Raw genomic sequence first — 71,834 nt, forward strand, 5'->3', positions numbered from 1 at the left:
ACTGCAGACTGCAGACTGACTACATAAGTAGAAACTGTAACTAATTAACAAGCTAGTAGTTTATAATTCTGTTACTTATTAAAGTGCACCATCTTAAAAGTGTATATTGTTCACTTGTTTAAAGTTGTATAAACTTGTATTCAAATTCAAAATAATAAATGTTATGGAATAGATTATTAAATATTACCTGTAATACTCAACATGTTAATAATAATTGGAATAATTGTTGATTTTGGGCAAAGTCATTCTGATGTAGTATTTTTACAGAAGGTTGTCTGTGCCTGTGGTCAGCTGTGGGAATCTCACCTGCCTTGGCTGCATTTGTACTATTTGAAGTATATTAATTTTAGAATCCGAGTATGAAAATCAAATGTGATATGAATGGTAAGTGGTAAGTGGTCTGTAGTTGTAGAGCATTTTATCTGGTCCAGAGAACCCCAAAGTGCTTTATTCAATCATTCACCCATTGACGCACACATTCACACACTGATGGTGAAAAGCTAAACAGCTGCCCTGAGGCAGACTGAGGGAAGCAAGGCAGCCAAACATTCAGCACCACCAGACTTCTGACCACCACCAGCAGGCAAGTCTGGGGAACTGTCCTTCTCTGTTGTCCTTCAACAGGACTAAGTCGATGAAATGAGAAAGACTGGATTCTGCAGACATACGTTTTTCCTGTACGTTTCAAAGAAAGTATCCAGTATTAGCACCGAATATGTGCTCCAGTTTTAGCCAAACTGATCATAAGTGTAAGAAGCTAAAAAGGTTTTTTCATTCATCACTACTCCAGCTTTTACATACACGTCAGGTAAATGTAAATACTGTTAGAAATTGTTTCAAATACAGATTTGATTTTTAATAATCGGGGAGAAGAACTTCTTAGAATATTGTTTTTCTTCAGATTTTAATGTTAAATCATCTGGGAGAGTGTTTTCTTTATAATGTTTCCATTTCTGATTCCAATATCTCATGAGTTACACACTCACTAGATTTCACTCCCACCTTTAGGCAAATCTTAATTTCTCGGGTTTTGTGCACCATTAAATTGTACCTTTTCAGGAAGAGTCCGCTAACACCTTCTGACAGACAAGAAGGAGGTAGAGATAAAGCAGCAGCAGGGATGTGACACCAGTCGATACCAGTGAGGAGCAGCAGTAAAGATGCAGATGAGCAGTAAGAACTCTCTAGACTGGTGGGAAAATGGCAGGATGAAAGCACTAGCAGGGGGTGTGATAAGAGAAAGGTGTGAGATGAGATAGTTAGGAGGAACGTTGTCAGGTGTACTCACCCGACCAGCTCGAGAGCTTTGCAGCATGAATAAGAAATGGAGTCTGCTCTCGTGGATCATGTTAAGATATTAATGAATGTTATCAGCCAAGATGGTATTTGGTGTGGTAGAATATTTCTCTGGGCGCAGGCTGTCCTTATTCATACCCCTTAATTATTTTCTCGTTTTTCAGGTTGCAAACACAAAGCACAACAAAAACTAAAACTGAATGCAACTTTGAACTCTTCCGCCCCACAGAGAATGAAAAGACATGGAGAAAAAAAAATTATAAAAGAAGCAAAGACTACAGGAACATATTCATGTCTTAGAATTACCCAGTCAAAGTCCAGATGTAAATTCCAGACAATGATAATAATAAAAAAACTGGGGTTAGAGATGAGTTTTAGCAAAGATAGCTGAGAAATACACCAAGCATGCAGGGAGCAGTGGCTGTATAGCTCAGGGCCTAAAATGCATGCCACACTTTTCAGATTTTATGGTGAAATAATAAAATGTGTATATTTTAGGGACGCAACGTATTTGGTAAGGCAACACATTTAAGTATTCATTTGAGTGTAAATGCACACACCAATTCTGGAATGCTGTGCATTCAGTTCCACTCTTGCATATCTAATTTGTCATAAATGTGTGTTCCTGGAGAGGCTGTCTGGTTAAATAAAGGGTTAACCATGAAAGAAGTGAGCTGAAGCTGCCAAATGTCCGATGCTTGAAACTACTATCATGAAAGACCTCTGAGCCCTCGCTGCCGGCAAACTCTGTGTGCTCTGGTGACCGGGCTATCGCTCGACTAGCTTCACGGCTGCAAACCACCCTTTAGTCACCGACAACATGCTCCATACTGTTTTTTTCTGGGTCAAGGAAGTCCCTTGGGCAAAGAAGGTGTGTTATGTGAGCGTACTCTTAACTCTCACTGCCTCTCACGTTTTTGTGTGTTCTATTTTGTTGTTGTTGTTGTTTTACTATTTTCCTGTTTACCTTGTTATAGCAATTATCTCAGCACAAAATTGGATTCCTGCCAGCATGTGCGGCAAAGAAAAAGTTTTCCTAAAAAAGGTTGCTGAAGTAAATCCAGTGGCTCAGTCAAATTTCAGAATTCTCCTTTCGTTTCCCTAAACATTCAGGAAAGCATGCTGCTTCCTGACAGAGCACATTACCAGTGACGGCCACAAGTGTATGTTAGAATTTTATGTTTATATTTGTTGCATGAGTCTGTCTTTTGCGAGTTTATGTGTCTCCGGGCCATGAATGCAAGACCCCTTCTATAAACCCCATTTCCAGACCGCCTCTATTAACCGCAGTCTTTTCTCCCAACGCTGTTGGGTTCCTTTCCGTCACACTGCAGACATCTCAGCTGTCCTGCTCCTTCACTGTCAAGGTGCTAACAAACCATGAAAGGTGTCCATACAGAGGTCCTCTGATCAGACTTTGGCTTGCACATGAAAGCTGTCATACATGCACGCTTGCAGCTTGTCTGGCCCTGGAGGGTTGTGCGTGACGGTAGGGGTACACGACTCTGCGAGGGGAAAGCTGATGGTGGGCCAACAGCTCAATGCGCTCAGGTTCCCAGCCACTCACTCTCCCTGTGTGCAGCTGTGAGCAATAATTTGGCTCCAGCTAGTACGGTGCTGATCCAGACCTGTGAATCTGATACCAATTAGTGGAGGCCTAATCATGTGCCTCCAGGTTCTGGCTTTTGTTAAGAAACAAAATAAAGATATGGCGGGGGGAGTGATGGGAAAGTGCCAAAAGATGTGCAGAACAGCAGAGTTTTTGTTGTTGTTGTTGTTGTTGTTTTTTAAAAGTGGTTTAGCATTGTAAAACTTATTTTTTCTTTTTCTTTTTTTTTTTTATAGAGGATATTTGTAATGAGATAGAACTGTGAAAATCAGAAATTTGGGACGCTCCAGGGCTAGCCACGCGTTAGCATAATTAAGCACTACCAGAATCCCAAGGGTAGGTGGTAGCAGACAAAGGGAATTACATTCAGTTGGGCACAAACTAACAGCCCCTCACTCGCATACAGATGCATCATTGTCATTGTTCTCCTCTCGCAGGTGGAGGATTGGCATTTAACCAGTCAGCACTGCCCCACTGAGCTCCCAGCAGATTTGCAGTTCATCAGAGGGTCATATCTCTCTTACTCCGCTTCTCTGTTCATTCATTACACTGTTCATCATAACAGCTTCTGTCAATCTGAGGTAGAACACTGCCCCCTAGAGGAACTCACTTGCCACTTAAGAGAAACCCCCAGTCAGTTTTGCGAGTCTTTCAGCTAATTTTGATCCAATAACCGCTCTGTGAACCCGGAGTCATTCAGGGTTCACAGTATGTGAGTTAACAGCTAAGCTTCTTTGTATTCTCACATAATAAAGCTTAGAAATGCCTGATACTCTTAATGATTTCAGAGTGTTTGCTTGTTGGCTCCAAGCGTTTTACAATGATGATGATGCCAACGGACATCGTTTACACGCTTCCTGCTGATGGTTTGAACAAAATTATGTACACCTCAGAGAAGCAAGTGGCCACTCTGAATAATTTGATTGTTGTAGACTTTTATAATTTATTCACATTTTGACTTTCAGTTTTCTGATTCAAAAGAAGTATATTTGGTTTTAGATATAGCAGAGTCTAAACAGACAAAACAGAGTCTAAATTTAAAAAAGGCTCTAAGTTACAAAAGGATGATAATAATATTACCACTAACATTATACTATATATATATAACTTTAGTTTTATTGCATTTTTTACAGTTAAATCAAGTTTTAAATCATTATTTTATAGTAATATAAAATAACACAATTTTATAGTATTATAATAAGGTTACAAAAAACTGCAAGACAGTTACATTTGGGTCGCCCTCTGAAAAACATAAAAGACGGAACTGATGTTGATTTAAAATCTTAATTGGGGCTGCTATGTTTCTGTAATTTGTACCTTGTATTACACTTTGAAGTTCATTAATTTAATCTCATCTTGGCTACAACCAAAAGTCAGGTGCAATTTCATCACAACTGATTGTTTATTTTTCCTGATGTGTTAGTAGATATTTCTTTCTTTTTTTCCTCCTTTGGCCTTACTTAACAGGAAAGTTTTCTTCCAGGATGCATTTTTCTTGTTTTCAGCAAAACAAAAATAAAATTTAAGATTTAAGATAACATTTAAGAATAAAATAAAAATGTATAACTGCAATTAAATTTTTTTATATTTAACATAAAAATATATACAGTCAGATTTCACAGAAATGAACAGTGCTTGTTTTACAATATCGTAAAAAGAAATCGTTCATTTTTGTTCTTTCTGCACTGAGGCACAGCAAGAAAACAGCGTGGCCTATTTGTCAGAGTTTATCATTGTTTTCTAACTCCTGACATACACACATGACCACAAGCAACATGAACTTGATGATGGGGAACGGAGGGTTGTGGGGGCGGTGCAGATGTTGATGAGCGTGCTTGGTGCTCACAAAGACATACGACGCAGTCGAAAGGCACTGAGCTATTTACAGATAGACAGGGAAAAATGGGCCACTGCCTCCCGGCAACCTCTGTGGCAGCATTTTCACATAACAACTGGTCAGCTTTCGTGTACGTTCTTATCTTAATGAGGTCCAATCCTTTGTTTACCCTACAGTGAAATCCCAAATAGGACTTTTTTTAATAGCCCCCACAATCCCTTACCCCCAGGTTCTTATTGTAATGGCGCTTGTGCAGCATCAAAACAAAACAAGCCACCTTCTTCCACTGAACATCTGAGACATGACACATTAGTCTTAAAGTTGAAATAGGACTGGAAATCTCATTGACAATATATTTTATTTTCTGTAAATGCTAATCAAAGAAGTGATTGTGGATATTCCCTATGGCTTTACCGCTCAGCCATCTTTGTTAAGAATAATTACAATGATTTAGAACCCCATCAGCCCATCTCTCTTTCTTGTGATGTTTTGCATGTGGACAACTTCCTCAGATGTTATGTCTGTAAGTGATCTGGGCTTGTTGAAGTCAGAGACAACGGAGTTTAAAATCAAAAACCCAATGAACAGGGTACAGAATTGAAAAGGTCAGGAAAAGGTTATGGATGCTCCGCTGACTTTAGAGCATGTTTGATGGCCCTAGGACTTCCTAGGTAGGCACATACAGATGCATATCTCAGTATAGTCGTGCAATACAGACATAGCAAACCTTATCTTGCTTTGTAGTTTAAGCCACCAATTCTACCTTAACCCTGTTGTCCACTGATCCGAGTCATTTCTTTGTCTTTGGTCTAAATGCTGGCGGCCTTTTCCAAAGAGAGGTCAAACATCTAAAGTTAAAAATGAAAGGGTGAAGAGTTCGTTCCTTGACTGTGTATCCTTCTGGTCTGTGTTAACATTAACACTTAGTGAAGTTCTTGGCAGCGCTACACAAAACAGCAAGATGAGACCTCTTTCAAGCATGGTCTGTGAGGCAGTGCTTATATCTTCATGGAACAAGAGGTGTGCATGAACCTGCAGCTGTGTCAGGATCTAACTGCTCTTTACATGGACAAAACTCTCAGGGTGGAGCCACTTGGTGGTATCGGTGGTAAACTCAAGTTTTGAAAACTTATCACAGAAATAATATATTAAAATACGAAACAAAATGTTAACAGTGAACCACTACTTGAGTTTTGATTTTTCTTGCCTTAAAACACTTTTGCATAACTAAAAGGCAGCATACAGTCCTTGGTAAGGTAAAACTCTGAAATCTTATATGATATTATTAAAATGCACATTTTAATAATAACATCTATGCTCTCACAAATTTAAAGAACATGTTTAGCAAAATTTTGAACAGAAAATGTTTTTAAAAAATATGAAAACTAATTTGTTATAAATAGACAGTGTTTTATAATTTTATTTAATTATTTTTTTGCTAACTTTGATTTATTCTGTGTTAACAATATTTGGCCACAGACATTTAGATCATCAAAATATTAATCTGGCATTTTCTATTTGTGAATTTTAATATTTTTTTAGCATTTCATAACAAGACAATGACATATAATGACTGTGATTTTTGATTTACCTACATATTTTTTGAAGAAAGCACCAGAGAAATTGTACTTTAATTATGCTACCATAGATTAAATAATATTTGCTATAAAAAATCTAAAAATGTATTTTGACATATTTTCTCTTTTCTTTTTTATGTCTTCAGATAATGTTAATACTGACACTAATGAATTAGTTATTTGGCCTTCTTAAATTGTTTCTATGATAGTTAATAAAATACATTCATATATTAAATATATTAAAAAGATATTTAAACGAATGTTGCACAAACCAAAGTTACATATATATTATTTAAATTTTGTTTTAAAAATATAAATGTCTACTAGAATACTTTTTTTGTCATTTTTATATATTTTCTTTTTTTGGAGACTGAGTACTGTATTTAAGTTTCTCATCAGTTTCCTTCTAGACTGAAAGTAAGAGCAAGAAGACCTAAAAGCCTCTCTACCAGCATCAATTTAGTCTGTCCTCTGGGACAGATAACCAGAGAAACTCCTGGGGCCATAAAAAGTTGTTTCAACCAAGGATTTTAACGATATAATATCCCTGTAATCTGCCTACAGGCCTAAAAGGACCCAATAAATGTCTACCTACAAAGTTAGGATACGGGGATACATGAGAACCGCAGGCAAAACCAAGACTTAATGCTTAACAGTGTGTGATTATCATAACAGGAACCTGCAGATTGGAATGCAGATACTGTAAGATTAACCACACTACATTAAATAGGAAAGCAAATAGAAGCACTTTGATAAATAAAAACCAGACTTGGTAGTGCATATCAAGTGTACATACAATGCAATACAAACATTTTAATTGGATCAATATGGCACTATAGATAACTGCCCATTGCTGTTTGTTAGCATATATGCATTAAGTGTTGAAGTGTTTGGCTAATGGGTGAAACTAATGCTAATTTACAGGTACAATTAAATATTTCTTATTAAAAAAACTATGTACATTTAAAAAAGCATAACAGTAACAAACCAAGCTCATATTTAGGCTTTAATGTTTCAAGCCATTGAAAGACAAAATGTTTGCTTGGTTGCTTTGAGATTTGCTTCTTTTCTTTTCTTTAATTTCTTCTTTTTCTTTACTTGGTTTGGTTCTGAAAATGACCCTCCCGCTTTATTTTATTGATGTCAAGGAAATTTTAAGTGAAAAACATTTATAATTATAGAAGTGCAAAGAAGCTGTTAATAAGAACCTTGTTTTATGTTTATCAATGCTGAGCCTGTAAAAGCTGCAGTTTCTGGACAATTATTGGCGTTGCAGGTAAAAATGCATAAAAAGCCGTTGAATAAATAAATCTTTTATTCCACCAGTACAATATCAAACTGAAAATTATTTTTAAAAATAAACGTTTATTTTGAGTACATTTATTTATTTGTCTAAGAAAAATACAATAAAATAAAATAAAAGTGTAAATAATAATAAAATTATTTAAATAAACATGAGGTCAGTAACCAGATATAAAATGATTATTAAAGATCTTAGAGACTTAAAAAATGATTGGCACTACATCCATCTATCTATTCATCCATTCATTTTTACACCAGCCTTTTCTAGCAGGCTTGAAGCTGGTCCCCATCTCTAGTGGTCATTGGGAGAGAGGTAGTATATGCACCCAGAACATACCCTATGAATAAAATGTTAGGTTGCTATACTCATATAAGATGCCCAGAATGACTAGAATTTTTTAAGTAATGCTCCATGTTTTTGTGGAACAAAGGCCTATTTCTTTAGGTCTGTCTTCAAAATGGAAAAGACAAGAGAACAGCATAAACATGACTGATCAAATAGTCAAGAGAACACAACTGCTTGCCTTTCCTTGCACATTTCACATCTTTTTTTTTTTCTTTTTTTTTTCTTTTTTTTTCTTTTGTTTTTGGTGAGGCCAACTTCTAGACATGATACACGACAGTAGTACAAAATAATTTAAAAAAATAAATAGAACTTGTAATGCTAAATTGTTGTGGACTAAGTGTAGGCAACCTAAACAGAACAGTAAAATAGTTTTTAGACTTTCGAAGTCTTTGCTTTATTTCACCCCATATTAATGTATTCAAGCACAGAAATAGATTCTTTCAAGCATAAAATACATTACAAGGGTAGGTAAAAACATGGTTAGAAACTTCAACAAAGAGACAAGATTTGGATGAGTAAGGACAATCTTCACAGAGATGCGGTGCATGAGTCACTGATAAGGGCCAAACAGTGGAATAGGACTTGTGAAAAACAAAAGCAAAACACAATCTCCACTAGAGCAGCAGTGCTGCGCTTGGAAAGTAAACAAGAACTCAAAGATAAAAACACCAAAAAGGGGATGCACGAGGAAAATTATTCACTCTCGCCTAATCCCTTCTTGTTTGTGTTTCTGACTATTGCAATAAGTTCCAGAGACAACATTTAATTTAAAACTTGGGGGAGAAAACAAATATAACTTATAGAGCATAAAACTATAATTAAAGACAGAGTTAAAAAGACAGTGGAATTGAAATGACCACAAATTATGGATGAATTGGTATGAGGTTCGCAACATTTGCCCATGGTTATTATTTTCCTTTAATTCCTCTTTGTTAAAAAGGAAAAGGCCACCGAGGTGGATTGATATGGTGTGTAAATGTGGAAAACTCCATGACTGCCACATTTTTCATTAGATGAGACTTTAGACTATTAGTGAATTCAGTATTTACCTTAAACCGATTCTACCTTAATGAGTCAAACATTTTGCATACAGATCACACAGCCCAACATGTCACAGAGGCAGTGCAAAGCAAGAAAAAGTCGCAGGTGAAAGCTGTGAATGGGCATTTAGTGAAAACGTTGGAGGAAGGGAGAAGAGTAAAAAGGCAAGAAGAACCAGGGAGTCCCCTGGCTAGGTCAGAAGTTCAGAGATAGAGTTTGTCACCTGCTCAGATTGGCACACCATCCTCCTCGTGAGCAGCATGACCAAAGCTTAAGCTCCACCGCCCCCAATTCGGTCTCCCTTTTATCCCGCTCTAATTGGATTTAATGAGCAATTTAACAACATAACTTGCTCAGTCAAACCAAACAGCTACTCTCCTTAATTCCAGGTCACTCCCTTTGTAATGCAAGCCGGCTCCAGGATCCTCCTTCCTCACTGGTCAAACTTAGTGGTGCCGACTCCTGCCAAACACATTCCTTCTCTGCTCCGTCACCTGGCTGTCTCTTTCTGTTAAAGTCCTGCACCTCCTGCAAACGGCATGCTCAGTCGCTCTGTCCAAAATGTTCTCCAGCAACAAAGGCTGTCGTATTTGCTAAACAATAAGCTTGAGAGTTTGTTGTTGTTTTCGGGGTGTGAATCACACCTGCAGGTCGGGAGGAGTCTGACCTCTTCTCTCTTTAGCACATTTCTACTTGCTCTGTCTTGAACAGTAAAGTCCAATATTCAGATCTTTCTAAATGTAAACTAAAGATTAGAGGTGATTGTACCTTTGCATTATTTTATCACCACATGTTAATGTATTCAAGCATAGTAACATTTTATTGAATGTTTTGCTTTTCCTCATAAGAGCAGCGTTTTAAAGCTGCTTTTAGAAACTTATTTTTAATCAGCAGCTTTGAGTTCATCTCTGGTTTTATATAATTTTTAAAAAGATTTTTCTGAATTTAACACATTGCTTTCTTTCTTTGAATATATTGTACTTTTATTAAATTCATTTTTTATGTAGATTTAATTCCTTCTTTCGATTTCTCCCTTTGGGGGTTTATTGTTCCACAAAGTATTCACTGCAGATTATTCTTGTTAAAAAATCTCAAATATGTAGCCATTTTAAAAATATTTTCATCTTCTTGTTTATGAAAATTAGTATGGTGTATCTCAATAAAGTAGAATATTAATAAAAAGTTTATTTTATTAAGTTAATTTCACAAAATTATTATATACAATAATTATGCACAGAGTGATACTTTATTTCTGTTAATAATTATGATTTTTTTGATTTTGAATATGACAAACACACTTCATCAAAGTACATTCCAATTTAGTGAGAGGTACCTGTATACTATATAAGTATCAATATAATGAAAAAAACTTAGTTAAATGAAGGGCTGGTGCATTTTAAGGAAGGCCATACTGGTCTCCAAATAATTAAAAAAGAAGCTTCTCAACTAATAGGCTGCTTAGTTTTAGATTTAAAGAATAAAAAGCAGACGCCAGGGGTTATGATTTATTATTATTAATTCAATTAGGTTCTAAAAATCCAAAAATGTACTCTTTCCATTGCCTATCATTGCTTCAATCCAAAAATAAGTTGTATACCAAAGTAAAGCCCACTTCATAAGCTAAATGGATAAATTTATACTCAGATTGTGGACCATTTAAGGTATGTTTTTAATCTAACTGTTTAAAAATAAGATATAAATGGAAAACCTATCCAATTCATATTATATTTTGAGAACTGGAACAATAACTCCTCAAACCAAGATGAGGTGTGTATTTTAAGCAAGTGGAAGTATGGAGAAAAGCAATGCTGGGAATTATTTGGTGTGCTAGACTCCTTAGTCACAGATTGATCCAGGCATTCTGTACATTTGCAGTGTACAGAATTTTCTCTAGCGAGACAGATAATTGAAAAATTTCTACTTGATATTTAAATTAAATCATACACATAGAAATAGCCTGTTTCAGATATTTTTTAGGCAAATTTTTCCAGAGACTATGGAGCTCCAAGAAGCGCAGAAAAATGTAGTATGATGTGCTGCACAACAGTGACTAAACAGGAAATGTTGCATCAGGTCAATCCTCATATTTAATACCCTAACGTGTTGCAAACGATCATTTCATGAACTGATGCCTTGTTAAAGTCAAAACAAGAAGTCTTTTTGACTTGGGGGGAGGGTGGTGAAATGGAATGGTGAAAAGTGATTAGTCCGTGAATTTATGCTTCTTCTCCCGTGCCCAATTCCATTTTGTTTTCATCTCCTTTTATTTTTTTTTTATTTTTCCCTCCCTGCTTCAAATTCTTACCCCCCTCCTCTTCCCAGGTTTGCCCGATTTCCACTCGGTTCAGCAGCAGGGCACTGGGTCATGGCACTGACTTGATTTTCACACTGCTCCCTCAACAGAGCGCCACATCAAGTTAATCAGGGTTAACAATTGCAGCAGGGGCTTGCTGAGCAGGGCTCCCATCGGCTTAGCGTGGCCTGACTCGGGCGATGCAGATGGGCTGGTAATCTCCCTTCTGGGCGCAAAGGGGATGCATGAGGCCTGTGGAAGCTGGTTCATGGCACCTTGTGAGGGCAACCAGCAGTCTGAATGCAATCAGAGCAATGGAAAACACTCAGACTTTATTATTGCCTTAAACTGCGAGACAGAATTCACACAGATTTTAAAATAGTATTTTTTTTTAAGACTAAAATTGTCTTTGGGATATTTTAAAACATTCTGGCATTTAATTACTTCAATATGAATCTGGTCTCATCCAGAACATAACAGTGTTAAGGGGACATTTCAATGCTATTTGAGCCTTAGGATGAAAATAAATATCTGTTTATAAATGTATAACTCTTGGAGAAGTAAATAAGGACTTAAGTATCCTGCATTAAATTTTGATTCTTGAGAACACAAATTGCAATCACTGGCATCTTTCTCCCGTTTGTAAAAACAGATTAAGAAAATGTTTCAGTTTGCTATTTTACCCAGACTTCAATTAAGAAACAAATGTCTATTTCAATCTGAGTTTAAAGATGTAAAGAGGCCAATCTACAGGAGAGGTATAAACTGTGGTTTTACATTGCACTTCATAGAAAATGAACATTTTTGTTATAAATTGCTGCATTTCTAAACCAAAATCATTAGATTTTTATCCTTTAGAAAATAAAAGACACAGGACAATTCTTATCCAAACCTGGAAAAGCATAAAAGCAAATTCCATAATACTTTTGAAGAATACATAGGAACCCTGGTTATATCAACATAAGATAAAACTTTTAACAACTAAATATCAAGGGATGTTAAAGAAATAATATATCCACTTATGCTTATGTTCCAGAAATGTCATTATTCTAAGAAACTTGAAGCTGTTAAAAAACCCTCAAAAACTCTTTCAATTAATCCTTTACACAGAATCCTTAATATCCAAGTCATACATATTAGATCTAATGTAGTTTCTCTTCTACATCCGCTTACAAATTAGCTTCATAGAAATATTAATTAATGATGCCAGATTTTACTGTGTAAATCAAACAGGGGATTTTGAAACCTGGAGAAAAGATTAAATCTCATGTGTGACACAAAAAGAAGAGGAGATAAACCTAGAACCAGCTCCAAAACTCTGAAATTGGATAGCACACAAATATTCATAATCTCCACTTCTTTGTGAGTGGCTCCTCTTTAATCGTCCACACAGTTCATAATGTCACAGGTCAAAAAGACCACAGATTTACAAAATCCAAGTGTTTTAAGTGACAATTTTAAAATAAAAGGCAGCCAGAAGTTTTGCTTCAGTGAGGAGAACAGTTGAAGTTTGACACATTTTAGAAAATAAAACACCCTTGTGGAGCATAACCCTGTGTACAGGCAGAGTAGACTCATTTATTCAGTCAGCAGAGGTATTACACAACCATGAATCCCCAATAAAACCAATGATGAAGAAAAACTCTTCCTGTCATGTTGCCCAGGGTAACAGATGGGGTTCATTCTTTTTGTCCTCTTACTTGTTCACTCTTTTACATAAACCAAACACAGTAAGCATCTCGATGTGACCTTTTAAAAAGAAGAAACTGGGTCATGGTATAACTAAGGCATGAGCTTGACTTGTATTGTCCTGTTTCCTTTGGCAAACCTTCTGCTGCAGTGGATCCTTTTATGTCTGTGTTGCCACAACTGCAGCACTCAGATTCATCCATTTTTTTTTTACATAACCATCTTGCTTTTGAAATGTCGCACCTTCCAAGAGACATGTATTATTAAACAGGACTTCAAGTGCTACCACTGTGGGACTTTCACGCGCTGGTGTTGGTGCCATCATTTTGATTTGACCACACGAGGGACGGTCTGTGCGAAAACATTAGGAATCCCCAGCACCAGAGCAAAACTAAATGTTTTATGCCTATGGTGGCAATTCAAATATTTTTAGAGGAGATTGTTTCAAAGATTCACTGTATAGAAGTTACTTTAAAAGCATCACTGCCCCCATCAGGCTTTTTCTGACCAATATCAATTTTCAGTTTTGTTTAAGGTCTGACTTGCAGACTCTCCTATTTTAGAAACAAAGAAAAGAGAAATGAATGATCTTAATTAGATTGATTGATGCATTTATCCATCAAATCTGATGTCCCCAACCTTTATCAAGTTTTCATTTAATGAAAAAAAGTATATCATGTCACATGAATGATTTATGTAGTTTCATTTACTTTTAAATGTTTTGGGAAATTTTATTATTGTTTAATAAGTTACATTATTTAAATTAGGCACTTTCAATTAAGTTCTTAGCACCTTTTTGGATTTAATCATAAACAATGCAATTTTAAGTTTTGGTTTTATAGATAAAGCATAGTCTTTCTAGGTCAGGTTACTAGATTTTGAATGTTTTTAACATTGGTTACATCTGTCAGTGGTCTTTCGTCATTCATGCTCTGTCATTTACATTATGCTCTCTGCACCTTTTAATTGCCCCATGGAGACCAATAAAGTGATTAAACTAAACTTAATTTCTATTGTGAATACATTTTCTACCTTCTACATTTGATACCCTCAACTAATAACTATTTAATCACTTTTATTTTATTAGTTTGGCATTTTTTGTATTAATCTTGGTGACTGGATTCTTGTTTTTGGTTAAAGTTTTTGGCAAAGCAGTGATTTTTACTTTTTACATTTAGTAATAGAGCAATACATTTCTGTTTTTATTTAAGCCTGAACACTTCTGTCTACATTTACTTTGAGGAAATTAGAATTACTTTAAGAATATTGTGTGATGTGCCAAGTTGTTCAGAAACTAGTTTTCATCTTTAAAGAACCATGAAGCTGCCAATATCTAGATTGTATTATTTCTCTTAAGAAGCCTGGCAACTATATGAATTTTTTAAATGGCTTCCCTGAAGTGATGCCCTCACACAAAATTTTAATGTATATGCATCTCATTTCTGATTCTGTGATAAAATAATGAATAAATGGAAATGTGATTTTTACAGTCTTGGGCGACTTTATTATTGTATCTCAGACGAATATTGGAGTAGTCTTATGTATCTCACTGAACATAAAAACCACATGATTTCGGATTGTTGTGTGCACGCATGACTAAATGTTGAAACTAATTTTGCTCAATATCTAAAGCAAAATAAAAAAAACATTTTGAATAAAACATCCAATTCGGTGCAAGCATTTTTTGTAATGCGACTATTTTCATTCCTTTAGCCGGCTTTCCTCTTGGTTATACAGATTTTTTCCAGATGGAAATGTTCTTCAAAATTAATTTAATAAGAGCTTATAGGTCATGTCAGAGATTTTGTTGGCATCCACAAAAAAACACTACTTGTACAAAGTAAGCCTTAATGCTTCAAAGAAATTCCAGTCTTGGGCACGCTCTCCAGACTACACCAACCCAGTTTTAGGAGGTCAATCATCGTTCGAGCCTGGGGAGTTGGAAAAAAATAAAAATGACAACAACAAACACTGAAGTCCCACTAAACTCAGTCTGCCCTCGCTGCCCCGTCTAGTCGAGGTAAAACAGAGTTCACCAAAAGTTCACGCGCCCATTATTGTGGAATTTGTTACCATAGGATTGTGATTGGAGAGGAAAGAGGAGGAGCCTGCTTGCCAAATTTACCCAGAAAAATTGTTATGACACACGACGTGTTCTGCACTTTCGAGCCTGATATGGGGGGTCAATCGTCGGTCAGAGTGTCGCTCCAGGCCAACTGTGTTTTGGGATTCTGTGTGTATGTGACGACCACAGGGTCTTAGTTAAGTTTAAAAAAAAAAAAACGGAAAACCCTAAAATATCTCTGTTACTGGCCCTGTGTCGTAACATCTCTGTACTTGCCCCGCCCAACGTGGAAACGGGTTCAACCAGAGTTCACAGTGACGAGCTACGCCTCTTTGCCACCACGTCACTAGGGACACAATGTTTTATCATAAGCACAGCACACTTAATCCTGTTTTCTGTTAGCGACGTCACAGCGACCCCTGATGGGTCCAAAACCACAGTCTTCAAAACTTCCAGCATCCTCTACAAGGTACACTTCTCAAAGGTTGTGGTCCATTTACGCTTAAAGAAAATTAATTTCTTCATTGGTTAACTTTTTTTTTCCCCATAATTTAACAACATTTTCACCCCCTTAAAAATTATATTTGTGTCTAGTCATTGTGCACCAAAGTGCAATGTCCCTACAAACAATTCACCAGAAATTACCAATATTTGCGCTTTAATAGCCCTTTAAAAAAAAAATAATTAATTGAAATATTACTTAAACATTGAGGACTTTTAAATTTTGAAAAAATAAAATGCATGCAAAAACTCAAAATCAAGTCTATTGAAATTATTAATTTTTGGGATATGTAGGAAAACTATCAATTGCATTAATATTTATTTCCAAAAATCTATTTTATGAAAAGCATAAATAGATAATGGGGTTACCAAGTTATAATTTTAGGTTTGCGAAACCATGTATTGCTTAGTTTATTACATTTATTTTAAATTTTGATTAAAATAAATGTATACATGAATAGGTCACTTTTTAAAATTCTAATGGTCAAATTGTACTTTTTTTTTATTGCTAGACAATTTGATATAAGATAATATAAAAGCAAAAATTTATGTTAACTGGAAATGTAAGCACATTCTGGGCAACCTAAAGTAAACCAATAATGGCAACTAAAGTTCCTTTTTTTTTTTCGCCCCTCTAAACAATTTTTAAAATCAACACTTTAAGGTCACTTCAATTCATCACCAGTCATAATTTTATGACTTCGGGTTTTTAAAAATGTGTGGTCCATACACTACAGGTGTTATAAGGTTTTTTGTTTTTAAAAAAAAAAATAACCTTTCTAGAAATTACCTGGAATTCTGTCAAACATATTTTTCGTAAAGCAATTTTTTCTTCGATGAAATCAGTAATCAAAAAAGTAAATAAAATCCATAAATATAAAAGACAAAAATAAAACTAAGTTATTTACCCAAGAAAACACTGTTCTTGGGTAAATTAAATGGTGAATAAAAGACACATTTTTTGATACATGAACACACACAAAAAAAAAAAACCCAAAGAACCATATGTTAACTGGTCAAGTAGACCATAATAAATTCTAATTTAAAAAAAATAAATAAATAAAAATATAGCGTCCCTATAATATTTCGTCCTTTTTGTGCATGCAAAACCCAATGAAATCTTTATTTCATCTGCAGTACTGTCTAGGAAAACGACAATTAGATTTTATACATGTTCCGACAGCGTCAGTAGAGCTCATGTCCTATACATGAGCAATTAACAAGACACACTTCCCTGGCTGCGGCCTCCCTGCATGTGGGTTTCAGTATTAATGAGGATGAAGAACAGAATAAAGACTAAGGGCGCCCACTCGTGTTAAAAGCAAGCACTACATTAAACACGTGGAAGAAGAATGTGTACTTAAAGTGTAAAAGTTTTATTCAGAACATTCTAATCAGGAGGGGAGAAAAAAAAAAAAAAAAAAAAAAAAGAATTACAGACATGTAATATTGGTGACAAAAAAAATAACACTTTTCCAATAATGGCAGAGAGTATAAATCAACCATACACAAAGTATACTCCAAATTTGACATCAACTGTGGTTCGAAGACAAAAATAAAAAACAGGAGTATTTAAATTTAGTACATACAATTTGTTAGTATTGCTTCCTGTGTATTTACCCACCAGAACAAGTGTCTAAAAATGATGCACATTGCACAGGTTAGTGTTTAATTTATTTCAGCCAGTAAGATACTAATTGGAAAACTATTTATAATTTAATAAAATGTACAAAAATAAACATTTAATCAAGTAGTTACAATTATACCTCTTCAAACGGACAGCCACTAAAATCCAGGTTTCAGTTGGTGAGCTGCTTTTTTAACAAGATGTTGTCACCTTGTGAACTGGTCCCAACCCAGAGGAAAGATGCTGGACAAGATACTTGTACCATGTTCTGATATGAAAATGGGGGGAAAAAAAAAAATAAAAAATGAAAAAAATCTGTGGAAGCAATGTTTCCATAGTGTTTAGTATACGAAGGCTGTACAGGTAACAAGAATAAATTCCTTCAAGTTAAAATACTACAATTGCAGTTTCTGCCATAAACTACTTTATTTTATTAATTTAATAAATATGCTTTTTTTTTCTTAAACTTCAAACTGTTTGTTTAATTTTTAAAAATACAGAACAGAATTTTAAAATAACTAGAAAATACTCATCCAAGTCTGCACTGAATTTGAAATTACACTGAATTTTCTTAGCAAATAAAGTGCTTTTAAAAAATTTATTAAAACAAAGATTCACAATATAATTTTAACTTAAATTCCTGAGAAAACAAAAAGTTTTCAAACCAGTGTCACAAGCAGCCCTTTATTCATTGGATAAAACTATTTAGATCAGTGTCTGTGGAAAATATCTCCTGTACAATTACTTTGATTTATTCCAATCTTTTTATTTGTTTTACACATGCAAGAACAATAATTTTGATTTAAAGAACTTTTAATAAGAGTCACCACTTTGTGTACAATAGTTTCTCCTTTTTGAGAAATGAGCAACAGAAACTTAAAGTTACTTTACCTTGCAAATGCTGCAACAGTTTCAGGTACTGCAACTGGGCTCCGAATCTTCCATGGGCGCCGGACCTTCCGCGGTCGCCGAATCTTCCATGGGCGCTGGACTTTCCGCGTGCTCCGAACCTTCCGCGTGCTCCGAACCTTCAGCTGGCTCCACCAGCCGGTTATATGAGAAAGCCAGCATAATCTGTAGAAAGTGCAAATAAATAATCTGGAGTAATTAAAAAGGCTAAATGAAAATGTTGCACATTACTGCAAGCAGAAAAAAAAAAAAAAAAAAAAATGCTTTTTTGTGGTATTCTTTAATAGTTCAGATCAAACTATATTCATACCAGACTAAGATAACCAGACTGAACACATAGACAAGTTCTTACTGGCCCTATTAGAAGTACTAATTTACTATTCACCAATGTAAGAGCTAGTTTTGTGTAATTTATTCTTAAATGCAAAATAGACTGACAATTATAAAATCCACCAACACAAAACCAGACACACATAATGCTACTTAAAATAAGATCTTCATTTGGGGTGTAAAAAGCTGCAGGTTTTTAATGATGAAGAATAAAAACATTCAGTTAAATTAGATGGAGCGTGCAAATAAAATTTTCACGTTTGTCTTTGTCTGTAGTTATTATGGAACAAAGTTTAAAACACATAAGCTGGATATATTTTCAATGCTTTATGTTCAGAACTTAGGACAATTTTATAATTTTTCACCTACCGTAAGCAAGATCAGAAGTGCCACCATTACGCCCACCATTATGTACATGTTTTCAGTCAGACCGCCTCCCCACAGAGGCCCCAGGATGGTGGCTAGACCCCCAACTGAGCGACGCACTCCCTGACTGAAACCTGTAGAGATGGTGACAAACACTTCAGCAAAAAGGGAGTTAAACGTATTCATCTTTTACTGATGAACATGATTGAGCTTCTGGGGAGCAGCCAGGTAAATAGGAAGGAGACATAAATCCAAAGAGAAACAGGTATTTATGCATCCATTAGATGGCGGTGTTACTCGCCTTGGGTTCTCTCTGATGTGACTTTGGAGAAGAGGGAAACCTGGGCCACAGCTACAAAGGGTAAACCCAGGGCCTGCAGAAAAACCCCAATGATGAACTCGGTCAGCTGCCATGCAAAACTACCTACAGAAAAAAGAAAAAGAGTAGGATCAAAATTAGTGACAGAATTTCTGATAATGGTATTGAAGTGTTTAACAAACTAAATTCTGGACTTTATTTGAAGCATCATCCAGTATACATACAAGTACAACAAGCTGAAACTGACCAAACGGATTAGCGAAAAAGATGAGGCACCAGATGCAGGAGATGTTGCAAAAGGTCAAACCAATGGCGAAGACCACCCGCTCTGTGACGTGCCGGCTTAGCCAGTGCACGAGCAGGAAGCCGGCTATCACCACCACACCTCCGAGGCAGTACATCACACTGTTTTCCAGCTCTTTAAAGTCGAAATATTTCTGGGTTAATGGTGTCACCATAGTCTGGAGAGAAGTAAAAAAAAAAAAAATTGTTTCAGGAAAATTTGCAAGTATAAGGTATTAATCTCAGTGTTTTCATTTGATTCCTATGAGTTAATCTTTAATCAAATTAAAATATGTAAATCAAAGTTTACAATGCTGTATACCAAGATGTGTTTTTATGAATTTACACCACCACATAATTATATCATCCAAAACATACATTAGTAGTAATTCCTTCACTCAAAATTAAAACTCTTACGTTATGCAGATTAATTATATTCTGAAAGGTTTTAACTGGTTATGGTTGTTAATTATTGCTTATATTAATGTTATTCCCAAATGAGCTATAAAAAGGTCATTCTTAGATAAATTTGATTTTAACAGCGAGTTTTTTCCATATTTCTTGATAGAGTTGATTGGAAGGAAAACTGTGGTTGAAAAACGTGCACAAACAGCAGTGACAAGAGCAGCCATGAGCAAACTGAGGCAAAACCAAATAAAGCGTTTTGAGATTTAAAATATTTGAAATGCAGATGAGTCAGGTCATCAAGAGCTCCTTTTAACATATACTAGACAAAGTACAACTCTCACATTCCTCGTTTTAAGCCACTTCAGAATCACAGATGACACCAGGAAATCTTACATAGGTGTAAAGAAAAATAACTTGGCCATTGCTGTGATCCAAAGTGAACTTGTACTCAAAGAATAAGAACTTGTTTTAGTACTAAAGTTACTCGTTGTATACGAGTAAGTATACCTCCAGCGCAGTCTGATTGAAAAGGGTGATGAACTGGGCAGCCAACAGCACAACCACTTCTTCTCTCAGGAACTCTGATGCAAAGACAACAGAGCAAAGTTACAGGAAAACCAAATTTCAAGAACTTGGATATGCCTTTCTTCAAAAGCTACAACAAATATCAATACACAATGACCTACAAAGTGGTCAAGATCACTATAGAAATTCCAAACTTTAAATCTGCAGCCATATATTGTTAAATAATGTTAATACTTATCCCTAGAAAGCAAGCAAACATATTTTGATACTTTACAGCAAATAAATTTAAGATTTTTATTGAACACATAATAACCACATAAAATATTTCAGTCAATTAAATACATACTCCATCAGTTACCTTTGCATGTGCTGGAATCACTGAGAGAACTGTGAAGATCATCAGTTGGCGTTGCCACAGGAGATTCAAGCGGTGAATTACTGTGACTGGGCGAGTTGCTTGATTCATCTGATTTGTGACTTTTGCACTGGCTGGATGTCGTCACAGAGCCGTAGGAGCCCACAAGCTCCTGGGAGGTCATTAGTGGCATGACCTCCTCCTCGACGACTTCGTCGTTGTTGTCTTCGCTAAGGCCATGAACGTTCTCTTCTTCATGGCGTTTTGAACTGCTATCGGTCTGCCTTCTTTCCGTAGGTGGCAAGTCCCAGTACATGAAGATCACAGTCAGTTGAAGTAGAATCCACAACAGACACATAAACAGCTGGAATGAGCAGAAAAGAGGATTTTTAGTTCGTAGTCAGGCATCTGTGAGCTTGTGATCAGTTTACACTATAATTTAGATTTTTTGTATCCTTACCCCTGGTGCAGTATATTTGTTGACAATAAAAGGACCAATGTGGAAGTCACAGAGTCTCAGAAAGATGTTGAATGCAGGACCTAAGTAGAAGCAAGGTAAAACTTTCATTTTGACAGATTCTGGGTAAGTGGAATCAGATGCAACACTGTCCTTGATGCGATTTAAACATTTTTTAAAAATTACAATAAAATTATTTTTATTAATATAATAATAGCAGAACACAGAAGCACAAACCAATTAGAAGGCCAGCCTGTCTACAAGCCATGACAGCAGCAAATACAGTGGCCCGGTCCTCCGAAGCAGTGCTTCTGGTCAGGAAGCCAAAAATTGATGAGCCAGCACCTGTACCAATACCTAATGAAAAATTTAGAGAAAAAATTCTCATGCTTTTGTGATTTGGTATGAGCTACAAATAAAAACACAAAATGTGCAATTTGATTTTAGGGGAAGTGGTCACATTACTAAGAACATTTCAGTTTTACCTCTAAGAAAATCTAGAATCAAACCTGCGCAACTTGGCATATTACTATCTTACATTAAATTTGTAAAACATAAAACACATACTCTGAAAATGAACAAGCCATTGAATAAAGCTTGTCCAAGTCCAACCCTTTAACTGCCATGAGGACGCCAGTGTCCCCACTGACCTGCATGTGACAATATTTGGGGCGACAGTTAAAAGGTTAAAAAGTTTATTAGGGATCAATGGTAAAGTAAGGGTCTAAAAATCCACACAAATATGCAATTTTTCTGGAGCCTATGCAAAGCTTCATTAGTAAAAAAATAACCAAAACAAAGCCAGCATTATAGAGGCTTATAAAGTTAGGAATAACAGAGAAATTCCACCCAACACTAATTTTAGCATGATGCATGGATGCATTCCATATAGCAAAACTTGACTGTCTTTTGTGTGGTCTTCAGTAATACAGAAGTTGACTTTGTGATGTACTCTGGATCACTAATTCCAGTTGCACTCGAGCATAAGGTCAGACGTTGATGGCTGGACATTCTTCTTCAGCTTTTCTACTACAGAGAAAAGTTTATGGTCCCCTCAATGATGGCAAATTGTCAAGATCTTAAATCACAGGTGTCAAACTCCAATCCTCAAGGGCCGGTGTCCTGCAGTTTTTAGATTTACCACAGGTACAAAATGGCTTAGTTACCTCCTCCTTTTGTAGATCAGTTCTCCAGAGCCTTGCTAATGACCTAATTATTCTATTCAGGTGTGGCGCAGTAGAGGCACATTTAAAAGTTGCAGGACAGCAGCCCTTAAGGACTGGAGTTTGACACCCGTCTTAAACCATCACAAAAATTTCAATTTTGTGATAAATTGCCTGTATACGTGTATGGCGATTTATCAGGTTTAGAGGACCCCAAAGCAATTAATTCACCCATTCATAGACATGCTGATGGTGGTAAGCCACATTATAGCACCAACTGCCCTGGGGCAATCCAACAGAAGATTACCATCAGCAGGCAAGAAGGGTAAAGCGTCTTTCCTAAAGACACAATGAATGTTGATGAAATGGAGGCTCATACCTCCTACCATCGTGTCCACAATCACCCCACAGTTAATGCATGATTTAACAAGGGCTATAACTTACAAAGGGCCAGGATAAACTGAAGGTTTCATTAGTTCTGTTTGCCAGATAAATTAAATCCCGAAAACTGCATTTTGTATTTACTTAGGTCATCACTTAACCAAAGACTTGAGGAAAAAAAATAAAAAATGAGGGGGAAAATACCTTTTCTTTTTCACCCATCTACATGCTACTAAGGCCAATAAACATAATGAGGCTGGTGGCAATGTTTACAAATTATGTCTGTTATCTCATCTACAACCAGTGCTATAAATTTTCAAAAGTTAATAATGTGTTGGGTTACATCATCGTAAATTATAAAACTGATTCATAGCAGTGCTATTATTTAATAGGCATCATTGTGAAGGATGACTTACCAGCTAGCAGTCTACTTGACAGTAAAACCCACTTGGAGTAGCCCATGAAGTACATAAAATTACCTGCAAAAGAAGCGTTAGCAAATCATGTATGAAGTAGTTTTTCTACAGAAGTATTGGAGACAACTGAAGATAATATTTGTAGGCAAGAACAGAGAGTATGATATGGGGAATTGAAGACTTACCAATTATCTCAAAAATGTTGCAAAGCAAAATGATTGTCTTTGTTGTCCGTGTCCGGTCAGACCAGTATCCAAACAGCGGTCCAGACAAGAGCCCACTCAGGCTGAAGGCTGACAGGGCCAAACCCAGGAAATAAGTGGGTGCCTCTAAAGTCTGCAGATACCTCCATATTGTGGGTAATATAACAGCTGAAAACGGATAAGAAAACAGGTTTTTATATGTAAATATATACATTTCAATTTTACTGCCTGCTGTGAAAAGGCAAAGCATTTCATTTGAGCATCACAAAATTAAGTATTGCTGATTTTCAAAATATAACATTATAGCTTTGTTAGTTTGAAAGTGTTCTTTATATTTGTAAAGTTAAACATACAAATTTAAATACTTATCTTGATAATCTTAAAGAAATCATTAAACAGGCTTTACAGATACCTGCAGATCAACTTTCCCTTAAAACAATCATGTCTTGTGTTAAAACTATCAGTTCTGCTTTACTGAAAATCTACAGAAAAAAAGAGGTGGGAATAAAATAACTGTATGGTTGATGTCATTATGTTGTACCGTTAAATCTTATCAATTTATATTCCATTGCGGGAACTGCAGTCAAACTTGCCCAAAAGAAGGGGTTCCTGTTAAATGCAATCTAAACTCAATGGCAAAGTCAGGTGACGCTCAATAAATCATGCTGAGAAACAATGTGATTACTCAATCTCTCTTGAAATCTGGGTAAGGCCTGTTTTGTCACTTGGAGAAAGATAACTCTGCGAGTTCCCCAACACAGTCATCGTCATGGACATGAATATTTGCCAATACCAAAATCAGGATGTCATTGATTTTGCTAAACTCTTTGATTGCAAAACAGCTCTCATCATAAGACTACAAATGATTTTCTTGGGCATCCTAAAAACAGCCAATAGCTTAAAAAATATAAATAGACCTTAAATATTCTGTTAAATCTCATTTAGCAATTTAAACAATGACCAGATACTTCGACTACTAATAATAATAAATAAATAAAAAACTTAAATGAATGAATTTTTTAATTATTTGTAAAAATGTTCTAAAAAGTAGTATCTTGTTGACTCAAATTTTGACATTTCCATGAAGTAATCAAGTCATCTGGATCAACTACATCCTAGCTAAGGAACTGAAGAACACCTCTATATTCACCTCTAGCTTTTGTACATCCCTTATTATATATGAACCAAGGACTTTGAAATTGCTTATTCACTTTAAAAGAGTTTCAAGTTTCACAAGGACTAGACTAAAGTCCAGTTGTGTTTTATTGAAACTTGTAACACCTTCATACTGATTTCATAACAAAAGGCTAGTACCATCTGGTACAAAATATTTAATAGTGACAAATTTTGTAATACAGATTTATATAAAGCTCTTTTACCAATGGTTAGATACAAGAAAATGTATTAAATATTTTTTTAGCCACAGAATTTGGGCATCTTTCTGTCTTTGACCCAAAGAGTGTGTAACAGCTAAAGACAAACTGGGCCATGCAGTAAGACAAGATAGGAAGGGCTAGAAGAAGCTAGAAGCGCCTGACTGAAAAAGCAAGACGTCAAAGTGTTGCAATGGCCCAGGCAAAGTCCAGAGCTCAAACTTTTGTTTTAAGGCCTTTGTGTTGTTTTTTTTCCTGCTTTTGTGCCATGTTCCCACAAATCTTCCAGTTCAAAATTCTGTACTTTTCCAGAGTGAAGATTCTAGAGCTTTCTGGGATGTTTTGTAAATAAACCATACATTCAAGTATAAAACATTTTCTTCAAATATTACAGAAAAAAAAACAAAAAGGTGAAGTTTCCTGATAAAAAAAAACAGGATCATCTTGGGGCGATGTCATCTGGATATTTAGGGGCATTTTTACTTAATTCAACACTATTGAAAGTACTTTTAAACTAATCTCTGTTTGAAAGAGAATTTAAACTTGATCAGTTTGTGATGTCTTGTACATTATTTCGTTTAAAAATATAAATAGGGGGTAGCATAAATAGGGAGTTGCATTTTTTAAGCCATTGCTGTGATTTAAATTCACAATCTAGGAGAGTATGTAGCATAAAAATCATATAAATAACAATAATATATTTTTTGTTCATTTATTGGTTGAGATAAAAGCTGTTAGTAAAATTAAACATATACCCAAGATGTGATATGGCAACCGAAGATAGAGCATGGCATTTAAACTGACTGTATGATCAAATCCACTTCCTTACCTTTCAAACCAGCAGTCAACTAGCGTCTTTGCAGACTCTTTTAGAAGACAAGACTAAATGTATTAATTTTCAGACACTACTGTCATTGTCCGTCTAATACAGCGCGTCAGTGAGCAGTTCAACATCTTACCATATTCCACACCGCTAAATAGAAAAATGAGTCCAATGGTGGCGAACGTCAGTTTCTTTTTACGTTGATAGTCCATTGTGGTTGACTTAATCTTCTTTCACAGATTTCTCAAGACATCATCGTCTCTACATGAAGTTCTGCTGAAATAATCCTGTGTGCCGGGTGCTTCCAATTAGTGCCGACGGAGATGAGATCCTAAAGACAGGAGAAAGAAAACCACTAAGAGCGCACTATGTTTTGCTTTTCAGAGCAGCTAATAAGCATAATGCGACTTGTCAAAATTTTGTAAAGTCTCAGAACAGATTCTGCTTACCGCAACCAATCCCTACGCCACTAAACACGTATAAATCTGCCTTTTATGAGATTACATCACTTCCGGTCGCACAAAAATGAATGACGTCCCAAATTGTAACCTGAATCTTCAGTCCTGTTTTCATAAATAAGCATTCAAATGCATTTCGAATGCATTTGAATGGAGTCTCTGAAAGTAACCATTGAAAAACCTGACAAATGATAAAATTCACCAATATGAAAGTGTGTTAAATAGATAAAAATGTTTTAGGTGTCAAAGTCCAGTCCTGGAGGGCCACTGTCCTGTAACTTTTAGATGTGCCTCTGCTGCACCACACCTGAATAGAATAATTAGGTCATTAGCAAGGCTCTGGAGAAGGAGGGGGTAATTAAGCCATTTAATTCCAGTGTTTTGTATCCGTGCACTGCGACAGACTGGCGACCTGTCCAGGGTGAACCCCGCCTCTCGCCCGGGACGCAGCTGGAGATAGGCACCAGCAACCCTCCCGACCCCATTAGGGAAGAAGGGTGTTCAGATAATGGATGGATGGATGTATCCGTGCACATCTAAAAACTGCAGGACACTGGCTCTTGAGGACTAGAGTTTGACACCCCTGTTTTATCCTCTTTGTAATCTAATTAATTTTGTCATCACATACAGCTCATCAGTCAGTGCACTATTTTTGTTTCAAAAACTGTACAGCAATTAACAGAAACAAAATACTATGGGATTTTTTAAGGTGGCTGGTATTAGTGCTTCCAGTGCCTACCAAAAGTATTCCTGCTTGAACTTTTTCACATTTTATTTCACATATTTCTTTTGCATAATATTGTGGTTTTATATGACAATATTATGCAACATTAATTAATTTGACCATTGTAAATTAACACAATGGAATGGAATGAAAATAAATGTTCTTCAAATAACAGTTATTTCACACAGTCTGAAAAGTGTGGTGTGCAAATGAATTCTGCCCCATTTAGTCTGATGCCCCCCAAAAACATAAAGTGCAACCAGCATGCTTCCAGAAGCAACCTAATTAGTAAATAAATTCAGATTGTCTATAATTTGTATTTTGTTGTTCTGTGTGGGTCTAAAATGTCTCAGGGAGTGGTTGTGCACAAACACCTTCATAAACACAGCAAAGAGGAGTGAGATAAAATGGTAAAGATGGAGAGATCTAAATATGGGCATCCACAGATATAAAAACCCTGTTAGAGACTTGAGGTGACTTTAAAATATCCCCAAAACAAGTGTTTTAGGAAGGGTGTATCCACACTACAATCTGTATCGAGATTGTAGTAGCCAATGTGAGACCCCCCAAAACCAACTGCAGCTAAAATTACAGCCAAAAAGGGTTCTTCTAATTAGGTTCTGGGGAACTAAATATACTCTCCACACTTTTCAAAATTGTACACGTGACAAAAAAAAGAGGAAAATTACATATCATTTTGTTGTTTAAAATTATTAACTGCTTTGTGTGGTTCTCAATTGAAAATAGATTTACTATAGTGAAACTCAGAAAGTGAAAATAAGCAAAGGGATATGAATACTTTTGTAAAGAAATATGTTGGACTTATTTGAACACGTTAAAAGCATTAACATTTATGTGAGATGCTAGTGTGAATTGGGGAATCTAATGTTTTGATTTACCAATTTCCATCTGAAAAACTAAAATATTTCTCATTTATAAAATGAGCATATATTGTACATGTTGTGCATGCAGGCGTTTTACTGCATCAGAAAATTCCATGTTAATTAAACGTTTACTGGCATTTATCAGGAATGTGAGTCACTGGTAACTTTTCTCTATCCTGTGACATTCATTACAACAGGCTTACACAGCTCTGTCTGTGCACAAAAGCTGCTTTTTCTTGCCTTTAATTTGATTTGTAGTCCCCAGCATCATAGAATTTCAGTTTGTCCCCCATCTTGAATTTTTCATGGCCACACCACTTAATATTCAAAGTTGATCTTACAAATCTTTAAGTTGAGTGGTTTGTCTATATATGAAATTGACAAGATGGTTGTTGTGAAAATGTGACAAATGAAAATGAATTATGTAAATGTGAACTTAAATTATATCAACCGTCATCCCCTTGAACAAAACTTCTGAATTGGAGGAAGATGTCTCTGATAACATTTTTGATGTTTCATCTCACTATTACAGCCAGTCTCGCTGGTGTCATGCTGTTAAAAATCCAAATAAATATAATGTTTGAGGCGAATATCTGCAGGTTTTAAGAAAAAAAAAAGAATAAACCCCCCAATGGATCAAGATCCTTATGGAATTGTTTGGTACTTTGAATGTTTGTTTTAGTTGTAAAATATACACTACAAAAAGTTCTATCCAGACCTGAAATCAAGACGTAGAAACTCTGGTAAATGGAAAATTGTATACGTGAGAAAAAAAGATCCACAAAACAAAACATCATCCACGTTGACCATCTGTTAAACATTATTTTTATAAAAGAAATATTTATTTACAATTGCTTGAGCATGAGATTGTATCTGTTCATTTTTGCCAAAGTCTTGCTTCTGTTGAAGCATTCTTATGAATCAAGACACATAGAAAATATGTTTCCAAAAGTATTTTTCCAATAGAGTCCATGTTATCCTTCTGTAAATTGCTCCAGACCTAAATATGTGAATTTCACTGTGACTTCAAAGATAGATGACAGAAGAGTGCAGTGAGTGGGTAGGCCAGTAGACCGGTGCTCAGAAGGCCAGCTTTTTCATAAGAAGGTAGACCCTTGAGTCCACTTCAAAGCCGTGAAGGTTGTTGGCGTCTCCCTGCAGCCTCATAAGCAGACCTCCATAAGACACATAGGCAGAGCTGAAAGTATAAGCACATCATACAATTACTTTTTTCATTTGCTATATTTTCATGAGGACTTCATGTTTTGTATTATGCATACTAAATAACAACTTCATTTGACTTAATGTCACTATCACTCACTCATGCTGCACTGCCAGCTTACTTACAGACGTGTTGCTGCTTCAGTTGATGTTTCATCGCCTTCAATCTTGTACACCTTTCCATACATCACATACTCAAACTGGTCTGCCCTACAAAATCAAATGTAACTCTGTGTACAAACTTCAAAAGCATGATGTTGCTCACTTATATTAACATGTAGAAATGTATGCAGTGGAAAATGTCTTACCGAGACGGTCGATCATCCTGAGGGTTGTACTCTCCATCATCTGGTGTTCCGTCCTCATATAATGTGCTGGCAATCACCAGTCTGAACTTGTCACCTTAATGACATAGAAAATGAAATGAGAGAATGATAACATTATTGTCTTGACAGATAGGATGACATAGGTTTACTCTGGATTAAATTGTTACACCTATTTTTTTTTACACATCTAATTTGAGCAATTGAGAAATAAAACAAAATCAGCCCATTGCACCTTATTAGAAACCAATTGACAACAGACGAAAAAGTACATGCAAAACAGTTACAAAGCTTTCGATTTAACTAGATAACATTATTTCAAAATAAGATTTTTTATAACAACCATCTTGGACAAAAGCAGTTGAGATCTTACCAAGATCAACAGGATATATCTGAATGTTCACATCCAAGATGAGGTCCATCTTGAAAGATTCACTTTCACAATGTAGTCGAGACACTTAAGACAAACAAACAAACAAAAATAAAACAGGTAAACAACATATGCTGTCTAGAAATATGAGTGTGGTAGTGAGACACACTTTTAAACGATAAAGTTTTCTAGAAGATTTTGATTTTTCATTTAATCCTCCTGAGATTTGTATTTACTTATTTTATGTTGTTTTGTCACCACCAATCAATGGGCTTAATTGACTGATGGTTGCCTGGGTTAAAAAAAAAACAAAAAAAAACACATGACACCCTCATAAACCTAAGCAGAGACAGGATCAATAAATCCATGAAAACCATAAATAATTCAGTTGTGTAAGCCTTATATTATGTGCTTTTGTTTCATTTCCCTCTTGTGTAGGGTTTTTTATTTCATCTCAAATACCTCTGTCAAACTTCTTGCCATCTGGATCAATGTCTTTTACATCAAAGATATCTTCAAACAGAATTCCAGCCATTTTGTGTTAAGTTTGACTTCCTGGAAGAAATAAAATAAAATAAAAACAAAAAATAAAAACACGAGATAACAGATATCCAGCATCAACAAGAGGACACAATTTACAACAGCAACATTTAAAACATACAGAAAATGAAATAGATATTTACAAAAATTCATGGTGCCTAAAACTGTACAGTCTACTTTTCTGGTGTTGAGCAAAATCAATTGTATTTTTTACTGATGCTCAAACCGCAGTCATGCTTTTGCCTCTTCTTGATTACTGTAATTCCCTATTTGTTGACCTGCTTAAAAAATTCCCTCAAACATCTCAGATTATTACAGAACAACGAATATAATTTTACTCCAACTCTTGTTTTTTTGCATTGATTACCCGTGGTGTGTAAAGTTGATAACATATAAATTAAGATTTAAATGTAAGATTTTCAACCAATATCTGGACTTGCAACATCTTATTTTACAGAGCTATGTATTCCGTACGCCTCCCGTACAAATACATTTATTTCTACAACTTCTGCTGCTATGTTCAAGCTAAATGCTAATTTTAGCATGCTTCCCAGACCATTTTTCATACTTACCACAAACGCTGTTCTTGAAATAGACTATAAGCACAATAAATATACAGCCACCCCAGGTGATTGAAAAGCCCCAAGGGTAGAATATATGTACTAAATTTGTTAACACAATGCGATTTCATTCATAACTATCTAAACCATAATAACCCGCGGAGGGACAATGTGCTCAACCTCTGACACAGGAAGTACTTCCACACAGAAAATAACATGCAAAATTGGTGAGATTTAAAATGACAAAAATATTGAAAATTACACAAAAACCAGTCCGCCCATTGACGGTAGTTAAATATTGACAAATATAGATTAACCTTAACAATTTTATATATTCTTTGTAGTTTTATGTTGCAAGTGTATTCCACGTATTAATTTTAAGAAATAGAAAAAAAAAACACTTAACAGAACTTAGGTGTGGTTTTATTTTATTTTATTTTTTCAAAAATAATAGTTTTATAAATTTTTGGGGGATAAAACATAAGCGTGTTCAAACGGTGTGCACGACATTTACCTCCACTTTCCGGCTTCATCTGGTTGCTAAGTAGTTTTAGCGTCCTTTCTGTGTACAGTTGCTAGCTAATCGTTAGCTGACTGAAATTTAGGGAAAAAGAGGGCGAACAAAGCCCTGTCTAAAATGTGTTTAATACGATTTAGTTACGGATTGATGCATAGAATAAGAATTTCTAATCTGATTCATTCCAATAAGCGATGGGCGAATAAGGTAAAAATAACGATAATATCCCCAAGTAACGTTATTGATTAGCTAGCTTGGACAATATGTTAAAGTTGACGTTTAAAGATGTTTAGCTTCATCAGAGGGATAACAGTGAGATGAGATGTTGCGAGAATTGTCTGCTTTGATTGCAGCTTTGATTAAAATCGAGAACAATATAACGACAATAAGGACACAAAACCCAAATACTTAACTTAAGTAGTCGGTTTATCATTGATTGTACCAAACATTTATTATTTGGTGTACTGTAACGATTTAGTCTTTTATGTGTGCTGTTTTGTTTTGACTTGCTATAATGGTAATAAATTATCCTATCTCTGCAGCCTGCAACAATGCTACTTTGATTTCCATACACGATTTATGAAAGCAGAAATCTTTCCTGTCTCTTTGGGGTTTGAACATTTCTGGTACTCGCATGAGTTCTAGGGAGCGAGTCAAGATGGGAGACATCTTGGCAACTGAAGCTGATCTTCTTGGGATGATCAAAGAGGTACCACATTTTTGCAGCACACACTTTATTGGCATTAATAAAGTCTTTTTGAATTTGAATTTATGTGATTTAGAATTTTACTGCAAACTATTGGCACTTCATAAAATTTGAAGACACATTTTGTATGTTGTATGTCCCACATGTGAGTTTATTTGAACTTTATTTTTATTTTTGTTTTTCTTTGGTAGTACCTTAACTTCGAAGAATTTGAAGAGACCATTCAAACTTTTGACAAGGAATGCAAAACCAAAGGGAAACTTGTGTCGAAGCCTCGTGGTAGCGCTCTCAGAGACTCAAAGACCCGTGTCATCCAGGTACATGATCCAGTAATGAAACAGCTGAGGAAGCTTTTGTTCCATTATGGTATAATTTATCACATGTGGTGGTACAGACTATTATCAAATTGGAAGATTATTAAGAAGTAGGCCACAGATTCAAGTGGACTTTGTGGATTGGTGCAAGCAGAAACTGGTGTTTTATGCAGAAATACACAAGCACATTTTGACCATTTTAGATGCCCGTACTTTGTAGCACATTTGTTTTGATCTGATTATTCTTTTTCTTAATAACTGTGCAGAATTACTTTTTTATGTTGTAAATATGCCCTTATTGTACAGTCCCTCATTTTTATTGTCCTGTTTTTGTATTTGTCTTGCCTTAGCTTGAATATGCATGATTCTATTTTCATTTAACTTGTTTCTGGTACACTGGAATTCCCCCATTGTGAGGCAATATTTCCAAATATTCCAATATATTTCTATTCTATTTTAATGGTGCAATATTCAATTAAATATGCACTGAGCCAATTTTCCCAATCCAGGTTCTTACTTATTCAAATGTCCTTGTGTTTAAATCTGACTTTTTCAGGAAGATCTTCTGAGCTCCTTTGATGATGGCGACCACAAAGTGTTCTTTGATCTGTGGGCAGAAAACATTCCCTCAACAGTAAAAGACTCAGATGATGAAGCACAGAACCTTGAGTTCTACCTTCATATCCACTTTACTGTCTACCCACTGAGGACACACCTGAGTAGACAGGTATGTAGATGTATAGTTTTATTTATTTTTTGAAAGAAGTAATTGAGTAATTATACATAATATGCAGTTGTTGAAAGTGTTCACTAGGTGGTGCCACATTCTCTTTTTAAGCAAAGCACATTGGTCATGCACTGTTTTCCTAACTTCCAGCACAATTTTCACTCTATTAGTCATTATGACTCAAAGTAGCTAAGCTCTAATTAAACATATATTGCTATTTAGAAAATTATGAGCCATAGTTAGAGCTGCTTACATTATTTTAATTCCTTTATTCAGCGTTTGTTACCATACTGTCGAGAGTCATTTAGCCAATGGGAACAGTTTTTTAATAATATAATTGGCATCTGTGACATTCAGGTATTAGTTTCAAATAAATCATGTAACTGACCAACTGTCATCTCTCTGCAGGACAAAGCTGAATTTGAGGAGAGGATTTTCCTTTTCAAGCAGTACCTTGAAACTCGTGGATCAGCTCTGAGCCAGACTACTGAGTTTTTGCCTTATTACGCTTTGCCTTTTGTTCCCAATCCAACCGTTCACCCTTCCTTTAAAGATCTCTTTCAGGTGCTCAAACTGCTATAAAAGGCATTTCTTTTCATAGTTTTTTCTTTTGCACACAGCCACCTTCAAACATTCTTTATAATCTTTCTCTAATATGTCTTATTTTTTTGACTAGGATTCCTGGATGCCACAGTTGAAGGACAAGCTGGAGAAGTTTTTATCACTGACTCTAAAATCGGCTAAGATTCCAAGGCTGTTGACTTTATATGTATCCTTTTACTGTGCCTCATCGATTGGCGCTGAGAAAATTCTGAGAAAATTGTCAGTGTGCTGCTGAGGCAGGTTTCTTCCTGTTTATGAACATTTGGCTATGGTTTAAAATGTTATGTTAACATGCTGCCTATAGTGGTGAGTTCCTATAGAAACGCTGGATTAGACTGGTTGGGCGACAAAAGGGTGTTGGTTATACATGACTGCTTCATTGTTAAAGTAAGCTAATATTGGCTCTATTTTTCATCTCCTCTCATAGCAAGGTATACAAACTAGTACTGTACAAACATCTATTAATTTTTCTTACTCAAACAGGATGTATAATATGCTTTTTTGACTTTGTTTAAATTTACTGGTTATGCAAGACGTATATACTTTTAAACTGATTGTATGCATTTACTTCCAGATTTACCACTCAAATAAGAAAATGAGAAAATAAATGCTGTTTAGCTTCTTTACTAGAATTCATGCATACTTATATATTCTTTAATAAACAATATGAAGAAGGAGGGTGGAAGAACTACCAAAGGTAAATATTTGTGTCAAATATATGAAGATTTCAATATTATTTGATATATATTTCTGCTTGTGAAAAGATGTCCACTGTTGACTGTATATAACTGGTTGGCAGATAAAATAGTTTTGAATAGATTTTCAGATTCTCTAAATTTGCATGTTTAATGAAGCTTAATACAAGAAAAGTGTTTCTTTCATGAAAATACCTACTTGCATTAAGGGACATTATAGAGGATCTAAAGCTTTGTTTCAAAATTTACAACAAAAAATCCCATTTACAGTTTGGTTTTGTGTTTCATTAACATTAAGCATCTGTTGGATTAGTGGAGTTACTATTTTATCTTTAGTGTCTATGATTCAAAAACAACAAAGGTGAATAAACGCTCTGAGGCTTGTACTATTTGTTGTAGACACAAATTTTTGCAACCATTTAAATTGCTGTAATGAAAGATTTAAACAGGTAAATACTGACTTAAATACAATGTTTAATTGTGAAATATTTAGTGCAAACACTTGTTTGACTTAAAAATGGTCAATCGGGTGTTTTTTATATTCCAATGTATAAGAATAGATTTCAGAGGCAACAGCACACTTTTTATTTGCCCCTGGGGCTAATGTTCTGCAACCTCAGTCTGTGTTTGTGTGACCGCACAGAAGCCATGCAGCAGTTGCAGCTTCAGCTGGCTGAATCGGAGCGACGCATCTCCAGCTACGCACGGAAGTGTAACAAGATCAAAGCTGACTACCATAACCTTATTGGCATCACTGCTGAGCTGGTTGACTCTTTGGAGGCCACTGTCAGTGGAAAAATGGTAGGCTGGGCTGATTGCATGTATATAAATGTACTGAACAAAAATATAAACGCCCCAGGTCAAATATCGTTGCCATGTGGAGTTAACAACTGTAAATGAGCATTTGCTGATACTTTACTGCATAAAAGTAGTATTTCTCTCGATTTGTGTATAATTTTTAATCCAACTTGCTGTCAGTGATCATTACTAAGTGAGTTGTTTTTATACTCAGTGCATGGGTGGGGCATGTCCAGTGGGTGATTAGACAAAATGAGCAACAACCAGACAATCCTTGGACTGGGGACAATAAAAGGCCGCCCCAAAATGTCCGATTTTGTCACAAGTCAGAATGCCTCAGATGTCGCAAGTTATGAGGGAGGGTGCCGTTGGCATGTTGGATACAGGGATGTTCACCAGAGCATTAGCTGCAAGGCTCAATGTCCATTATCGGATCATAGGCTGTTTAAGAGTTTGTTTCCAACAGAGTGGCACTACTGCAAATCGACCTCATCCTCGTCAGCCACTTGTGACCACTCCAGCACAAGATCACCACGTCCTGTTCATCCATCTGCGGGATCAGCAACACAGCTGGTTTAAGACCAGCAACACACAAAGCTGCTGAGACTATTGGTCTGCACAACAGACGCATCGCATCTCAGACCCTCCATAACCGCCTACGAGAAGCCACCTTGGTCAAAATCAAATTCCTCAACCTGACCCGTATCATACTCAAAAGACTGTCAATGCACTGCAAATGAAGCCTAGGCGCAAATTCAAACTGGAAGACTCTTTTTTTTAGCCTCATCGGCACCTTCTAATTGGAGCGTCCCGCCTACTGAGACGACCTGTCAACGCTGGTCCAAGCCCCATCACGTCCAATCACCGACCAAAGCCCAGCCGATAAGGACTTCCATCCATGGCATCTTCCGCTCTCCAGCCGAGTTCAACCCACCACCACCCCTTCTCCTTCACTTCCCCGTTCCTTTAGGCCCGCACCCTTCACCAACCTCCAAGCACCAGTGCCGTGTCCCGGGGAATGACGTTCCTATCAGCATTGGGAATGCTCATTCGAGCTTATCGCAAATTTTGCGATAATCAATATCCTCAGCCAGGGCCCGAGTGCCAAAGATTTTAATTTCTGTATGTCAATAAACTCTTTTAATCATCTTCTCTCCGTCTGAGTCTCTCCAGGTTGAAACGGCCACACCACGATGTTATCACTGCCGATATGAAGATCAGTAATTATTGAAAATATATTTTGAATTTCTCTATATATTACATAACTGAAATGCTCATAAAACTCCTATATTTGACATGGGGTGTTTATATCTTTATTCAGTGGACATGCTGCATATACAGACTAAAGACTACACATGATGCTTTGGGGTTTTTTTTGTTTGTTTTATTTATTTTGCAGTTGCAAAGTAAGGAGCAGTACATGTTTATTAGTGTTTATTTTTAATCCTAATTTTTAACAAAAACACAATTTCCAATGAGCAGATTTTAACATAAAAAGGACCTTGTGTATTTCTTTTTGCAGATTTCCCCTGAGTATCTGCAGAGTGTATGTGTTCGCCTATTCAGCAGCCAGATGAGGCAAAGTGCTGTTCAGAGCACGGACTTCACAAGGCCTGGCACTGTAAGAACCTCACCTAAGCACAGCTATTTCTCACATCCTTTTCTCTCTGTTCCACCTCTTCCTTCAAAGATTGGAACAAGGCTTTATGAAGCGCGTTGTAAAGGGCACATGGGCGAGGGCTGTCAGTAGTCACGTCAGACAACGTTGGTCAGACTGACGCGGTGTTTGAAAAGGACTTAATGATTACTAACTGATATGGTGGGTGTCTCTGTTTGCACACTCTACCGTCAGCGATAAGTCAGGATATATCCGGCAAGTACTAGCCGAGATCCTAGTTTTGCTTTGTTATAAATACACAAGTGAGAGTAAAAGGGGAGTAACTGTCTTTTCCTTTAATTGTAACTCACAGGAAGACACTACTTCAAATTAGTCTTAATCTAGACTAGTGTTGGTGCCAATTAATAATCGGTATTTACTCAAATTATAAAAGCTTTGCTGTCCAGTGGATTGTATGTGGTGCCACGAAAAACTAATGACACACTGAAAAAAATTAACTTAGGGGGTTATCACATTAACAAAAGAATATCATGTACTTTTTTTTAAGGTTTCATTGGCTCTAGTGGCCTTTATTTGATAGTTAATTGACAGGAAAGTGAGTAAAGAGAGAAGGGGGAAGACATGCGGCAAAGGTCACCAGGTCGGAAATCGAACCTGCGACGGCCACCTCAAGGACTAAGACCTCCTTATGTGGGTTGTGCCTAACCCCTGCGCCACCACAGCATATCCCATATCATGTACTTTTAACTAAATAATTTCATGTTTCAAATAAAAACGTGATACAATCATGTTGGACAAACAAGAAATTCAACAACTTCACGTTTATGAAATTTAATCATGTTGAGATAACATGATTCATTATAGTTAGACTGATCTTGTGCTGAAGACAACGATTATCTCACGCGAGTTCACGTGAGACAATCGTTTTTTGCCTCAACTTGAAAAACATGTTTTCAAGCTGAGATAACATGATTCAATTTAGTCACATTCATTTCCCTCCGAAGAGGGTCTAGCGAGATCAGGGGATCACGAGAGATTATGGAAGATCACACGACAGAACTGTTTTGCACCTGGGAAAACTTCAAAGCGGTTTTAGTTACACATTAAACTATAGATATTTGTTTTTCTCTGCAGGGCACTATTGACATTTTCTTTCTTTCAGCATTTAAGAACTGTAAAAAAGTCTGTTTTTAAAAAAAGAGTCTCAACTTTTTAAAAAAATTCTTTGAATTAACATAATTAAATCATGGAAAGGATTTTCACATGATTAAATAGTTTTCTTTCAGCATGATTCATTATCATGCTGAAATGATAATGAGCTAACTCAACAACTAAGTTGTTGAGTTAGCTCAACAATTAAGTTTGTTGAGCTAACTTAATTTTCGTGAGTTGGTTCAACTTAATAAGTAGTGTGAAGGTATCACTGTAACATAAGTCGGTTTCTCCAGCATGTTGTGGTGGCGCAGGGGTATAGCACACTACACGTTGGGAGGCCTTAGTCCTCGATGCAGACGTTGTTGGTTCGATTCCCGGTCCTGGCAACCTTTGCTGCATGTCCTCACCCTGTCTGCCTACTGTCTCAAAAAAATACGAGCCACTAGCGCAGCAAAATCTCTTCGGAGAAACAAAAAAAGTTGGTTTCAACTAAATTCCCATTAGTCTTAGTCAAGTAAATTATTTGGTCCAAAGCATTGTAAATTAGTTGGGCTGGTTCTTTTAAATTACATTGGGTCCAACTATAGTAAATGAGTTGAATCAACCTTAACAAATTAAATTGAGCCAACACTTAATAGAATAACCATAATAAATTAAGTTGAGCAAACTAATTTTATTTAAATTAGAATAACCATAATAACATAAGTTGAGCCAACACAATTGCTTTACATTGGAATAACCTTAATAAATTAAGTTGACCTAACACATTTGCTTTAAATAGGAGTAACAGAATTACATGGTGCTGAAATAAAGCAAAGTAATCAGGTGGAAATCCTATCCGTGATTTTTTTTATGTTCATCCAAAGAGTTATTTTTTTTCAGTGCCATTTAGAGATCAGTGCATTGCAGTCTGCCACAAATGATGCAGGACTGATGTCAAATATGTGACCATTAAAATTGTTTTACTATGCAGTGGAAGAAAGATGACTCCCATCAGAGATGCCGATTTTGGTTCAGACCCTTTTTGCAATTTGGTTTTACAATCCCAATGCTCCAAAATGTTGAGTTGCAAAGGAGAAAAAGAAATTGGAGTTCAGCGGTTAGCTATCCTTGCCAATACACAGGCATAATACTGTTCAACGTCCGCATACTAGCATTAACATGATTCCAAATTTACGCTACATTGTTTTAAAAAGACCTGGTCACATTCGGACAAGGTCTTAACCTGCTTTACAGAAGAGTTTCTATCCTCATAGCGGTGCTTGCAGTCAGTGGTCTTTGACGTGCTGTTGTATTCCTCTTGTGAAATCTTGTGTTTTGTATGGTTTGATCTGAACAAGCCTTTTTTTACTGTGTGTGTTTTCTTTGTGTGTGATGCTTTTATCCACAAAGGGATATTACTCTATGAGTCCCTATGATGATGGCTATGTAAGTTTTATGTTTACATCTTTTTCTTCCATCGTCCCTTCTGTCCGTCTTGCTTGTTCCACTCTATCTTCTCCCCTCACATCATAAAATGTAACTGCTCTCTGTCAACATGTATCTATTTCTTTGCCTGACCCTATGCTCAGTTTTTCATAGTTTTTTCTTCTTTCTGTTAGATTGCCCCCGTTTAAAAAGATGTGTCTCTATTTGTCTGCTTAAGGATTTTTTTTTGTTAGACTAGTTGTAAGCCCAAAGTGTCTTTTAGACTCTACAACAATATTGTGTTCTATTCTTCCATCTCTTGCTTGTGTCTCCTTTAAAAGCACTTTCAGTTTTATCCTGTTACGTTCTTTGGTAATGTTTTTTAACATGTTAAATAAAAACCTTAATGAGAGTAGTCAACACAAAGTGCATAATTCCCACAGTCAGGCTGTAAAACACTGCAGATGGTTTTAATTACTGTCAATAAATGTGATGTTTCAGTATTAATGACAGTTTCTGAGGTTTAACATTAATCATTTTCAAGTCACAGAGAAGAAAGATGGACACAGTTAAAGATTGAATAGCCAGAATGATAATTCATGTGGATTTAAAAGATTGTTGAATTGGATCATTTAAAATGATTGTACACAATGGTGAACTTTTCAGGCAATATGGGCAAGGACTATAATTTTTAGTTGTCTCTTTTTCTTTCACATGGTTTTCTTTTTTTCTTCTTACATCAATTTTAATCACGTAAATTTGAAATTTAAATAATTGTTACTCGTCTGTGAATTATTTAGTTTGAGGAAACTTTAATTAGCTAGTTCCAGGAATAACATTTTCACTCTTTCCTGAATATTACTTTTATGTGTCACTAAATCTTGTTTCTCTTGGAGGCTATTGAAAGAAAGCAGAAAAAAAAAAAGTTATTTCAGAGTTCTAATTTCCCTCAGGTTAAAAATAAATTTCACACGGTTTCCACAGAAAGATTCAGATTGTTTCCTTGTCTTGAGCCATATTATGTTGCTTCTTGTCAAAAGTTTGTTCATTATACTTTACTGTATATTTGAACTGAGATCCAACAGCTCTGAGGACGCTACCCCACCTGTTTGGTGATGGTTCTTTGCCTGAATGTTGCATACTGCATGGACAATATCACCCATAAGCCCCCTGCACTGTGTACATCAGTGTTCAGCATGTTCAGATAAGGCATGTTGAATGCATGTATTATATTATACTAACAACTTAGCTGGTGGAAACTAAATGAAATGAAGATTACAGGAATAATTTGAACACTTGCATGATTTTTATTCTGCTTTGTGTAAACTAAACCAAAATCCTGGTTATTTTACTGAAACAATAACTCTTCTAAAATATACTTAACATCTTGTTTTTCACGTACTTCCTATTTTAGGCCTCGTCCATGCTACGTGCATCTATTGCAGTACAGTAAGTGTTTAATTCTATATTTTTTGTTCAGTTTATTTAGTTAGAACCGAAAATGTAAAAATAAATCATTGACATATAGGAGGCCTAAGGAGGTGCCAATGCTGCCTTCTCTGGACTATGACAAACTGAAGAACGACTTGGTTGTCGGCTCAGACAGACTGAAGTGTCTCCTGTTGCAGGCTCTGCGCTGGGTAGGAAGCGTTTTAGGAGATTCTTATGTTGTTACATTGCAGATTCATTTTCATTTCCTTTTTTTAGTTCTTTCAGTTGAGTCCATGTTGTTTCTGTTCGCTGTATCTGTCAAATGAGTGCATTCTATTACATTTCCTTTTATCAGCAAGAACTGAACTATTTCAGCCTTCCGCTTAGTCTTGCCTTTTTAATTAATTGCTGATCATCCACACACATCAAAACTGTCCCCTTGGTAGAAGTAGCGAGAATGCTTCTTCTAAAAGGAATATTTATTATTATCTTATTACACATCGTAATTTTGTAGCATAACAAAAAGCACCATGAGAGCTTAAGTAGTGGCTGAAATAAACATTGCATAATATTTATCTTTTTACATGATGGATGAAGACCTTTTAATTGTTGAATTCTGTTTATGTAGAGAATAACTCGCTCACTCCCTGGTGAACAGAGGGACACGGTGCTTCAAGCCTACATCAGTAACGACCTGCTGGAATGCTACAGCACCAACAAGGTGGGCCAGCCGTTTCTGTGGAAATGCTTGAATTAGATAGAAATCCTAAAGCAAATGTATACGATTGTAACAAATCTTATTTGCTTTAATTAACTTTATGCTATCTGAAGTTCAGAGCGTTCAATACCTGAATAGGGCTTTTATGGTTAATGTTTGACATACTAACACTAATAAAGGAAACACTGCACTAATTAGTAGTAAAAATGCGAACTGAAAACACAAATACAATACTGCCGGAGGGTGATCAAGTAACAATACATGCATGCAAACTTTTACTGTCCTTGAACCTTGAGGTGAATGCAAATGTTTTCAGACTCTTGCAGATTATTTAGATGATGTTGACTTCAGAGGAAAAGAAAGTCAAATTTATCAACGATAGTCATTGCTTGGAAGTTTGTTTTTTACTACATGCAAGTTGAAGCTTAGCATGCAAAGAAACGACTCTGTGTTTTTCCTTTGTCTTAGAAAACTGTGCTTCATTTGATGAAGTCAGCAAACGAGGTTGTCCGTCAATACACTGCTCGTCTCATCAATGCATTTGCTTCCCTTGCAGAGGGTATGTTCCTAATAGTCTTTGGTTTTGCATCATCATTTCTTGGTAATATGAGTCAAAGCCTCGTTAAACTTTCTTGTGGAAATGTAGATTGATCGAAGACCTCAGGACTGAAACCACTAATGATACTCTGCAGCAGAATGCAAATAATAAGGAAAAGCAGTTTGTAAAGAGGCTGGAGTAAAGTTTTCTGTCTCTGTTACAGGGAAACTTTTAAGGATTAGCATATGATCCAACCAAATCAACTACATTTTGGTTGCAGCTGAGACTTCAGGGCTTAGACATGTATCTAGTCATACTAATGCATTAGTATGACTTGTGGCTCTAATCAGGTTTTGTTAAAAATATACTGTTTATGGGGAGTGTGTGTTGTTTTCATAGGAGTAAAGACTTACTTGCTTAAGTTTAGCAAGTATTTTGTTTTCTGAATTATTGCTGGTAGTTGTAATTTAGTTACAACTGAATGTCATTTCATATTTTGTGTAGAAACTTAAAAATGTTCAAGATTACACAAGATAACTTAACTTTTTTTTTATTGCCTGCTGTATTCATAATTACAGGCCGGCTTTACCTCTCCCAAATTCCAATTCTTGTAAAGCTTCTGACAGAAACACTAAGGAGGGAGGAGAAGGACTCTTTGACTCGGGAAAATGTTCTGGTCGCCCTTCAGAAGCTCAGTCTTAGGTAAAATTTACAGTTTTTTCTAATGGATACAACATAATGAAGGTTCTGGAACAATGTTTCACAATAAACATGTGACCACAACCTCCTATTATGGATTTAAATTTCCACCATACAGCTCAATCTAGATTCATGGTCTACATCATAATAATCACCTGAAATGATGCACAAGACAATGAGCATCACAATCCTCATTCAGGCTTTTGAAATGCATTCTATGCTTCAGATATAAGCAAAATTGTGCACCATACTCAATATGTTATTCGTCTCAAATTCTGCTGATTAATGCTTTTTTCAGATTAGCCCCTCACTGGAGGATCGTTCAGCGTCTCTACTCATAAAGTTACATTTCCTTATTTTTATTAAATAAAGGAGAGAAATTGAACAACTATGAAGCCAGTCGGTGACAGATGAATGAACAACATGAATACTTTCAGAGTGTATTTTAATCTGCTAAACTGGCTAATGTCAACACTCAGGTTTGATACCTCTACTGCATAAAGCTGAAATCATTAATGAAACTTATTTCAGTTTAAAGGCAGTCAGGTCTTTAGTATCAGCTTGGTTATTGTTACTCTGAGGTAAATTTGTATCAAATCATTAATGCAGATAAGATTTATAACACTCTTACCTTAAATAATGAAAAGGTTAAAGCAGAATTCAGAAACTCTTTTTTTTTACATGAATGCCCTGTTTATTAGAATTTAGGCTTTGCTGATAAGAATGAATAATTGTGGTGCCCTTGTTAGGAGAAGCCAGCAGACAGCCATGATCAAAGATGATCTTATTGGTTGGCTTGTGGATGAGCTGCAGGACTCGGACTGCCTCAGTGACTACACCCTGGAGTATTCTGCAGCTCTGCTTATGAACTTGTGTCTGCGAACCAAAGGTAAGAGAATGAAAAACATAATGTGGATAAAGATAGTTATTACAATTCAGATGTTACAAAACTACACCTAGGTTTATTAACAGAACACTAGAATAAATATCTGGAGCATCTAAACATTACGTTACATAATCACTTCTGTTTGTAGTTATACTGTAGGAATCAACCCCTGGTTTTAGTCTTGTTGGATCAGTTTAGATGTTAATCTTAAATTAACCTTTGGAGTTTTAAACAGTAAATTAAATACACAAATAGTAAAAGTGACCTGATTTTGCTTAACCACTATAAAGGCATACAGCCATGTCAGCCTCTGGCTTCCATCCTTTGTCTTTGAGCTATCTCCAGCGGGTAAAAGTTAGTCTGTGTTTTTCCTCTGTTTTCTAATTTTTTCCTGAAATACTTGGGTGTGTTAACTACATCTGCCATTTCAAATGTTCACTATGGCACTATTTTTTTTGTCTTCAAACCTTATTAAAACTTAATTCAAATAAATCCTGATTTTACTTTTCTTAACTAGTTACCAAGTTTATTTTTGACTTGAAAACACACAAAATAAAATCCTTTCTGTTTTTTACTTTCTGCTAGAAATAATAGACAGAAAGGCTTGTCATTGGAGGGATAGAGTTAAAAGTGTGTGACTCATATACGGCCTTTGTCCTCGACATGGCCGTCACCGGTTCGAGTCCTGTTCCACTGACCTTTGCCACATGTTTTCCCCCTCTCTCATGACCTGCCTTCCTGTTTGACCACTGTCAAATAGAGGTCACTTTAGCTGGAAAAAATAAAATAAATAATACACAAAGTTGATCACCTTTAAAGTATCAAAGGAATATACTTACCAAAAGGTTTTGTATCCCTGCATCCTACATTTAGAAATACCAAAGTAATTAAGCTTGATGGAACTGGATGGAATGGAGTCATTGTTTGACACAGACAAAAAAACTGTGTGTCTGTTCTGAGTAACTGTCCATTTGTAGGAAAAAGAAAGTGTGCGGAGAACGCCAAGCACGTGCTCAAAGTTCTGACCGACCTCCTCGGACATGAGAACCATGAGGTAATTTACACCTCTGTCACCACATGAACACAGACTGTAATAATAATATACTCACAGAGCACTTTTACATATAACACATACAAGTTATTTTCTGCTGCTATATCGCTTCCATATAAATGAATTAAGTAATCCTTGCCACTGTAGATTTGTTATCAGGCCTAAATAACCTAAGTCTAATGAAGTTATGATGTTAATGTTTCCTGTTTCCCTCTCATTGCATATTTTACTCGACACAAAATGCTTAATCTACATTTAAATTAAATCCCAAATTAAATTTTCGGATTATCTCTAAGACAGAGTTTGTGTTTGTTGGTGTCGGTGTGCCTTCCTCAGATTCGGCCATATGTGAATGGAGCTCTGTACAGTATCCTGTGTATTCCCTCCGTGCGACAGGAAGCCAAAGAGATGGTGAGATAGCAGAAATACCATCGTCATTATGGAGAGAGGACACATTTTGTCTTTTGCACTACCATTTTCCTTCCTAATCTCAGCACATAGACCTTGTGTTTTTAAAAGTGTGGAGATGAAAATAGATTTACAATGTAAATTATGGTGCACAATCACAATCCCTGATTCATTTTGAAAAAGTACACCTATTATACAGTTAAGAAATGCTAGAAATGTAACAACATAACCACTTATTAGTTCATACTTACTCTCTTTGAGTGCTTGCATAACTTTTAGCATTACCCGTATGTTCACCTTTGAATCTGTCTCTGTACTTTATGTTTAGAGTGTAGAGGAGATTCTTCGTTGTTACAACAGAGAGGAAAACCCGGACCTTAACAGACAGATTGAGTTCATCATCAAGCAGCTCAACTCAGGTTAGTTAACTCAAATATATTTTTCCTTTACATCCGATGGGCAATTCTAGACAAAGTCAACCTTTTATGATCAGTGTCGATGGGGTTTTTCCTTCTGTGAAAACCATCTCTCAATATTGAAACATAGTTTGCAAAATATATATATTTTTTTCTCTTTTGTTTGTTTGTTACTCTTCAGTATTTTAGCAATCAAGGATTTCTTTAAGTCCTTATGTTATTTTTAATCCAGGTGATGAAGAGGGACCAGAGTCAGATGATGAGGAAGAAGAGGATGACAATGATGTAAGGCTTTTAGATCTATGATTTTTTTTTACACTAATTATTATATTCTTTACATAGCAAAGTGAAGTGAAAAGGTTTGTTTTACTAACAAGACCTGGTTTAGAAGGCAGAATACAATAAAATCAGTACATTATAGACCTCTCTGCTGATTGTATATAAATCTGAAACCTTATGAAAGAAAGAGCAATCACAAAGAGGTCTCATAAATACATATTTATATATCAATAACATCTGGTTGTGTATTAAGATGGAGGGAGATGTGTGAAAGAATGATTGTTTTGATAAAGTTGTTCTTCGAGATGGCAGTAAACAGATCTTGTTGCTGTGGATACGTTTTTACAGGAGGACTTAATGGAAATAGAACTTGATAAAGAGGAAATTCTTCAACCCCAGCACAGGGAGCTGTCTGGGGAGACCCTGCTCACCACTGAGTATCTTGGGGTAGGAAAATCAGAATTTTCCATAATTTTAAGTTTATTATGCTATTTTCTTTCTTGTTTTTTAACTAGTCTTTGCCTTTACCTAATGAGCAGCGTTTACTGTTGGACTGTTGTACTGCTGGTGTTCAAGATGCATCATCTGCTACTTGGACTTTTGACAGTTTGAGCTTTTCTATGCTTCTAAACTACATATTTAAACCTTTAATCATAAAGAGGGATTCAAATTTGGTTATTTTATTTCTAGTTTCTTTAATTAAAAGAAAAGTTATTGTTTAGAGCCCGACATTTGTAATTAAGCATGAGCTGAAGGTGTTGGCAGTTTAAGTATTAATTGGCGGTAAAATTACAGAGTATCACATGGCATACTACCAGTATTGTTTTATCTGCAACAACTTTTATTTAAATTATGCTGTGTTTTGACATTTTCTCATCAATGTTTTGATGTTGTTGTTTTAGCCAATATATTCCCCTGGTCAACATCCTTTTTTAAATGTGTTTTCTTTAACTTAAAGTTGAAAATATTTTTGGGTCCAGTGAGACACAGATTTTTACATCAGTTTCTCAAAGTACATGTGCAATGATACTAAAGTTGGGTTTCCACTTCAAAAAGTGGCAAACTTTTTGGGAGGCAGATTGCATCAACTTCAGTTATTAAATACCTCTGTAACTGATGTTTCTTGGAAATTTGAAATGAATGTTGTTTCAGACTGTAGCAGTTGCAAAAATATTGGAAGACTGGATACTACCCCTGTATCCAGAGCTTAGTTTCCAACTACTAATCCAGTTGATCCAGTATACAAATTTAAGTAAATGTCTTCATGTGGTAACTTTGCATAGAAACACTACTGTAAGCATTTGCATGAGCCAGGCATCACCGTGTGTCAGCAGGTTCTGAAGAACTAAAGTGGATTAAGGTTCAGTCCAGCACAATGTCTTCGTCCTCTAATTAATAAAGATATAAAACTGCCGTCAAATGTTTAGCATGCAGCTCCTATGTCGTAGATCATGACAAACATGAAAGTAAAGAGGAAGTCAACACCTTTGGCATGCCCAAACGTTGATGAGCCCTTACAACGGCCAGTCACCCCGAGTTCTCATCGAAATGCAGGGTAAGTTCAGTCCATTTATCATAACACATATTTTTATGGTGTCAGGTCTCTTTTGTGATTTCAGATTTTATTTTAAGCATAGAATTTGTTAAAGTTACCTGACATCTGGGGTCTTTCTCTTCTGAGGGCCGCTTAGTTCACACCAGCACAGCCATCTTGTTATGTAATCAGTGAGCCATTTTGCAGTTTGTGTTGCATCTTTTGTTATGCTACACTGGTAATAAAGCTTCTACTGGCTAAGAAACTGGTATAGTGGGTCAAATTAAATGTTTTATAAAGCCTGAATTGCATTGTTATGGGAAAACATTAGTAGCCTGGTATTCAAACCATGGAGCACTGACAAAAGACACAACATCACCATAGAAACATGGTAAAAAAAAAAAATTGTGTGGCTCTATATACTGAATACATTTAGAGATCATTTTGCAATTTAAAAATAAAAGAAATAACCAAAGTTGAGGTTAAAATAAGTTTTACTCTGTCAGTATACATGTTGACATATTTTTACACTATCTAGATTATGTAATGTTGCATACGATTGTGTTATTTTTAGTGAAAATCGTCCCAGCAGTCAGTGTGGTGAGGATAGAAACAGGGAATATCCCCTAAACAGACAGAGGAGTTTGGAAGGGAGTCTGATTCCCTCCCCATACAACTCTCGACCTCCGACGCGTTCTGGCAGCCCACCCAGCACTGCCGACTCCCTTCATCACAGCATAGGTTTGTAATGTTTTTTTTCTTTTTCTATATTTGATTCACTAATTATTCCATAACTACAAAAGTATTCCAACTCCAGGGAATAGTTAAATAATTGATCCTTGTGCGTACATTTTGTGGCATGTGTTCATCACATGTTTTTAGTCACTGAATTTTTCTGTATTTTGAAGAAAGATCTAATTTCCCTTCTGTCGTATCAAATTTATTTGAAGTGATGCCCAATATCTTTGGGGAACATGAGGGACTTCCAGACAAGGAAGTTGCAGCAAATTTCTCGAAACTACTTCTTGGATATGTTAATCGGCAAACCAAGCACCAAAGACTTTAGGAACTTCTTTTTCTTTCAGGGAGATAAAATAACTGCCAAGACTCAAATTCTTGGCAGTTAAATTCAATTCTAGAAAATTCAATCCTAGACTGTCTTTTTGTTTGTTTGTTTATACCAGTGGTTTCAAACTCCAGCCCTCAAGGACTGATGTCCTGCAAGTTTTAGATGTAATTCTGCTACAGCACACCTGGCTCCAATATGACTCATTAGCAGAGCTCTATATACTAGTGAGGCAGTTTTAAAGTGTCCCTTCTATAAGTTGTTTGCCAACTGCCATAAAAAAAGAAGAAGAGGAAAGTGTCCCTTGGCAAGGGACACCTCTGAAAGTTGCAGCCCTCAAGGACTGCAGTTTGAGACTACTGGTTTATATCAAAACATTGACTCAAAATTAAAAAGACAGATGTTCTATCAAATTCCAGTAATAGCTTTATTGATCTCTTCTTTTGTCTTGTCTCACAATGGTCAGACTCAGAATGCGGACGGTTCTACCAGGATTCACAGTTAGATCGGACATATGAAGGTCAAACCAGGAAAGGACGGTCCCAGGAGAGTCACAATGGGCACTCCATCAGGTAAATGATACCCAGGTCTCTTCCCCTGCAGACTTATGCGCCTTCCTTTGCTCCATTATGACTAACGTTGCATCACTTTTGTTTTGTATCATTGCTAACCTACAGTGAGTCTGTCAATAAGCTCATTAGAAGTTACAAACAACTACAGCATCCTGCACATTCATTGAGATTCCTGATAAAAATGTGTAAAAAACAAAAAAGTCTTTCATAATTAAGGCTTTATTACGTGAGAATAATGCAGGTGATTTATAGAGAAGGAGAGGACTGGTGTTGCTCATACGCATGCAATACTAGTAACCCAATACCAACCACTATGTGTACACAATTGAATCAACATCTAAGCCAGGCTTCCACAGGTTTTTCAGCCAGTTCAAAAGATTTAATATGAAGAGCATCAAAATGTTGAGATGACAAATATATCACGCACATGTACCACTGCTACTGAATTTACCAAAACAAAATATTACTTATTCTGAGGCTATTCTATCCAAGTGAGTGACTGATGAAGATTCACTCACTTCGCCAAACACAAAGTGGCTCCAACTGCCTCCTACTAAACCTACTTTCTAATTAATTCAACTAATAATTATTTGATCTCTTTGGACTTTAGCTTTCAATCCTAGATGGTCAGGTGATTTTCAATGGGGATAAAAAGAGACAAAAATGAGACTGTGATGTCCTAGCAAAAGTATTATCTTGTCCTGATGCAGTAGCACCCTGTGAATTGTGAGTCCTTCATCTGAATAAACACACGGTGGAAAATGAGGTCATATGGGTAGAGACACACATATTACAGTCATGACGAGATGCGATGCTTCACAATCAGTGACTCCTTCCCACACATTTAGACCCACACAACGGCAAGCAATAGAATAAAACCTATAATATTGGAATCTTTCACACTAGATACATTTTCATTGCTTTTCACAGTGAGATTATGTTTTTCAAATAAAAGATAACTGTGCCTTTAAGGCATCTTTCAGATCTTTACCAGAGGTGGAAATAAAATTGAAGGTTTCTGAGTCGATGGATTTCATCCCTGCGCTTTCCATTTGGAACTGATGTAAACCTAGCAGCAGACGTCTACAGGGCTCCCTGTATGCCGTGACATGTGTTTCTAAAGGTGTGTGTCTGCAGACAGGGTTGGCAACAGTGCCAGACACCGATGGGTGAGTCAGCACTGCCAAGCTGGTGTGTGAGACTGTGACATGCGTTTAAACAAGCTGCAGCCACAAAGGGACCCATTCAGTCCAACCTCCCATGCTTCTTCCCTCCTCTAAATCCCAGAGGAACTTGACTCTCAAATACCGCCAAGAGTAATGAGTCCCAGGAAGCCCCTCTTTCCCCACAACCCAGGAACGTAAAACACCTCCACAATACAGCCTGGCTAAGGTTAAACAGAACAGCCTAATTTCATTAGTCTGGATGACAAGCCTTTTATGCTGAGATGAAACAGGCATTCATGTTGGGGAGAATAGAGCCTTAGCAACACAGCAATTTAGCAAGTGCCAGATAAGCAGGTACCTTTTTTTATGTTGTTTTTGCACCAATAAGCACATTTGGCACTTTCGTGTTAAAATAGTCCTTTAGACTGGGCGACTGTGGCTCTTTGATAGAGTAGTCGTCTTGCGATCGGAAGGTTGTAGGTTCGATTCCAGCTTCCTCCTGCCACATGTTGTTGTGCCTCTGGGCAAGGCACTTAACCCCAAATTGCCTACCGATCTGCATATCGGTGTATAAATGTGTTTGTGAGTGCGACTGGGTGAATGTGACTCTGGTGTAAAGTGCTTTGAGTGGTCAAAATGACTGGAAAAGTGCTATATAAGTTCAGTCCATTTACCATTTTAGATGTATTGACGTGCATTATATGACACTTTGGGAAAACACTGTTTCCATTTCTTCCTCTAACGATCGACTTTTCTAGCCACATTTAAGTTCAGAAGGCTAGAAAATCAATGCTACATCTGTCCCTCTTCCATGTCGCTGCTGTGCAGATGGCAAGTATTGCACCTCCACCTGTGTTCCGAGATACGATCATGTCACACAATAGGCCGCTCTAGCAGATCATATCTGGGTGGTTGGCGACAGTGTGATTATCGAGAGGAGAAACAAGCATGAAATCCATCTATTAGACATGGTATAGGATTTCTGCACAGGATGTTAGCCATTTGTCTGCAGCCCGATAAAGTGTGAGAGCGCTGTGTAACTGGATGCACAGGAGTTGTTTATTCTGATAACGTTTCAGAATGTTTCAGAATTCCCACTCAATGCTCATTCAAAGGTCATCAGGATGGATTCTTTACACCTGTTCGATTTCTCACAGGATTTTCACCTGCCTAAACATGATCTGTGGCGCATCTTTGAGGTAAAACCAGATTTGACGCTAGAAGTGGATGAGTGGTGCTTCAGCATCAAGAGAAGTGACAGTTTGGTTTTTTTCTTGACTCATATGTTGCTTCGCAATTTGGCAGCAAAATAAATATCCACGCAAACTAAAAAACATCCATTACAGTGCATTGTAGATTTTTTTTAATCCTCCAGCAGTATATATTTTTTTACATAGTAAGAATGTGTGTTTTCAACATCCATCTCAAAACACGATTAAAAATGCAAAACATATCTACAATGAAGATATACTGTATGTTTGTTTTTATTTACACCTGTTCATTTATGTTTGTTTTATTGTGACATAAATACCTGGGGAAAAAACTTTAAAACTGAGTCTGCTGAAGTCCAGTTCAAGCAATAATCTATGATGTTACTTGAATGAAAGCAGCAGATGCAGGTAAACGTACCAGAACTAAATTCTGTTTGTCATTGAAAAAATATTCTACAACATCCTGTATCCTGAGTATCATTGCACTAAATATAGATTCTCAAGTATCACCAGGCATCAGTGAAGTATCACCAGAAACAGAGGCTATTGACTGAAATTGATACTTTTAAATATTAAGGTCAAGAACTTGTCCATAGTTGATATGTGATACGGTCCTGATTTCTTTTCTTTGTGTCCTCCCATATGAGCTTAAATTTGACTCTGGCTATATCTTATGATGCATGAAATCCTCATGAAGGATGAAAGTTCATCTTTGAACCAAACGAAAGAAGTTGTCCTGGATGATTTTTGAGGCTGTATGCCCAAGAACAAAGTATTTCAAGTTTTGTTCTTGAACTATTTAGTAAATCATTTTTGTGCTGAAGCTACAGTTTGTACCGTATGACTTTTTACAGCCCATTTCACAAATACTTCAATATTGAAAATATTTAAGGTATTTGCATTTGTTTATAGTATTGGGACACAGAAATTTTCAATTGATTGTTTTGCAGTACTATTATTTACCTCTAATTAACTCCTTAAAATGTGAAATTTGTTTTACACTTAAATGTTTTTACCCATGAATTGGTTTGCACCGATTGCAGTTTTGATCTTGATCACTGATCTTTAGAAGCCTGACCTCATCTTATCAGCAATATCCTATTTGTGCAGTTTCTTGATTCTGTAGATGTATTAGCTATAATAGGTTTGCTTGGCCAATGAAACAGTAAAATTCAGTTAATCACAGATTTATGATTTACCAAGAAGAAAAAATACTTTTTTCATATCACATCAGGTTGGTTTAAATAGTTTTTCTCATTTGCTCAACTTAATTTTGCCTTATCTTTACTATTTATTTATTAGATTATTTACAGGACAATTGTGTTGATAAAGGATCTGTCTGTCTTGCATTATATCTCACATTCTGTGTGCAAAACAAAGGAAGAATGCATTGGTGGCCAAAGCAACTCAAATTGCATTGCACTTGTCATGTGACCTACATGTCAGCGTTACCCAGCTAATAACTTTCTACCTCTTTTAAATTATTGGGAAAATAATAGGTTCAAAATCTTTACTGGCAAATCATGTGATCGCCCTGAGTACATTTAAAATTGCCAAAGTTGTTATGTCCAAAGTCGTTTATTTGTCAGAAATCTTTTTACTTGCGGATCTGGTTCCATAATCACTGACCGTGTTGGTTGGGATTTTTTTATTTCTGGACATTTTTTTAATGACCACAAAACTCTGAAATTCTTTTTGTTCTCTGACCATCAGTGACAGCTACATCCTTGGGTTTGTGAGCTCCTCCAAGATCCCCCGGACACCTGATCCCCCCATTAGCCAGAACAGCGATCACCGGAGTCGTGAACTTGCTCTGGCACCCCGGTTCTCCCAGTCGGAGCCACAGCAGAGCAGCCGGCCTGCCAGCTCCACAGGAGGAGGAGGGAGCGGAAGTAAGCATAAGTTATGGGTGAAAATCAACACCAGACAGAGTCAGTGTTAATTAGCCATGTGTTGTCATGCCTACCCAGTTAATGACTTGTTCTAATCTGCCAGATTAGGAGAGAAATCAAGTCAAGATTGGAAGTTCAGTGCCTTTAAAAAAACAATAAAAAAATCAAGCCAGTAATAGATTATCTTCTACGCCAATTTAACAGACATAGGCAAGCTTCCTATTCTCAAATATGAGTCTCTTGCCCGTTTTGTAGCAAGTATTTTGAACTTTGTCTTTGAAAAATATGTTGGAGAACTCAAACTCTTTTCATACAACTCTAGAAATGATTGTTGTGGCAAAATAACTTCAGCCAATAATAACAAGAAATTAATTTCTTTGACAAATCTGGTCCTTATAATAACAAACTAAAAATACAATTATCAAGATTGTTCAAATATACAGATTAATACTCAATAGTTTTGAAAATGTTTTGACATTACAAAGTTTTATTTAATCCCCTCCCAAAAGATTTTTGCATACAAAGATAATATAATGGACCTGCAAAATGCCCATTCAGCTCTGACAAATTTGGTACCAATTAAACAATAAATAACAATAAATAGCTTGCCCTGCTTGGTAACTGCGCTGTAAAAGCACAGCTTCAGATGTGGTCTTTTGTTCTTTTACCCTCCATTGTTTGAACTTCCTGGCACAGTCTCATTCTGACAGTCTCTTAGCCCCCTCCTTCCTGCCTCACACCACACACTTGCGTGTCTTTCACTGCTCTTCACAAATTAGTTTTACTGTAACAACCTGTTCCGGGTCTCATCTGAACACTATTCATCCAGCGCAACAAAAGTAGTAATTACTGTAAAATTGCCTCGTCATGCCCCAGTTTCGCTGTTTTCTCAGTTTTCTTTGTCATGCATGTCTTCAGTTACACAGTCCTTACTCTGTAACAAAATCCTGGATTTCATTTCTTGACAGCTTATGCGTAGTCTTTTGTTAAACATGTTTCAGTGTTTGGCTGTGTCAAGACTAAACAGTCAGGTTATAGAAAATAGCAGTTCTCTCATAATAGTCAGACTTAAACAAATCACAAGAAGTGTGTAAAGTTTTGTTATGAATAATAACAATAACTTTAGTATTATTATTATCATAATATTAATAAAAATCCTAAAAGGCTAGACTTCTAAGAATAGTACTTAGTCATTTTATGTATGACACGGTCCTAATGATCATCTATCAAGGATTTCTTTCTTTACTTTAATTTAGACCAAAATATTATGTCTGTTATTAATTTTAATCTATTTTATTAGTTGTTGTTTTTTATTGATGGTTTATATAGGGCTATCATAAAAATGTATATATATTTTGTTCCAGACGATTTTATTTTAAAGTTTTATCAGAACAATACAGTGACTGTCTATCATTGTACATTTTTTTTTCTTAAATAAGCAAATAGGAAAGTCAAACTGGGTTAAGTTTATATTAAATGAGCAAAGTCAATACTCTGTCCAGCCCAATCAGCTTTATTAGCTTTTCATGTCATATCTCACATAAAGAACTTGAGTCACAGCAGAGAGGACCTGGTGCTCTTAAGCCGTGGCGATAGCATCTTTCCCTGCTTCCATGCATCTTAACTGCATTTCATAAACGATTACCTCGGGCTCTTCCGCCGGCTGACTCTTATCATGAAGCTTGTAATAGCGCCTAATGGTCACTCAAAGCCACCACATCCTCCTTTGAGTGTGTTGCACTTTTGAGGTCTGGCAAGTGTCTGACATCTTATTGCCTCAAGAGGAAATCACTTACTGTAATCATTGCAGACACACAGGACATTGGAAAATAACTAAAGTTTTGTCCAGTTTTGCTGTGAAACCTCTGGAGCTCTCATGTTCAGCAAACCTGCTTATATTAATTAACTTAAATGTCGCCTCTTTGTTTTGTTCAACTCTGGCCTCGCTACAAGGATGGAACACCAAACCACACACAGTGGCAAGGTTTTCTGTTAGCCCACCTTTTGTATGCACTTTAGCTATGACTGACTGATTCATTCGCTTGCCAAAGGAGAAATGGAGCAAGTGTTTGTGCTACCGAGCGGGCCCGACACTCAGGCAGTGCAAACAAGGAAGGAGAGCCTCTGTCCTCTCTTCATACTGAGATCATTATCCAAGTTAAGACAGGTTGGCAACGCTGATTGAAAATGGTGACAAATTCCCCTCCCATTGCCATGCAAACAGATAAGGGAAAGGAAGTACATGAGTATTTGTTTGAACTGTTCATTTCTGTTGTCAGAAAAAAACTACCATAAGGACGTCAGATCTTGTTCCCTCCCAGATTGCTCCGAAGCATTCTCTCTATTCCCGTAATGAGGCATATAAAATTCACAATGGCAAGACATTAAAGAAGTGCTCTTTGGTCTGTGTTTTTACGAGCTACTCTTGAAAAGTAAAAAAAATATATATATATTGGATTTTATTTTTCTGAACTTGGTGAATGATTAAATGGTACATTTCCTATACCTGTGTGGTCCTTTATCTATTCACACACACATTCACACTTTGGTCTGGTCTATTACAGCAGCCAAGGCCTTTGTCAAGCTGAATATTGCTCTTAAAGTTCAAGTCTTCTGCTAGTTTCTCTGTGCATCTTTAGTAAAATCTCTTAAATTATGTTGTTGCATTTTCATAATCTCAAACTGAAAAACACGTGCTGCAGTTCTTCAGTGGCGAATTTTTGAAATTTTTATTTTTTAACTCTTATAAATCCTCCTTACTGTACGTATTGGCAAGATAAACTTGGATCCCCTTACTTATTTACATTTTTACGTTTTTAGCTGTGTACTTCAATGAGTTGAGTAAGTTAATTAATAATCTAGAACTTCCTGATGGGAAATACCATTTACATTTATACTTCAGTTTAGTTTTTTTCTCCAATGCAAACCTTTGAAAATGTTATATTTAAACATACATGTGAGATTCTCCAAAAAAAATCTGATTGGATAGATATTGCACCAACCACACCATGCATCCTCTCCTCCTCTTGCTCCTTCTCCAGACAGGCACTCAAAGAGGAGGTGAAGAGGGAGCTGTCACCATAGGGGGGAAGCGCTATCTGTCCAGGAACGTCAGGCTTCCTGTAACATCATCCCCCCAGGTTGCGATCGGGGTCAGGCCAACAGAGACGGGTAGGAAACGACGGCAGCAATGAGAGGAGGCAGAGGAGTGTGTGAAACAATGTGTAGGATTGTGGCTGTAAATCCCCCCCACACACACACACACACACGCACACACTCCCCCGCTTCAGCACACACCGCTTTGGCAACGTGATATGATGGCAGACAATAATCACAACCACCAGCGAAGCAACTCAGTGAATCAAGAAGTTTCTGACTTTCTTTGTGTGTGTGTGAGTGTTTCTTATTTTTCCGTGGAATAACTCAAGCAGTGCCCATGTTTGGCATTTCAGTTCAGCCCAGTAGCATTAATAATTGGAACCACTGAAAATAAATTATTGTAGGTCCATTTTACAGTCTGCATTATCATTTCTACTTGTTTTTTCTTTTGTTTTGGAAATGATGGTATGAAGAGTCATTTCATTCAAACTTAAATAAGTAAAAAAAACAATAAATACTGTTATTAATAAATACTGAATAAATACTCCATATTGCTTTTTTAGGGGGAGTGGAGGAAGAATGGTTACTTTGTCAATCAGTGTTTATTAATTTCATGATTTGTTTACAATTTTATTTCATTGCTTATTTGATAATTGTGTTTTATTTTGCGACACCTGTATTTTGTAAAGCTGCTTTACGTATTTTGTGGATTTTTCTTTGTTTTTATTTTACTGTGGGGCAGGTTTGGAGGGCAGTGAGCTGAGTGACTGCAAATAAATCTGAAATACATAAAGCAGCTTAACAAAACAAGTGTTTCAAAATAAAACACATTTTTTAAGTCTTTAAAACTGTGATTGACAAAATAACTTCCTCCTTACTTATTTATTTCTAAAAATATATATATTTCTATATTATGGTTTTATGTCATGGGGATGTTTATTTGTTTGATGGAGGATTTTTTATTATTTCTCAATAACAGTATTAATTTATTTAGTATTGAATGAAGGACTCATTTTTTCTGAGCTTAGTGCATGAATCAGACTTGGTCTATGTCAGGATTTAGAGTAAGACAAAAAGCAGTCTGTCAGCAATACTCAGATTTTTTTTTTAAAAGGTTTAAATTTTTCTAAATATCTAGCATAAAAAAAATATATAATGCTTAAAATTATAAGGAAAAAAACTCACCTTGTACAAAAGCAGTGACTTCTGACTCTGATGCACATATTGTAGTTTGACATATCTCTGATTGCCTGAGTGTTTAAATTGTGTTTAGAACTTTCAATATGATGTTTTTGGAAAAATGACTTGAATATTTGTGATTTTCTTAAATTCAACATGCTTTACATTGTTCTCCTGCACTATTTTATGTATGTTAATGTGTATATTTATGTTCAGTGCTATGTTTCTAATTTAATGTAATTTGACAGTGGTTTTAAATAAATTTGGCAACCTGACCTTCTTCTTTGTCTTTGCAGTCTGACTTGCTGGCTACAGTTACTGTTAAATCAAGGAAGTTTATTTATTTAAGCTTTTTTGGTCTCTAAGTCAGTTTTGTTTATACTTTATCTTTTGTTGATAAAAAAAAATAAAATAAAATGGTACTAAAAAGAAAAGACAAATGATATTGATGGTTAAAATAAAAAAATTGAAAGTCTCAGAGATTCCAGAATCTCCTGCATATATTTTTTTGGGGGGACCATAAAGTATCTATTTATCTATTTTAAACACTAACCCTATTCATTAGTTTTAGTTCTTCAAGATACATTAGTCATTACTGCCAGATACCTTATGTGCTTCCTGCTGCACTTCTTCCCTTTCCCAAAATTCTCCCTCTTTTTTTTTTCTCATATTGGTGGTTGGATATGATCCAATATGTTGATAGTTTTATGTTGGCATAATTTGTGCTTCTGGTGTTTTATCTTAGATGTGAGTGTAAAAAATAAAACACTTCATTTTCATGGATACACTTTAGCTTACTCTGAAAAAGAAAAATAAAGGGTCCATTTGGTTTCAATATTCTAATAAGGAACTAAATAATAGGTTTGATGCATTCACAGAACTCAGTGCGCCAAATAATAAAACATAAATTCATGAAGCTTCGAGGCAGGTAAATTTTCCTTAAGGAATTTTAATAATCAAGGTACTTGAATCATTCAAGGAATCGTTTCAGCCCTACATGCACTCATGTCTTGCTCATTTGAAAGACTCATTCAGGGACTGCCAACGAAGTTGTGCTATCATGATCCTATCTGACTTCATAAAACTCTTACTCTGTATATATATATATATATATATATATATATATATATATATATATATATATATATATATATATATATATATATATATATATATATATGACTAAATTAATAAACTTCACATTTTTGATGGGTTTGGCCATTTTCTTCAGGATCATTCCACAATAGTACCTGTTCATCATTAACCAGCTTTCGTCTTTTAAAGGCCTGCATGGTATGAAGTTTCCTAATACAAAATGTAATGCTTCATTAAATGGTGCAGCTTGTCGTTTGATGCTAGGAAAGCAACCAGATCCTGTGGTCTTGGCTTTCCCCACCTCACAACTGAATAAAAATCTGAGATACTTCAAATAATATTTTACTTTACTCTTTTTGCTCTGTTTGTTGTTAGCATATGGAGAGTTTATCCATTCTGTGGCCATCGGCACTCTCATCCATTTCATTGACCACAGGATTTTGAAAAAATGTACCACTGCTGATGTAATGGCAATAGTTTCAGTTTAAAATCCTTAATGATTGAGCACTATGTGCTGTCTTGAAAAAAAGACATGCACTTCAAACATTTTCATTTAGTTCACACTACTGTACTTATACCACAGTTTAAGAAGCAAGAACCTAATATTTGCTTTTCCAATTTGAAAAGCAAGTATGTTTCTCAAGTTACGTCTCTTTCACTAAAACCTAAACCAACATATTAGCACTGTCAAATATGGAGGATAAAAAACACCCAGGCTGTCGTGCTTTGGTAGGTCATGTCTGCTGTCCCCCTGAGAGGTGACATGTGAAACAGCTAACATAATAGATGCAGGCTGTGAGGGCCAGCACAATGTGAGGAAACAGGCTACACATGACAGACTGACGCACTTGCTGCCAGGTGGCCGTGGGTTTTAACCCTGAGCTCAAGCCATGCTGAAACCCTCGAGCTCAGAGAGTGGGACAGAGGGAACAATTATTTTCTTTCTAAATAAAAGTGCAGATGCAGATTAAGAAGTAGTTCACAGATAGGAACATTTCAAGTTAGATGAAGTAAAAAAAAAAAAAGAAATAAATAAAAAGTCTATATAGATTTTAAGGTAGACTTTTTTCCCATTCAGAACTGCAGAAACTATTCTTGTAAAGCGGGAACATCTTTTGTAAGGAGTCTTACATGTCACCGACACCATCCCCAATCATTGCAGTCATGTTTATCATTGGACCGGCCTCTTCACTGCTGATAAAAAGTGACGCCAACATAGAAGAGGCACCTTTCAGGGTCTGTCTCTTCCAAACTTCCTGTTTTCTTTTGTCCAAACAGATGAATCAGAGTCGGCCATCACAGCTGTGCTTTGTTGTACAGGCACATCTTTTTTTTTTTTAGGACATGCTGAGTTTCACTTAGTGTGCAAGATTACAACTTCTTGGGAGCACTGTAGCACTAAAGGTCAAAGGAGCCACTCGTCAAACAGCCTCTAGTTTACAGCTGCTTGGCATTCACTTTTTACATCCCTGACCGCAGGAACGTCCTCACAAACTTTCAAATGAAAGCATTCCCGTTTTCACAATGTAAAGCTACGTCAACTTGGGTCCTCAAGCTAACATAGAGCTTGATGAATCACTGTAACAGAAACTGAGTCTGTTACAGAATGAAAGCAAGTTTCATTTTAGCCTAAATAAGTTGGAACATTTTCATGTATTTTCATAGTTGTGAAGACACCATCCGTCCATTCATACCTCCACGCCTCCCTCTTTCATTCTTTCTACTTTTTTCTAAGATCACGTAGATATTTTTCCCCATCAGCATTCTCCTGCTAATTTTGGGGATCCTAAGGCTTCTGGTTAAGAATATTTTCTGCGGTAGTGACAGAATGATTTGCTCTGTGATTGTTTATGCAAATTAAGGCATATTTAGTGTTTGTGCTATTCAAATTGGGAGTTCTCAACAATTTTACTTGGGATCTCAATTATTCACATATTGTAGCTATTTGTAGGTGGGCGTAATCCTTAATCCCTGCAAATATCGAGGGTTACTCTACAATAATTAGGTTATGTTTCACCAATAAGTATTATTTACTAACAGGAGGTCACCTGGAGTTATTTTAGTTTGATGATCAAAATCTCATTTCACCATAATACCAACATTTAACTACAAAGATGAACTGATTCACCATGGCTAAGTACATGGGTATGTTTTACAAGAAAAAAAAATAGGAAAGGGACAAATTGGCAACACATGAGAACAAAATTACACTGGGAATTTGCAGAAGAACAAATTTACCCAGAGGCCATGTCTTAAAGTTGACAATAGAACAATAAAGGGACATTTTATAGGTATACGTTTGAGAACATGCTTGCAGCAAGATTCTTGGGTGTTACCACATTTGTTTTTCACCCGCATCCATCACTGCTGGATTTACTCAGTGCAGCAAAAGAAATACTACACTGGAAGTACAATTAATGGCAAACATCCAAGTTGCACATAAAAATTGCAATAAGCTCAGATGAGCATTCCTGATGCTGGTTAGGAATTTCATTCCCCGGAGCCTGACGCTGGTGATGGAGGTCAGTGAAGGATGTGTGCCTGGAGAGCTGGGAGGGTGGAGGTGGAGAAGGGGTGGAGGAGGGTTGAGTGCAGCTGGAAAGCGGAAGATGCCATGGCTGGAGGTCCTTATCAATGGGGGCTTGGTCAGTGATTGGCTGAGATGTGGTCCGGTCCAGTGTTGATAGGTCGACGGCGATGAGCAAGACGTGCCGATTGGATGATACAGGTGGGGCTAGAAAGTCTTCCAGTCTGAATCTGCACCTAGGCTTCATGACAAGGAAGCAGACTTCAAGTTTCCCCAGCTTCCACAACCCAACTGTTAATAGGTTTGAGATGCTGACTATACATTGACGATACCAAGTTTCCAAGTATTAGCAAATTATTAATATTCGTGTCAAGTAGGTCAAAATCAGTGTGTGAGACAGAGAGAGAGAGAGACAAAAACATTTCTGAGGATCCTTTGTCCCAATAAAATAAATAAATAAATAAAATTAAAATAAACTTGTCAGTTTCTTACAAAATCATTGTTTGTCAAATGGACCTTCACATTCAACAACAAAAGCTTGAGTAACAAGAAGTCCCAACATGGACAATTTACAATGAAAGTTATACGAGTCTCATGCAGCTTAATATGCTGAGAAAAAAATCCACCACTTAAGTTTCTGTTTCCTGCTTACAGCCATTCATTTGACACAATATAAAGGTTTATTAGCTGTGAAAACGGCTTTTCAATCATTAACTGCTTTAAAATTGACTCATAATCTCAGTTTTGAAATATTCCTGATAGAGATTGGGTGGCTGAGATTATAACTACGGTAGATGAAAAGCACCTGAAAATATATAATTCATTATTCATCTTCTGATCACTTTTTCCCAGTACAGGAATAATTCTAATCAGGACACAGTGTGATATAAATCAAAATAGGTCTGACTTTCATCACTACCTTATTGGAAATGTTTAGAACATTCAAAAACCAGTGTTTAAGTGGTTGTTTGCTTTGTCAGAGGCTGGAAATGTCAGCATAGTCAAAAAACCTAAAATTTCCAAAATAATAGCAAAATGCAATAGCATGTAATAAACTCCTCTTTTCCAATGTAATTACATTGAACACTTGCTGGAAATAAAATAATTTAAGTAAAACTAATTTTTCTGCTAGAGATTTTGCATTAAGAAATGCAATCTTTATTATGTTAAAAGCATTGTCTTTACAAATTTGAGCTGAATGTGGTAGACAAAATTAAATTCACATGTGACCTTTGATAATCTGATATTCAGATAGCTTTCTTTAGACCAGAGTCCATAAGACTATATGAAGAAGTCTTTCTCCTGATAAACCACATGTGATAACCTTAACGCCCCGTCCCTGAATACACCAGCGCGAGAAGGAGACGGTCAAGAAAGCTGAGCTTCAATCAGCTGGTGGACTCAGAGTGATTCTGACCCGTCCATGGGAAGGGTCATGTTGCAACAAATCCCTCCGCGTTCTTATTGGCTGATGCCTTTGTTTGTCTCCAGTGACTAATTGTTTCTGATCAGCTAAGGAAGTACAAGGAACCGTAATATCCATCACCACTTCACTCTTCTCCAGAATATGTGCGTACGAAAGCCGCAGAGAATGAAAAAATAATAATCAAAACGGGAAAAAACATCACCAGCAGGCAACAGGATGCACATGGTCCTGAGAAGGATGGCTGGTTGGATTCAGGAAATGGAGAGAGATGGAAAGGAAGGAGGGATTTTGAATCACAGCTGTTGTTAGACTGAAAAAAACAATCTGTTTTGAAGCAGAGCAAGTTTTTATTGTTCCTCCCTAACACCACAAAAAGATGGAGAGACACTTAGTTATCAAAGACAGCTGAATTATTTCTACTGAAATAACTCTTTTGAATGAAGAATCTTTAAAATGGAAAACCAAAAACCATAAACAGATAATGAGCTGTCTTGAATGACTAAAACAAAAATGTGACATTTATTGATATTGTTAGTTGTTTCTGAAACTTTATCATCCTAAATAAAACATTGTGATAAATAGAAATAAGCTCTAAAAGTGGAGGAGCCAGTGGTAGGCACAATCACGATTAGCTGTTCTATTGCAAAAAAAAAAAAAAAGACTGGCATTTTTTTGCATAGATTATTTACATATTTGGCTCCAGCCATAAGAAGATGAAGATCTGAAGCAGTATATGCAACTGCTGGTGACCCCTGTTAGCCTGAAGTCCCCAAGAGCACTTGAAATTTCACAGGACAGCATAAAAATGTAGAGGGCTAGTTGTAAAGAGACTATGTATACATGACAGCAGTTTAATGGTTTAATGGCTGAGTGTTTGCTTTCCCCTTGGTTCAGCTCTGATTGCCACTTCAACCTTCAGGTTAGTCCAGTGAGACCACACACAAAGCATGCTAATGAAAGTTGTTTTTTACTGCAGGTGAAACGTTAACTGCTCCTGTTTTCTCAACAAAACTGCATGTCAAAAATGTGAACTCTATGGAATCCACTGTTGGTTTATTAAGTAAAGATCAAATATTGATAATATACAAGTGACCTTCATGGTGCTGTGGCTGACAAACAATGAGCCTGACTGGGAAATTTGCTGTCAAGAACCTTTTACGACATTCAGCCAGTTTTAAAACCTGTCTGAGGTTTAGTACATTGTAGCCTCTCTGACATGTAGTGGTACTAACAACAGCAGAAGCAAATGTAAATGTTGTAAATGTTGCAAAGCCAGAGTAATGATAATAAAAGTGTCTGATTGCATTGTAGCACAACAATGGTAACAAGGGGCTGATTTACTATCTTGACATTGTATTTATGAGTCCCTCGAAACTGTCCTAAAACACCAATGTGCTGAAGGAGGGAAAAAAAGATTTTCAATAAAATATCTGGCATTGTGTTATTTTATGGACTAATTCTGATAGAAGAATGTTTCTGACCTCCTACTCTTGCATGAATGTTACCCTTCCTACTGTCACACTATTGCTATGGAGACCATTCAACAAGAAAAACAAGCAAATAAATAAATAAATTTTTTTGCATAGCTTTTCAGATGGACGGACAAACAGATAGATAGATAGATAGATAGATAGATAGATAGATAGATAGATAGATAGATAGATAGATAGATAGATAGATAGATAGATAGATAGATAGATAGATAGATAGATAGATAGATAGATAGATAGATAGATAGATAGATAGATAGATAGACAGACAGACAGACAGACAGACAGACAGACAGACAGATAGATAGATGTAGCTGAGTAAATTTAACTTATTACTATGCATCCCTTAGAGCCATACCAATAACCACCTGCTTCGATTTTTATATATCATTCGACTATACAGTTATCAAGAAGCATAGTGTTTAAAAAGCTCGCTTTAAGTTAGTGTTCCTGGTAGTTAGTTCAGGACTCCACGTCTATTAATCCCTATCTGGTTATCTAAACATTTCAAACGAGACACTGAATGTTTGGTTTATCTTAAGAGGCTTTAGCATGACTTTTGATTGACTGCCTTGCTTGCGTGGCCACACTGTTCATTCACTTTCCACATCCTGTTTCACGTGCTCGGAGCAGAGCCTTTAAGAGCGCACAGCACTCCTGAGCTGCCTTGCTGTGACCGCGCAACGGTGCGCAGACATCAGAGCGCAGAAAAACGGTTTCGCATGACACATCTGTTTTCTCTGTAGTTGCCTCCTTAATCAGAACCAATTCACCTCTAAGGATTTTCGGAAACCCTGTTGTACTTTTAGAAATAGTCAATATCGGCTCGGTTGGTAGAGCGATCTCATCGTCTAAAGCAGAAGGCAGAACAGGTAAGTTGTCCCCCCTTTTTTATGATAACGTTGGCGTCAAATCTGTAAATTCACTCGCTTAGAGTCATTGTTATATAGGCTACCCGACTTTCTGTAAAATATGTAAAAGATCATTCAACCCATATTTTGTAGAAATCATTCAGATGAAACTGAGACACCTCATCGTTAGTTAAGTAAAACTAAAAGCCATTTTATTAAGGCACATATAACATATGAACAGGTGTTCAACATTCTACATTTGATTTAAAAATTAATTTTACATATCTGTAATTATCAATACAACTATATTAAAGTATTTTATTTTCCTTTTGCAATTTCTAAAAGTCACACCTGGTTCATTGTTTCAAGACACTTTAATCAGAAAACTGAAGGCATCTGTTTAAAGACAGAGCCTCTCCTAGATATCTCGGATTTTTCTGTTTTATTTTGGGGGTTTTTTATGTTTGTTTGTTTTTTTGTTTGTTTTGTTTTGTTTTTTTCCACTTATATATTTCTGAGCTGACATTCAGTAACTGGTTGATAATTAAGAGGCGGGGAAGAGAAAGAATCCCTCAAAGGTAAGGGGGCCACTGTCTCAATGGCGCTGAATAGAGGGGATGACATTTTGGAAATGTGAGAATCTGGAGCGCATTCCACATGTTCTTCCAGAAGACTTATATACTGGTGTGATTATAAAGACTACAGGCTGAGTTTTCCACTACGGTAATCTTAATTGTTATTGCACAAAAGGGGGTAAAAATATGTAAAGCAGAATGCGTTTTTAAACATGTCATTGTTTGCTTCTCTCTGTTTTTGTTCTGATTTTGATCAAATGCACTTTATTTAGGGTTTTGTTGTATTTGCTGACTTATTACAGAAATATACTCATAAGGTTTTCTTTACATATTATAGTGTAACTTTTTTGTATCAAAAATGTATTCCAAATAATCAGGAAACTCATAATATGTTTTATTTTCAAGCTGTCAATGCCTTACAAAAGTATTTATACCCTTTGAACTTTGTCACATTACAACCACAAACCTCAATTTGATTTATTGAGCAGAGAAATAAATAAAGATCTGAAAAATAGAGGGAATCTACAAACATTTTAAGTCTTACAACAGATTCAGTTTGATCTGAACTTTTGAGCTTTTCTTATAAGTGGATATAATTTGCTCAAATGTAGTCCATTAATGCTTTTCTGTGCACTGTTTTTTCGCTCAGCTGCTGGGTCCCTTACCTGGCCTGCACAGACAATGTCTTTTGGTCTTTTTCGACATTGCCTTCTCTTCTTCTTGATCTTCTTTAATGAAGGCCAGATTTGGGAAGTGCAAAAATAACAGTTGTCCTGTCAACAAATTCTCCCACCTGAGCTCTGAATCTCTGGAGCTTCTCCAGAATTACCACTGGCCTCTCAGTTGCTTCTCCAATTAATCTTATTGCCACACCTTTCATTTTAGGTAGACATGACATTAGATTTTGTATTTTTGCCAGTCTTACTGCATTTTTACATGGTGGATTGAACAGTGCTCTGTGAGATGTTCAAGGCTTAGGATATTGTTTTTATGACCGTCTCTGTTAAACAACCCCACAAATTTATCTCTGTAGTTATCTCTTTAGTAGCTGATGTTCCCTCACAAACCTCTTATGTTTTCACAAAACAGCTTGTTTATACTGAGATTAAGTCACGCATGAATGGAGTTACTGACCAGGGAACAAATCTTCATGCCACAGTATTCTGTTTTTTTCTTAGTAAAAAAATTTGATAATCATATATAAATATATTTTCAGCTGACAATTATCTTTGCTGCTGGTCTATTATACAAAATTAAAAATATATAAATATATACAGAGGGGCTTATCATTTGAGTGCATAGTGGTACAGCCTTGTTGTCTAGCAACAAGAAGGTCCTGGGTTTGAACCTTGAACTGGGGCCTTTTGTATGGAGTTTGCATTTTCATCCCATGGATGTGGTGAGGAATTAGTCTCTCTAAATTACCTTTTGGTATAGTGTGTGTGGTTATTTGGTCTGCTTGTCTGTGTGTAGCTCTGTGATTGGCACCAGGTCCAAGGTGTCCTGAGGCAACCTCTGCAACCTTTCACAGACACGTAGGTAAAGACCATAAGAGGATGGGTGTTTGTGGTTTTAATGTGGAAAAAATTGGTATTTAACCAAGGCATTGTAATCTACACAGACATAAAAAAAAAAGTTTGATCCTCTTATTGACTTTGCAAATACATTTCAAATCAAAATGTACTATTTAATACTGTTAACAAATCCTAACATTGTCTGTGATTTTTGACTTCCTGTAGAATGAACAACAGAGATCGCTGGAGAGTGTACAAGAGGGTGTGTGCCATGTTCTTCCTGGCTGTGGTGGCGCTCACCGTTGTCCAGAGGGGCAGCATCAACATGGGGACTCCATTTGAGTTGGAGCGCATGGCTCGTATGCACGCTTCCCAGGCAGATGGACCCAGAAACCCTCCACAGGAGGGACCTGGCTTGCACCTGGGGTTAAAGAGCTTCTGGAAGGCTGGCAGGCAGAAGCCAAAGGCCAAAGTCCGAGGTACCACACAGGAGCCCGGAGTTACCGACAACACCAGCCCCGGTAACTGGGACGTGACCAGCTCCAACTGCAGTGCCAACCTCAACCTGTCAAGCCAGGCTTGGTTCAGGGCGCTTGAGGACAACTTCAAGCAGTTCATGCTTTATCGCCACTGCCATTTTTTCCCCATGATTCTCAACCACCCAGAGAAGTGCACAGGGGAGATTTATTTGCTCATGGTGATTAAATCGGTGGCCACTCAGCATGACCGAAGAGAAGTCATCCGAAAAACCTGGGGTAAGGAGCAGCTGGTCGACGGGAAGAGGATAAAAACCTTGTTCCTGCTTGGTACGCCTTCAAATGCTGAAGAAAGAGCTAATCATCAAAAACTTGTAGAGTATGAGAACTATATCTATGGAGATCTTCTTCAGTGGGACTTCTTAGACAGTTTCTTCAATCTGACACTTAAAGAGACTCATTTTCTCAAGTGGTTTCACACCTACTGCCCCAGAGTACAGTATGTCTTCAAGGGGGATGATGATGTCTTTGTAAGTGTGGAGAACATTTTGGAGTTTCTAGAAGGCAGCAGCCATGACAAGAACCTGTTTGTAGGGGATGTGATTTTCAAGGCTAAGCCCATTCGTAAGAAGGAAAACAAATATTACATCCCTCATGTTCTCTACAATAAAACCTACTACCCTCCATATGCTGGAGGCGGGGGGTTTCTCATGCATGGGATGCTTGCAAGGAGGCTTCACTGGGCTGCAGAGACCCTTGAGATCTACCCCATTGACGATGTATTCTTGGGTATGTGCCTGGAAGCGCTGCAGGTCACTCCTGTAAAACACAATGCCTTCAAGACATTTGGCTTAGTGAAAAACAAAAACAGTAAAATGAACCGGGAGCCCTGTTTCTTCAAAAACATGATAGTAGTGCACAAGCTCCTCCCGTCAGACCTCATGCACATGTGGCATCTGGTCAACAGTGAACTGAACTGCTCGAAGAAAGTGGAACTCCTATAGCTCCGGGAGAGTTAAAGACAAAACCCCGTAGCTGAACTTTACCACAGAGATCACCAAAGAAAATTTGCTGCCAAATGCAGCGAGCAACAAAGCAAACTTCTAAGTAAACTCTTCTTTATGACTCTTTGGAGAGTTGAAGAGCGTTTTTAATTTGTCAAGTAAATTGTTGCAATTTTTAAGGGTTCATAAAGAATTGTGGGCTTATATGTATGTACTGAGAACTCTGTTAGCGTTCAAATTCAGAAACAGTATCTATCACAATCACATTTTCATTCTGATAATATGCAGCTGCAGGCTCTGCTGCAAATGTTCAAAAATGGTCTTACTGTGCCACAAGCAATGCTACATGACTTACTCCTCACCCTTTATGTGGAACAACAGTTCTCCCACTGTCGTCTCTTTAGACTGTTGCTAATTATAAACTTAAGTTTCCAAAGCACACACTTTACTTTAACTTTGCTTTAAAGCAACTTTGTTCAAGAAAAAGTACAACTGCATTATGTATAAGTAAAAGACCCAAGTGTCATTTGAAATCAAGGTTGCTTCTGCTCCAGCATGCAGATAGATGTTCTAAACTGCCTCCTTTTGGGTAATAGAAGCTAAATGTTAGAGTTTCAGATGAACAAACAACTGCACTAAAACAACAAAACAGCTTGTTAACTTGCGTTAATCTATATAGCTAATTGGCTTTCTTTCAAGATAAAACAGTTATGTGGTTATATGTTATAATACAGCTGGACTGGTTTAATGTAAAGTATTTAGTTTTTATTCAGAGTTTTGTTTGATTCATTTAAACCAGGTCAAATAAAACCCAAACAATATTCATTTGAAAAGAAAAAACTAAAAACAATTTTATAAAATTAAATCAATTTTATCTGTAGTGGTGCGTTTGATTTGTTATGGAAATTTCATCACACTTGAGTGTTTTCTAGGGGCAAGTTAGAAAACTGGTAGAAATTATTAGGTGGATTGGTGCTAACTATTGCTAATTAGCATAAGACAAATCTATGCATTTCTCTCCACTAAAAGTGTTCAAATAATAAAGGAATTTGTTTAGAGATATGGATTTTACAGCACTAAGTGATCTGTTTGTGTCTCCTAAAACACGGTCTAAGTGGTTTAAGGAAAGACAAACTATCAGAGTTGCTCATAGATTTTATACTTGCAGCCTTGACATACATGTATCTGTGCTGCAGCCATATTTGTCATAGAACTCTGGATTATGCAGCTACTTCCAAATTTTTTGAGTTGAAATTATGATTTTTAATGGGCACTCTTGTTTTTTTCCAACTGGAAACTCAGAAAATCCAACTTCTGTGGACAAAGATAGCACACCATACAGGCATACTTTGTGATTTATACTTATATCAGTCTTGTTAAATGAAAACAGATCAAACATAAAATAAAGAAATATGAAAGAATAAATTATTTAACAAACCTAAGCTCAAATAAATATGTTTACTTAAGTTAGTGTACTACAAGCCAAGGTTGTTTTTTTAGTTGTGCCTGATTTAAAGCGAAAACAGTGCTTTGAAATTGGCCACTTTTTCAATTGTTATGTTATTTACCCTAAATAATACCTTAATTGGATATATATAGCTGGATTTACTTTGAATAAATGCAATATTTTGGAGATAATACTGAAATACCTTTTAAAAATTAAGTCAAAATATTTCAACATTGCTGAGTGCCTTATGTATGCTATTCTGAAACTTAGCATACGGAATTTTGAAAGAAATCAGTTAAACTGGATGAACTGTTAAATTTGTTTTAATTGGCTTTCAAAAAAGTATTTGTATGTGTTTGATTTAGCAACAACTCGAATAAATTATTTAGTGAAGAGTCATTCAACACATTTATGTTGTCAGACCATATTTTTAGTTACATCATTCAAATGTGTTATAGATGGGGTTTTTTTCAATGCATCATACTGAGGTATAATTTTTCAATATCACTGGCCACTTTTAGAAAGAATAGAAATGGTATAATAACACCTGAATAACTTAATTCATTTCACTTGTTGCTTTGGAACATGTCTGATGTAATCTAGACGTTTACTGGATACATATAACTTTAAAACACAACATCTTTATAGCTGTTTCACACATTAAGTTTGTGGATTTAAGTGCTGATATACTTGACATAAATTTATGAAAGGGAGGAGACAATAACACTGTGAATTTCAAACTGTTGCTGGTACGATTGTATGGCATCTTTTGCCCCCCAGTAAAAGAAGGGGGCAAATGTGGGAGTTCTTGAATTTATTTAAATGTAATAATGTAAACTTCTGTGATTACAACCCCAAGAGGCAGGGGTATAGTGGGTGGTGATTTAGACTAAGTAATGTAAATGTATGTAATATTGACACACTTGAACACGTGTGTGTATATATTTCTATATACACGCATACAATGTATGTACATGTGATGTCATCTGTAAATAAATCTTTTGACAATCTTAACGACCAATCTGTCCTACATTGGCTATCTTTGTCTATCAGCTCCTGAAATTTCAAGTTCAGATCATATCACCTAATAAAAGGAGATCAGTATCACTGTGAGTGTTTAGGTAACATAGCAAAACTTACACCATATAAGCAACTAAAATTACGGACACAAACTTATTTTTACTTTGCCAACCTTGTGCGCAAACCTCTATGTTTAAGTTAACAGAGGCGTAACTTCTCAGGCTTCTGATGTAACATTTTGTCTTGTCTATGCTGAGTGACCTTGTCAGTGTGTCTTTTCAGCAAAACCATATTGTTAGTGGAGCAGTGTACACGTCTTTTATGAACGTCAAAGCAGATTTTCATAACAAAAGAAATACTGTACTATTCGAGCACAAGTACATAAGAAGGAATACAGGAATGGGATCATCTTTTGATTGTGTTTCATGAGAGTGCACTTGCCTAACCAGTAGCTAAAAGTTTTTCTCCTTGAACCATCTCTTGTTTTACAGACAGGTTAAAATGATGTAGAGTCAAACCTCTGAGTTGATTTATGGCTTATCAAGTCCAACACTATAAAGTGTGTGTCTATCATGTCTATTAAGGCACTGTAAGAATCTTGAATTAGAGAAAAAAGTAAATAAATCTGCAAGAATGTCATTAGTAGTGTGGTTTGAATCTGAATTTGCATTGGGCTAAAAGGGTGCGGGTGGAATTTGGGTACAGAAGACATAGAGCAGACGAAAGTCACAGCTTCATGCTTGAACATAGACAAGCCACAGAGGGTGGTTACTGTGTAAGAGGGCACCATGCTTTAATTCATCTAAAGGTGCTCTACTTTTTCTGACTCTTTCTGTCTAAGCATGCTGAAGAATAAAAGCACAGTGTGCATGCTTGATATTGCCTGCTCCTCAAATCAAAATCTATTCCTGTCTTAGTTCAACAGGTCTGAAACTATCCATCCATCCATCCATCCATCCATCCATTTTCTGTTCACCCTTGTCCCTAATGGGGTTGGGAGGGTTGCTGGTGTCTATCTCCAGCTACGTTCCGGGCGAGAGGCGGGGTTCACCCTGGACAGGTCGCCATCCTGTCGCAGGGTCTGAAACTACTTTAATTAATATTCATTTTTAACTACCCTCTAGTTCTACGTTTGTGATGCAAAAGCAAAT

General features: G+C 36.3%; 4 protein-coding genes across 10 annotated transcripts; 2 read left to right on the forward strand and 2 right to left on the reverse strand.

The window, feature by feature from the left end:
- Positions 1 to 14,808: 14,808 nt before the first annotated feature.
- On the reverse strand, positions 14,809 to 26,208 carry mfsd8l1 (major facilitator superfamily domain containing 8-like 1). 6 transcript variants are annotated; one of them, XM_044129784.1, is made up of 13 exons: positions 25,943 to 26,208; positions 25,630 to 25,824; positions 23,280 to 23,465; positions 23,095 to 23,157; positions 21,372 to 21,491; positions 21,138 to 21,217; positions 20,681 to 21,041; positions 20,305 to 20,378; positions 19,355 to 19,568; positions 19,090 to 19,212; positions 18,792 to 18,922; positions 18,075 to 18,257; positions 16,912 to 17,451 (listed from the first exon to the last, which is right to left on the reverse strand). In XM_044129784.1, exons 2-12 carry the CDS (start codon positions 25,703 to 25,705, stop codon positions 18,096 to 18,098), a joined length of 1,590 nt encoding a protein of 529 aa, XP_043985719.1. In that variant the 5' UTR covers positions 25,706 to 25,824; positions 25,943 to 26,208; the 3' UTR covers positions 16,912 to 17,451; positions 18,075 to 18,095. The 6 variants fall into 6 exon arrangements, with proteins under 6 accessions (XP_043985720.1, XP_043985719.1, XP_043985717.1 ...); XM_044129782.1 differs by having other exon boundaries at positions 16,912 to 17,498; positions 25,943 to 26,205; XM_044129786.1 differs by lacking the exon at positions 25,943 to 26,208 and having other exon boundaries at positions 18,075 to 18,139; positions 18,176 to 18,257; positions 25,630 to 25,932.
- Positions 26,209 to 28,368: 2,160 nt separating this feature from the next.
- polr2h (RNA polymerase II, I and III subunit H) lies at positions 28,369 to 30,761 on the reverse strand. The gene is made up of 6 exons (XM_044128902.1): positions 30,586 to 30,761; positions 29,936 to 30,028; positions 29,477 to 29,560; positions 29,089 to 29,182; positions 28,907 to 28,990; positions 28,369 to 28,757 (listed from the first exon to the last, which is right to left on the reverse strand). The coding sequence occupies exons 2-6, from the start codon at positions 30,006 to 30,008 to the stop codon at positions 28,640 to 28,642; spliced, it is 453 nt and encodes a 150-aa protein (XP_043984837.1). The 5' UTR covers positions 30,009 to 30,028; positions 30,586 to 30,761; the 3' UTR covers positions 28,369 to 28,639.
- Positions 30,762 to 31,115: 354 nt separating this feature from the next.
- On the forward strand, positions 31,116 to 57,533 carry LOC122838801 (lisH domain-containing protein ARMC9). 2 transcript variants are annotated; one of them, XM_044129754.1, is made up of 26 exons: positions 31,116 to 31,297; positions 31,633 to 31,799; positions 31,988 to 32,113; positions 32,667 to 32,837; positions 33,246 to 33,401; positions 33,514 to 33,606; positions 34,113 to 34,137; positions 34,779 to 34,936; positions 36,456 to 36,554; positions 39,099 to 39,134; positions 40,528 to 40,562; positions 40,642 to 40,753; positions 41,173 to 41,265; positions 41,731 to 41,821; positions 42,379 to 42,502; positions 43,249 to 43,388; positions 44,363 to 44,439; positions 44,773 to 44,847; positions 45,173 to 45,263; positions 45,493 to 45,545; positions 45,888 to 45,986; positions 46,988 to 47,094; positions 47,648 to 47,814; positions 48,606 to 48,711; positions 52,802 to 52,980; positions 56,022 to 57,533. In XM_044129754.1, exons 2-26 carry the CDS (start codon positions 31,725 to 31,727, stop codon positions 56,042 to 56,044), a joined length of 2,511 nt encoding a protein of 836 aa, XP_043985689.1. In that variant the 5' UTR covers positions 31,116 to 31,297; positions 31,633 to 31,724; the 3' UTR covers positions 56,045 to 57,533. The 2 variants fall into 2 exon arrangements, with proteins under 2 accessions (XP_043985689.1, XP_043985690.1); XM_044129755.1 differs by lacking the exon at positions 39,099 to 39,134.
- Positions 57,534 to 64,482: 6,949 nt separating this feature from the next.
- On the forward strand, positions 64,483 to 70,152 carry b3gnt7 (UDP-GlcNAc:betaGal beta-1,3-N-acetylglucosaminyltransferase 7). The gene is made up of 2 exons (XM_044129842.1): positions 64,483 to 64,668; positions 66,962 to 70,152. Exon 2 carries the CDS (start codon positions 66,963 to 66,965, stop codon positions 68,214 to 68,216), a length of 1,254 nt encoding a protein of 417 aa, XP_043985777.1. The 5' UTR covers positions 64,483 to 64,668; position 66,962; the 3' UTR covers positions 68,217 to 70,152.
- Positions 70,153 to 71,834: the final 1,682 nt, after the last annotated feature.

This window comes from Gambusia affinis, linkage group LG10 (genome assembly GCF_019740435.1).
Source record: "Gambusia affinis linkage group LG10, SWU_Gaff_1.0, whole genome shotgun sequence".
NCBI classification, from domain to species: Eukaryota; Metazoa; Chordata; class Actinopteri; order Cyprinodontiformes; family Poeciliidae; genus Gambusia; species Gambusia affinis.

Bases quoted from the DNA above. Each gene is read 5' to 3' on its own strand.
- mfsd8l1 (XM_044129785.1), bottom strand. From the start codon at position 25,705: ATGGACTATCAACGTAAAAAGAAACTGACGTTCGCCACCATTGGACTC. The intron at 21,492-23,094 runs GTAAGTCATCCT...ATTTTTCATTAG, and splicing joins GTCAAGTAGACTGCTAGCTG to GTATTGGTACAGGTGCTGGC. The intron at 18,923-19,089 runs GCGAGTAACACC...CCATCTCTACAG, and splicing joins CACATCAGAGAGAACCCAAG to GTTTCAGTCAGGGAGTGCGT.
- polr2h (XM_044128902.1), bottom strand. From the start codon at position 30,008: ATGGCTGGAATTCTGTTTGAAGATATCTTTGATGTAAAAGACATTGAT. The intron at 29,561-29,935 runs GTATTTGAGATG...GTTTGTCTTAAG, and splicing joins TGGCAAGAAGTTTGACAGAG to TGTCTCGACTACATTGTGAA. The intron at 29,183-29,476 runs GTAAGATCTCAA...TATGTCATTAAG, and splicing joins GATATATCCTGTTGATCTTG to GTGACAAGTTCAGACTGGTG.
- LOC122838801 (XM_044129754.1), top strand. From the start codon at position 31,725: ATGAGTTCTAGGGAGCGAGTCAAGATGGGAGACATCTTGGCAACTGAA. The intron at 43,389-44,362 runs GTAAGAGAATGA...GTCCATTTGTAG, and splicing joins CTTGTGTCTGCGAACCAAAG to GAAAAAGAAAGTGTGCGGAG. The intron at 52,981-56,021 runs GTAAGCATAAGT...CTCCTTCTCCAG, and splicing joins AGGAGGAGGAGGGAGCGGAA to ACAGGCACTCAAAGAGGAGG.
- b3gnt7 (XM_044129842.1), top strand. From the start codon at position 66,963: ATGAACAACAGAGATCGCTGGAGAGTGTACAAGAGGGTGTGTGCCATG.